General features: G+C 42.5%; 1 protein-coding gene across 1 annotated transcript; it reads left to right on the top strand.

Annotated features, from left to right (window-relative positions):
- The first annotated feature begins 37,149 nt into the window (after nt 1-37,149).
- CRABP1 (cellular retinoic acid binding protein 1) lies at nt 37,150-47,109 on the top strand. Its single transcript, XM_030190387.1, has 4 exons — nt 37,150-37,339; nt 37,879-38,057; nt 43,890-44,003; nt 46,790-47,109. Exons 1-4 carry the CDS (start codon nt 37,270-37,272, stop codon nt 46,838-46,840), a joined length of 414 nt encoding a protein of 137 aa, XP_030046247.1. The 5' UTR covers nt 37,150-37,269; the 3' UTR covers nt 46,841-47,109.
- Nucleotides 47,110-54,349: the final 7,240 nt, after the last annotated feature.

The following is a 54,349-nucleotide window of genomic DNA, read 5'->3' as shown; positions in this document are numbered from 1 at the left end:
CAATTGGGCCTTGCAATGACGAGGACAAAATAGTAATTAACCTGAAACTATATACAGTTGGGTGAGAGTGCAGCCTGGAACAAATCAGAATGGGCCTAGGGGAGTGGAGTTGGATTCTAGATGCCAAACAAATTCTGCAGAACTGTCTCTCCAAACTATCACGTCGGGTATTCCGCTCAAGGCAGTAATGAGATGTGAATGTGTGGACTGAAGATTACGCACAGTCTTGCAAATGTCTTCAATGGAGAATGACCTCAAGTGGGCTACTTATGCAGCCATGGCTCTGACATTGTGAGCCTTGATATGACCCTGAGAGATAGCCTAGCCTCGGCATAACTGAACAAAATGCAATCGGCCAACCCATTGGTGATTGCGCGTTTTCTGATGGCAACCCGCATCCTATTGGGATCAAAAGAAACAAAAAGCTGGGTGGACTGTCTGTAGAGCCTAGTCCGCTCCAAGTAAAAGGCCAATGCTTGCTTGCAGTCCAAGATGTGCAGTGCACTTTCACCAGGATGGGCAAGTCGTCAAATCTAAGCTAAAAGCCCACCTTTTTGATGCTGCTTTTAACTCCTAACCCTTATTCACTTGTTCAGAACCCTTATTTTATCATCCTCACTTTAATATTCCCTTATCTCTTGTTTGTCCTGTTTGTCTGTCCTAATTAGATTGTAAGCTCTGTCGAGCAGGGACTGTCTCTTCATGTTCAAATGTACAGCACTACGTACGTCTAGTAACGCTTTAGAAATGATAAGTAGTAGTAATGTTGGAAGAACGATTGACTGGTTCAGAATGAACTCCTGCACAATCGTAGGCAGAAACTTAGGGTGCGTGTGGAGAACTACTCTGTTATATGAAATTTAGTGTAAGGTGGATCCGCTACCAGGGCCTGAAGTTCACTGACCCTGCGAGCTGAAGTAACAGCCACCAACAACAGAACCTTCTATATCAAGTACTTCAGATGACTGGAATCCAATGGCTCAAATAGAGCTCTCATCAGCTGGGTGAATATGATGTTGAGGTCCCATGACACAGGCAGAGGTCTGATAGGAGGCTTTGTCAAAAGCAAACCTCTCATAAAGTGAACAACGAGTGGCTGTCCAGAGATGGGCTTACCCTCTACATGGCGATGGTAAGCATTAATTGCACTAAGGCAAACCCTTACAGAGTTGGTTTTAAGACCAGACTCAGAAAGGTGTAGAAGGTATTCAAGCTGAGTCTCTGTAGAGCAAGAAAGTGGATCTAGGGCCTTGCCCTCACATCAGACAACAAACTTCCTCCACTTGAAGGAGTAGCACCTCTTTATGGAACCTTTCCTGGAAGCCAGCAAGACCCAGGAGACACCCTCAGGAAGATGCAAGGAAGCAAATTCTAAGCTCTCAACTTCTAGGCTGTGACGCCAATGCAGGGTGTAAACAAGACGGACTATTTGGAGAACCCATCAGTCGGAGGCTACCTCTGACTGGTAGGTTGTCCAGGATGGTTACATTTACTGTGACTATGCTCTGCTGGAGCTAGTCAAAAGCTCATTCCCAGCTTTGACTGGGAGCTGGCTGGGCCTTGGGCACACACTGATGATTAGAATGAGCATGCTAGGACTGAGCCTGCTGAGGCTAGTGAGAAGAAGGAGCATGCCAACATCTCTGAGAGCAGTAGAGACCCCTCTTCGACTTGCCCAAAAACCTCCTAGATGAGGAGGAAGGTGCAGAAGATGTCCAGCAGAGAGAGTATCAGTGATGTCATTGTGTTTCTTGTTGAGGTCAGTGAAGGCAAAGAACACAGCTGGAAGGGATATGTTCAGGCCCCAAACACTGAAGACACCAAGAATGAGTGTCTTTGTCAGAGATGGCCCTACTGCATTGGCTATAGCACATAAAGCCATTGGAAACCTTCGATGACATGGAAGGGAAAACAGCCATGGCCAAATCAAATGGCTCAATGGTGACTAAAAAAGAGATACGCACCAGAAAAATCGAAGGAGAAATACCCAAACGGAGCTCACGCTCAAGAGGGCCTACTAAGCATGCCAAAAATTAAGGAAACCTAAAAGTGGGGAAAAATAAACTATATGGGAAGGGAGAGGGACCTTTCCAAAGAAAAGAGAACAAAACGTCATGGCAAAAAGCCTCGAAGAGAAGGCACAAAAATCTAAAAAGTAAGCTCAAGCACCAGACACTGTGAGGAGTGCGGATCAATTGCATTTTCTCCTCACTGCAGATGAGAAGAGACTAATGGTCTCGTGCGCTTATGATGAGCAGAAAGGCACTCATGCATGTGTGGTGGGGACGCTGCACATGCTCTTAAACTCTAGTAGCGTGTTTAAGCTTCGCACCGGGCGACATGAATGACGTCACCCAGTGAGGCTTGCTTGTCCTCGGAGAATAGCACAAAACACTAAGGGCTCCTTTTACAAAGCTGCAGTAGTGATTACTGTGCACCGAATGCAACAAAGCCCATAGGAATTGAATGGGTTTTGTTACATTTGGCATGCCACTAATCACTTAGCATGGCTTTGTAAAAGTAGCCCTAACATTTTGGCATGTTTGAATGCCTTTATGCTGTTTTCTTCATGAAGTCCATTGTTGTAAAGTCACTTTGCATTTTAGTACATCAGGTTTAATGAGATAAATATGTTGGACAGGAGGGGGGACATGAAAAAAGTAGAAATGCTAAATAAATACCTCTCTTCAGTATTAATTGAAGAAGGGTTAGAAGATGGACCACCAATTGGGTCAAGTTTCCCCTTTCCCTACATGAATCCTAACGAGAATTTGTGTGTAAGTAGTTTTGAGCATATTTACATAAGACAATTCATCCTCATTATTCCCATTTTATGTATTCCCTCATCCCAGGAGGCATGCTTGGATGGACATGCTCTAGCCAGTCAGGAGAGGAGTCTCCTGTGAGACTTATCCTCAGCACTATTCCTTTGACTGGCAAAGGTCAGAGCAGCCACCCTCCTTCTCTCCCCATGCTCAAACACATTGCCACTGTAATGAGCACAACTCTAGCTGGCTCTGTCAACTTGCCTGACCCAAAATGCCACCCAAGATGACATTATTTTTATTTACCAATCTCGCTGAATATTTTGTGAGAGAAATTTGGTGGAATTGATTCCATCACGGTTTCTAAGATTATGAAATGCTTTGAAGGAAAAAAAAAGAAAAAGTAGATTATTTTCTTTTTAAGAAAAGCACTACATACATTATTCATTTGAATGAATGCCACATTTGTTGTTCATTATATCCTGTGTCCCACTGCACATCCCCATGAAAATTAATTTGGCATTTGAATTTACTACTGCAATTTGCCTTCCAGAGGTATAATTTTTTCATGTCAGAAATAATTTATTCTATACTTTTTCAGACCAATCCCTTTTCTGGCACCAACTTAGAATTTATAGTCTCCACCCAGGCTCATGTGCCTTTGCGCGGTCAGTCAGTAATCACAGGGGGATACTTTTGGTCACCGTATTGGTCACTTATTTGGATGGATGATGGAGTGTCCTGGTGCCATCTGCACATATATTACTCTCTTTTGTCTTTAGGGCAATTTTAAGAAGATTAATTATCTCCATCTGCAAAGAACAGACTACCCTGGGGGACTCAGGTAAATAAAATGAAATCTGGAGGTGGGGTAGTAGCAAGTCTAAAGGCAAAATTATTTTTCTACCGAATCCAAAATAAAAAGAATGTAGAACTGAAAACAAACCTTCCTGCTTTTCAGTTCAAGAACTGGCACAGTAAAACATATCTTGCTGAAATGTGGAATCAAGAGTAATTAACTAGACAACATCATATTTTATAACATTAAAGAAGACTTCCATTGGAGTAGATTATTCACACTCTGTACAACTAATATGTGAATGTAGTACAAATTAGGCAACAATGGTATTTTATATATTAACAAAGGTGCAAAACTATGGCTGGGACCAAGCTATGCAGGTGGTGTGATCTTGGAGGCCAGATAATAAAACCGTTACTAGAATATACAATTGACATCCCATCTCACAGCCTTTCATGTGTGCTTAATTTAACTAGGATTCAATTTGCCCAAAACTGAGACTTGGAAACATTTCTGGCACAATATTAATTGGTGACTTTGGGCAAAGAAAAATAGTCACATTAGATCTGATTCATATCTGAAGATACAGAAAAATGTACAATAAAAAGTTAGCTGCAGCAATGGACAAATAAAAATGGTTATATCCTATGTTCAACAATGGCAACAAACAGGCCCTGCATAACCCTCTTATTTTCTTTTCAACCCAGTGGATGTTGAAATGAATTATATATAAGGGCTCAAGAATGTCTGTCTGGAAGCAAAATAACTCTCTGAAAATTTAAAGGAGTGGGACTAAATGTGGCATTGTGGATAAACCAAGAAAAGATACATCAGGTTTAAAAATGGACCAGATCAGACTTGCATTTCCATTGAAATAAGCTTCCCAAAAATAGCCCAATACATTTCTAAGGAAGAAGCACATAGAATACAACAGAAACATACTACACACACAACACACACATACACACCACACATATAAAATATACATACCCAAATTGCACATACAAACACACACAGCATAGATAAACATAAAAACACAAGTACAAACACACACACACACATACACTCTCATAGGGATTGAAATTAATTTCCTGAGATGCTGCCATATCCTTATCCCTGATGGTCTACCCAACTACCTACCCCCAGTGCTGCCACACCCTTATCCCCAATGAGTGCCCTTTAGTGATTCAGATGTATATTTCATTTTCTTAGTTGTAAATTCTACTGTGAAACCTACTGACAAAAATTTACCAAGATTCAGTCATCGATGAGCATGCACATTACTGCCATATTAAAAAGTGTACAATATTGGGGGGGAAACGGTGCACACCGTGGCAATAATCTGCAGTTCATTGCTAAAATGTCCCCTTCCTGTCTGTTTGTGAGCAGTGATTGGTTCATGCACTGACAGGAAGGGGGATATTTAAAAAAAAAATAAAAGCCACTGAGCCTGCATGCCCTCCAACACTACATAAATTTCCAAAAGCCCTGGTAGTCTAGCAACCTCCTGCCCACCTTGACCCCGACCACTGTTCCCTCTAAGCTAAGTGGGAGTGAGAGTCCTCCAACTGCATTGCTACCAGTGGAGGGTGGTGTTTCAATATTGTGTTTTCACTTGCTAGGGACAGGCAGATTCCCTGGAGTCCTGTAGAGCTTGCCTGTCCCTCACTACTGAAAATGTGATAGTGAAACAGCACCACCCACTGGCAGGAGTGGAGGTGGAGGACTCCTGCTCAGCTTAGAGGGAACAGTCCCCCTGACATAAAAAAAAATAAAACCTTGGTAGTCTAGTGTACCTCTACACCTCACTGAACTTCTACCCCCCCCCCCCCCGACTCTCCCAGCCCACCTCAAGAGGTCAAAAGGTAGGAGTGATGCCCATTCACACCTGCCTCTGGCGCTGTTGTTATTATGTTAGTTCAGGGAGCCACTAGACAACCAAAGATTTAGTTTTTAATGTTGAGGGGAGAGGGAAGGGTCTGGGGCCACTTGACTACCATTGCTTTTGGACATTTTTGTGGTGTTGGAGAGATGCAGACTGGGTGCCTTTTTTTTTAAATGTCAACTAACTTTTTGATGCCTCCTTAGATCTGGTGGTAAAATTCTCACATTGTGCTTGCCCTAAAAACTTTGGTGTACTTCTTTGCATTACCACAGAATAATTAATGGCCTTGTAACCAATACCATACATTTTAATATGCAGGGTCATCTAGAAGTAGGAAGATTCTATTCTCTACAGAAAGAACTATTCCAGCAGTTGATAATGGAACCCACCTAGGATGAGGTCATACTGGACCTGGTGCTTATGAATGGGGAGGCTGTTTCTGATGTCATAGTGGCTGATCACCTGGAATCCATTGATCATTGGATAATTTGGTTCATATTAAGAAAGAAGTGGAGAGTGAAGGATGTAGATTTCAAAAACACTAACTTTGTCAAAATGAGGGAACTTCATAAGGAGCTGTTAGCAGGTTGGGAAAATCTGGGAGAAGTAGAAAAGCAGTGGGCAAAACTGAATGTGAATAAAAGTAAGAGGAAAAGAAGGACGCTTTGGTTCTCAAAAGAAATAGCTGAAAAGACAAGGAAAAAGAAGTTAGAGATCATAAATTACAAGAGACCACAGAAAGAGAAAGACAGGGAACAATATATGGAAAAGCTAAGAGAAGCTGAGAAAGTAATCAGGAAAACAAAGATACAAACAGAATAAAAAATAGCAAATGAGGTAAAATGGGGGACAATACATTTTTAGATGTGTTAGTAATAGGAGAAAGTGCAAAAGTGGCATTGGAAGGGAAGGATACGTAGAAGCCAATAAACATAAGGCAAATTGCTTAACAAATATTTCTGTTCTTTATTTACAAATGAAGAGCTGGGAAATAGGACCACGGAAGACATACACAAATAGCAATGGAAGTACAATAGACCTAGAATAATTTTTAGAAGAGGAACTACCTAATCTAAGACAAAACAATGGGGTCAGATGGGATACACCTCAGTATACTGAAGAAACTTAGAGAAGTTCTGGGTGGCTCCGCCATCTAACCTTTTCAATGCTTCTTTAGAATCAGGAGTGATTCTGGAGGACTGGCGAAGGGCAGATGTGGTCCAACTCCACAAAATCGGAAGTAAGGAGTAGGTTGGGAACTACAGACCAGTTAGTCTGACCTCTGTGATAAGTAAATTAATGAAAACGTTCCAATGGATTGCAGGACCCAAGGCATCTTATGAACGATAAAAATGCACTTATGTATTCTAAATTAATTATGCAATATATTTTATGGGTGATAGAAAGCTTTTGTATCTTTAGTATATGGAGATAGCCCTCTCTTCCTCTATCTCTAGGCTCAAATAATTGCCTAGGTCCTACCTTGAGGGCCAGCAGAAACACATGACAATTAATCAAATATTTCACAAAATATATGAAAATCTAAGGGGCATGTTTACTAAAATGCACTAGAATCTGGGCTTAACATGGGATTTCACTAGAGGTAAGCCTCGTCTTCTTTGGCTGGGTGACCAGAGAGTTGAATCGAGGGAGATAACTAGATGTGGTCTACTTAGATGTTAGCAAAACCTTTGACACAGTTCCACATAGGCAACTTATAAAAAAACAGAGTGCCGTCACTATAGGCTTTATGGGGGGGGGGGGGGGGGGGGGTCAATATTTAAAGCAATTTAAACTTTTACTACAATTTACTAGGGCTTAACCCTGGGACTTTACCAGAAATTCTACTGAAAGAACTCAAACATGAAATTGCTGATCTGCTGTTACTGATCTGCAACTTGTCATTAAAATTGTTCATAGTACCTGGAGGGTGTACAACACAATGCCGATTTTTAAAAAGGGTTCCAGGGGTGATCCAAGAAATTGCAGACCGGTAAGCTTGATGTCAGTGTCCAGGTAAAATAGTGGAAACTATTATAAAGAGTAAAATTACGGAACAAATGGACAAACATGGTTTAATGGGCAGAATCAGCATGGGTTAGGCCAAGGGAAGTCTTGCCTCACCAATTTGCTTCATTTCTTTGAAGGCATGAATAAACATGTGGATAAAAGTGAGCCAGTTGATGTAGTGTATCTTGATTTTCAGAAAGCTTTTAACAAAGTTCCTCATGAGAGACTCTTCAGAAAATTAAAAAGTCATGCGATAGGAGGCAATGTCCTTCTGTGGATTAGGAATTGGTTATTGAGCAGAAAACAGAGGGTAGGGTTAAATAGTCATTTCTCTCAGTGGAGGAGGGTGAATAGTGGAGTGCCGCAGGGATCTGTATTTGGACTGGTGCTATTTAACATATTTATAAATGATATGGAAATTGGAACAAAAAGTGAGGTGATTAAATTTGTAGATGATACAAAACTATTCAAGATTGTTAAAACACATGTGGACTGTGAAATATTGTAGGAAGACCTTAGGAAAGACTGGGCATCCAAATGGCACATGAAATTTATTGTGGACAAATGTAAGGTGATGCGCATTGAAAGAATAATCCGAATCATAGTTACCTGATGCTCAAGAAAAAGATCTAGGTGTTGTAGATAATATGCTGAAATCTTCTGCTCAGTGTGCGGTGGTGGCGAAAAAAAAGCAAATAGGATGCTAGGAATTATTAGGAAAGGGATGGTGAACAAGACCAAAAATACTATAATGCCTTTGTATCGCTACATGATGTGTCCGCACCTTGAGTATTGCGTTCAGTTCTGGTCGCCATATCTCAAAAAAGATATAGCTGAATTAGAAAAGGTTCAAAGAAGAGTGACCAAAATGATAAAGGGGATGGAACTCCTCTTGTATGAGGACAAGCTAAAGAGGTTAGGGCTCTTCAGCTTGGAAAAGAGATGGATGAGGGGAGATATGATTGAGGTCTACAAAATCCTGAGTGGTGTAGAACGAGTAGAAGTAAATTGATTTTTTACTCGTTCCAAAAGTATAAAGACTAGGGTACACTCAAGGAAGTTACATGGAAATACTTTTAAAACAAATAGGAGGAAATATTTTTTCACTCAATGAATAATTAAACTCTGGAACTCTTTGCCAGAGGATGTGGTAACAGCGGTTAGCCTATCTGGGTTTAAAAAAGATTTGGACAAATTCCTGGAGGAAAAGTCCATAGTCTGCTATTGAGACAGACCTGGGAAGCAACTGCTTGGTCTGGGATTTGTTGTATGGAGTTTTGCCACGATTTGGGTTTCTGCCAGGTACTTGTGACCTGGCTTGGCCACTGTTTGGAAAACAGGATACTGGGCTAGATGGACCATTGGTCTGTCCCAGTATGGTTGTTCTTATGTTCTAAATGCATGTTCCTAGATACAGAACTTTAGCATGTAATTTACAGTTCTCTGTAAGCCCCACACATACATGTTGGCCCTACTCAAGCCCTGCCCATGCTCCTCCCCCCACGAATATCCCACTGCATTTACATGCTAAGCGAGTTGTGTGTGTCAGAGAATAGCACTAAGCACACACCTAGCACTTACTTATGGAAGTGTACTCTTACCCACGTAGGTGCTAGTATTCTATCATTTAAGTTTGCTAGTTGCACTTAAGTTTAGGTGCAAAGTTATAGAATGAGGGGGTATATGTGGAAATATACTGAGTTCAATTCCCACTTCAGGCACAGGCAGCTCCTTGTGACTGCCATGAGTGAGAAAGCGCAGGGTACAAATGTAACAAAAATAAAAAAATATACCTAGTTCAATCTGTCAGATATGTTTATCTATATGACACTCATTCAAATGATTCTCTCTCTGTTCTTTCCTGGTTTTCTTCCTATCTCTCCCATCGCACTTTTAGTGTATACTGTGGTGGTTCCTCCTCCACTTCTATACCACTATCAGTTGGGACCTCTTCTTTTTTTCTATCTATACTTCTTCCCTTGGTGCTGTGATCTCATCCCACAGTTTTCAGCATCACTTTTATGCTGATGACTCCCAAATCTACCTCTCCACACTAGAAAATTCAGCAAGACTCCAGGCCAAAGTATCAGCCTGCCTGTCTGACATTGCTGCCTGGATGTCTCAGCACCTTCTGAAACTAAACATGATCAAGACTGAGATTCTTATCTTTCCCCCTAAACCAACCTCTCCTCTTCCCCTATTCTCTGTCTCTGTGGATAACACTCTCATCCTGCCTGTCTCATCAGCTCGTAACCTCTCTTTCTTTCTCTGCACATGTCCAACAGACTGCTAAAACCTATCATTTCATTCTCTATAATATCACCAAAATTTGTCCTTTCCTTTCTGAGCACACTACCAGAACCCTTATCCACACTCTTATCACCTCTCGCTTAGACTATTGCAACTTGCTTCTCACAGGTCCACTAAGCCATCTCTCTCCCCTTCAATATGTTCAAAATTCTGCTGTGTGACTTATATTCTGTCAGTGTCGCTATGCTCATATTAGCCGTCTCCTCAAGTCACTTCATTGGCTCTCTATCCGTTTCCGCATACAGTTCACTTTTGTTTCTTTTTCCAAAAGTTTGTTCATTTGCTTTTTCATGCGGCTGTATGCAGTATCTTCCATCTTAAGTAGAGGAGTGTGGTAGCCGTGTTAGTCCACTCTTAAGGTTATCAATAGAAATCAAACAAAATAAAACATGGAAAAGAAAATAAGATGATACCTTTTTTATTGGACATAACTTAATACATTTCTTGATTAGCTTTCGAAGGTTGCCCTTCTTCATACAGTTCAAACTCCTCTTATTGACTTACAAGTGCATTCACTCTGCAGCTCTTCAGTACCACTCCACTCTTCTCTCCCTATACTCCTTCCCAGGAACTCCGTTCATTGAGTAAATCTCTCTTATCTGTACCCTTCTCCTCCACTGCCAACTCCAGACTCCATTCCTTTCATCTTGCTGCACCATATGCCTGGAATAGACTTCCTGAGCCAGTACGTCAAGCTCCATCTCTGGCTGTCTTCAAATCTAAGCTAAAACCCCACTTTTTTGATGCTGCCCACCTTAGTAATTCCCTTATCCCTTATTTGTCCTGATTAGATTGTAAGCTCTTCTGAGCAGGGACAGTCTCTTCATGTTGAAGTGTACAGTGCTGTGTACATCTAGTAGTGCTATATAAATGATAAGTAGTAGTAGTAGTGATGCTCTATTTTTTTCTATGATTCTTATGTCAAATGGAAAGAGATTGCAAAGTATCCTGGTTCTTTCATCACTCACAAATCCACAGTAATCAGTATACAGTTGGCAGCTACTTTATGTGACAGACAACCCATGAAGTAAAATAATGACATCAGGCAGCAGCATCCAGATTTCCTCCAAGTTTACTTGCCAGTAGAGAACTGGAAGGGAGAGTACTTCGGGGGAATAAATAGTGCAGCACTACTCTTCACTGACTGGAATCCAAAATATCTCACTGGCTTATTGTTTGTTTATTCGTCTGTTTTTTGTCTTCATTTTTGTTGTTGTTTTTTGTTTTTTATTTTTTTCTTGGGGGGGGGGAGAAGGCAAACCAATTCTTCAGGAGACTTGAATTCAAAAATCAGATTTGTCAAGAAGCTAGAGGAAAAGACTAATCTTGTCAGGACTGAGTGAATAGTAAGTCTTTGTGCTCTTTAACCTCTGGAACTTAGACATTTTTAGTGTTTTCATGGAAACAATAAAGGCCATGAATGCACAAACACACATACATTCATAGTAACGATAGTAACATAGTAGATGACGGCAGAGAAAGACCTGCACGGTGCATCCAGTCTGCCCAACAAGATAAACTCATATGTGCTACTTTTTGTGTATACCTGGCCTTGATTTGTTACTGCCAGTTTCACGGCACAGACCGTAGAAGTCTGCCCAGCACTAGCCCTGCCCCCACCACTGGCTCTGCCACTCAATCTCCGCTAAGCTCTTTCTGTTTTATCATCATTATATGTAAACATATATGTAAACATATAATGATGGCAAAAATGACACTATTCCTTGCCAGGCAAGTATTATGCTTTCAGTTCTTGGCTTAGGATGATGTCCCTTGGACTGACAATACCTGGAGAAACTAGAACAAGGGCTCACAGCCTATGGGGAAATGAGTAGGGACCCTGTTTACTAAGCAGCGCTAAGGGTGCGCTAGCATTTTTAGCATGCGCTGAATGCTAAAGACACCCATATATTCCTATGGGTGTCTCTAGCGTTTAGCGCATGCTAAAAACACTAGCGCACCTTAGTAAACAGGGCCTTAGGTCAAACTTTATTTCTTCCAGACATCTGCTGGGCAAAGATGTACCCTTGTACCAAAGTCATTACAGAAGTCTACATCATGCTGCTTTTGTGCTAAAATTCTAGGCACTATCACATTCATTCTTGGGTCCAAATGTGGAAGATAAATGTCGTTATCAGGTCGGTTTTCAAACTTTTACCCCCTTATGTTTATCTGGATTTTTCAGCAACATCTAACTGACCAGATTTCTTGCTGAAAATCTACCTAACTATCCAGAATTAGCCCAGATAGATTTTACATTGCAGTCTGTTCAACAATTGTATGGCTAAATTTAGCAAGTTTACAATGAAAATCTGTGGCAGCTAAATAAAATCTGCCCCAATAAAACAGACTTGGCCCCTATTTTGGGCTTGCAGTTGAAGGCACCCAGATTTAGCTAGCTGATAGGAGAGGAAATATTTTACCCAGTTAGATTCCAGTTAACAGAATGCATTCTTTTAAAATCCAAACCTACAGAAAGTAAAATCAGAATTTCATATTTGTTTATTTATTTTTTTGCAAATTCCTTTTTAACATGCAAACCTTGGATTCAATTTTGTGGTTAACACATTATTGTCTTCTGTACATTTTATCCCAAAATAACTCATTGTTTGAGGGGTTTTGTGCCTTGTTATAATTGTAATGAGGAAGGGTTTTGTTTTACCATGTCTCATTTCCTTTAACCACTGTCAGAAGAAAGATTAATATTGTGTCATTTTATTCGCATTAAAGCAATCGGTAAGAGATTGGATTCAAGCTGAGATGTATTATGATTTCCTTACAATTGTCAGACCAAGGCAATTTAATCTCAGTTTGGTCTAGGCAAAGCAATGCTCTTCAAGTCGACTTACAACAGTGATGACTGCAAGAAGTTATATACCAAGGGTGTGATATTCAAAAAACCTTGAGCTCTTAAATTTGGGGTCCTTCTATCAAAATGTGCTATTTTGGGCTTAATGTGCTATAATGCAGGATTTTAAAACGTGGGAAGTCCAAAACTAATGCTGCATAGAGAAGGAGTGTTCCCATTATTTTAAATTGCAGGTTGTGTGTTAACATTCAGATTAGCACACGGTACCTGCTCCCTATTAGCATAGAAGCGCTCACCACCTCTTATTTACAGAGCTACCAAGGGATCCCGATTTTTGAGAGGGAGATTTTAGTACATGCCCAGTTCCACCCACTCTGCCTTGGCTCCACCCACTCTACCTCATGCCATCTTTTTCTTTTGATGTAGGCACAGGAAAAAAAAGGATTTTAAATGCTCCCAGGTTTCAACCTAATTCATGTTTAATGTGGGATATAAGTAACATAAATAAGCAAATAAATAGAAACTCTGAATGTTGAGCACTTGATTCTCATAACACTCTTGCTCCTGACAGGACACAGGTGATCATGTCCCGACAGGAGCAGGAGAGAGAAAACTCCGCCCCCCTCCCCTTGGAGGCTGGGGAGGACCCAGAGAAGACATAGCAGGACCTCTGGTTTGGCTGGCAGGGGTCTCCCCCAGGCCCCACCAGCAGAAAAGATCTTCCTCCAGCCCTGCTGTTCTTTCCTCTGCCTCATTGCCTGCCAAGCGGCTGCTTTTCCCCTCAGGTTATGCATGCTCGGTTTTGAAACCAAGCATGCCTGACATGAGAGAAAAAGCAACCCCAGGGGTAGGCAATGCGGTAGAGGAAAGAGCAGCACTGGAGGAAGACCTCGTCTGCTGGCAGGGCCTTGGTATTTACAGTTCACGGGGGCAAGGTCAGTGATCCTGGGGGGTGGGGGGGAGCAGTGGCTCTGCCCCAGGCCCAGCTCAGTCTCTTGGCGGCCCTGCCACAATAGCCAGGCCCTCTGCAACCAGTTACAGAATTTATGACAGGGCAGAATTGGTGTGTAGAGCCTGAGCTCTTTCATTAAAACTTGGGGACCATAGGCCAATTTTAGCAGACAATGGAAGAGGTGCCGGTACTCAGTACCACCAAGTATCCCCTCAAAAAAAAGCCCTGGTTTTAGAGGCCATTTACCTTGAGAAAAAAAATCTCTGCACAAATACAACAGTGCTAGGGTGTCCCTATAACCAACCCCTCCAAATGACACACTGATTAAGATTTATAACAAATTACTACTCTTCCTATGAATAGTTATTCTGTTATTATACTTCCTCTGTGTACATCCATATGCTGCACAAGCTGGCATGTTTAAAAATATAAGTAAGATTACATTTTAAAAAGCTACCAGCTCTGAGCTGGTGTTAGGGTTTTCAGACCATTAGGGATCAACGGTGAGCTCTGTCCAGCATGCATTTGCATGCTAGCAGGCCCCCCATTCCCAATAGAAACCCTCTCGCAGGAGCAGAAACCCAGACTCCCCCCCCCCACCCCATGCCAGCGACACAGGAGCTAGAGGTCCAGCAGATCTCCAGTCCCCCGACCCCCCCCCCCCAACACAAGTTCACATGGGGCAGGAGATCCGGTGGATCTCCAGCCCCCCTAACCCCCCTTGCATCCCCAAAAGAAAGCCCTGGTGGCCCGGTAGGCTGCAAACCAAGCCCCACCAACCTAGTGGTCTACTAGCCCTCTTCCCCCCCCCCCCCCCCATACCATTAGTGTTGGAGGAGGGAGTAGTACACTCCCTCCTCTTCCAGCGCCGCCCAGCCCTGCCCAGTGCATCCAATCCTCCCGCACTTTATCTTATGAGCAGAGATAATAGCATGCATAAGTTTGCATGCTATTATCTCTGATTGTAGGGGCAGTACAGCCCCACACTGTTCCAGCACTATTTTTAGAGCGCTGTTTGGAACATTGCAGGGCTTTCGATCATCTGGGCATGAATGCGGGAGACTTGGCAGGTCTGTATTTAGGAGGCGGTAAATTGTCCTATGTTAACTTTGCATTAGTCAATTAGTGCACAGTAAGTGTAATGTGCTAGTTGGCTAAGGCTTCCACCTACTCTCTGCCTATGCCACACCCCCTGACAGAAACATTCAGTAATGCATGGTTTAACTCACAGAAATAGGTACACTACTGCAAAACCCCTTAATGTGAACATGCGGTAGCCTATTTCAGCACATTTAACCATGCATACTAAGGAATTCTATATATGGTATCTAGCATTATGCATTATTTCTGTGCCAATTTTTCAGTGTGGAAAAGCATTATATCAGAAGATTACTACTACTACTACTACTATTTAGCATTTCTATAGTGCTACAAGGCATACACAGCGCTGCACAAACATAGAAGAAAGACAGTCCCTGCTCAAAAAGCTTACAATCTAATATGCCAAAATGGTCCAAAAATGGCAAATCAGAACAGAACTACACTTATGTGCCCTGTTATAGAATAACACCTAAGTGTTTTCGCATGGATCTAAAAAGGGGGTGTAAAGATGGGAGGGACATGGTGGGTCAGGGGCATTCCCTTAAAATGCCCTGTGATGAATAAGACCACATCCCTGTGTCCCCATTGTCTTCTCACTATTGGATTATCCCCAGGGGAGCAGTAAGACAGTTTTGGATCTCTTGGGTCAGAGGAGAAACCTGGTCTGGCTTCAGGAAGGAGGAGGTCTGCAACACTCAATAGGTTCCGATGACAGGTAGTGAGTAGGAGAAAGAATAAGAAGAGACAATGTCTTATCATGAGAATTAGGACCAGACAATAACAGAAAGGGAAAATAAACCCTCTTACCTTGTAAAGTGGCTTCTGCCTGAGCAGTGGCGTAGCCAGACCTCACATTTTGTGGGGGGCCCAAAGTTAACATGGGGGGGCACTAAGCATATAGGTATGAGTAGTGCTTGGTATACTCCTAAATAATGCCTTAGAAATAAGTAAACAGTCTGTCCTGCATCATCATAAACCACATACACACTTATGGAAACTTGGAAGTTCACTAACATTTTTCGCTTTATTCCCTAATTTAAACTTTGCCATCAAGAGTAGATTTGCATCTGGTCAACATCTCAACACACAACACAGTATCCTGCAAAATAATTACCACAATGGCACATATTCTTCAACTTTTCTTTATAACAAATATAAATGCTTTATTCCCCAGGAACTTACCATACAAAAAAGTTCCAATTTTGATGTAATCTCTGTAAAAATAGAAACACCCTCGAGTCCCAAGTACACTGTGAAGTACCTGTAATACAAAACCTACAAAAATCACTCAAGACCTATAGAACTCATCTAGTTCACTACAACACCACTAACTTACAGAAGTAACACAACAAGGACCCGACCTAGGAAAAAGCAACACAGTAAATATTGCAGTGGGACCTAAAACATCAATATAGCTATTGGGAAACTGAACAAGCTGAATTATTAGAGATGCTGAAATAGAAACTCCATGCAAGCAGAGTTCCTGGTCATGGTCACAAATACTGAACACAAATAGACCCTTGCCAAGTATAGAATAAGTGGCCACAAGCTTAGAATAAGTAGACAGAAATTAAATTTAAACCCCAAGAAGCCACATTCTGCAGGCAGTGAAACACCAGAGAAGAGAAAGAAAAAACATCGTAAACTTTGCAAAATATAAATAAAGCAGTGTAAAGCTACTGTAAACTGATATTTTCCATTCACTGACTTAAAAATAAAATTCTTCTTTCTACCTTTGCTGTCTGGTCATTTTGTTGTTGTTGTTGTTGTTGTTGTTTTTTCTGATCATGTTTGTCCCAGTCTCTAGTTTCTGCTTTCCTCTGTCCTTTCTTGACTTTCTTTCCAAAGTCTCCAGTCCATCTGCCACTTCTTCTATCCCTTCCTGTCTTCTTCAAAGTCAGAGATGGATGTAGGAGAGGACATGATCTTTTCCTTTCAGCTTTCCTTCATTTATTTTTCTGCCTTTCTATCTGCTGAGACTTCATTCATTCCTCACCTTTAGTCCTTAGTCTTCTCCTTTTCACATCTCATCTACCTACTGGCTTTTCCCATTTCCCTCTCCAGCACTCCTGTTGGACCCTCTGTCTCTCTCTTTCCCCAGTCTCCTATCCTCTCCTCATCTTTAATCCACTCCCTAGTCCCCCATTTCTATCCTCTGTACTTACTCTCTCAGCCTCAGCTCAATCCCTGTCTTTCCTTGCTTCCCTGGCCTCTAGGCCATTCTTCTCTTACCCTCTATTCCATCTCCTATTGTCTCTCTTTCACCATCTTTTTAACCCCATTTCTGCCCTCACTCAACCCCTTCAGAGACCTATCCCCTTCCTCTCACATCCCTACCCAATACCCCCATCCCATTTCAATGCCTCTCATCCTCCCCCACTCTTCACCCCCTTTCTCTTCACTCCTCACTTCATTCCTTCACTCATTTCTCCAACCCATCAACATACCCCCACTCCTACTTACCAGTTGCCAAGTACTCACTATCCCCTCAAAATTCCCACTCCATCCCTCCCATCCCTGCTCCTGGTCCCTAACACTCTCCCATTAAATCACCAAGTCCCAGTCATCTTCTGCTTGGTCCTAGGCCCCCGAGGCCCCACATAGCTATACCCCTCTGCCTGAGAATCCACCGAAGCGGGAAAAATGGGGAGAGAAGCAGCTGTGATTCTTGGGGGATGGACAATTGCAGTACAACCTCAGGAAGCAGATAACTTGTACCTGGGAAGAAGCAGAGTGCCCAAGAATCCTGGAGTTGGAGTGAAGGTGCAGCAGCCAGGATTGAGAGAGAAGCTGCTGTGATCAAGGAGATAATAGCCAGGAGTGGAAGTGAGCCTATCTAGTCCACTGTAAGCAATGGAAGTCAATTAGGTTAATCTCTGTGTCCAACCCCCCCCCCCCCCCCCCCCCGCACAGTCATCATCTTAGTACACTCAAAACAGGCAAGCAAACCTATGAGCTGCTGCATCCACGTTGTCGTTCTTTATTTTTGGTCCATCTGTAACAAGTCTACAGCTGTTTCAATTGAATAGGCAGTACCTTAAAAGGTGGAGGACAAAAGCGGATTTTTTTTCTTCTTTTACCTTATTGGATAGCTTTTTAATTTATTTGAAAGCTTCCCATATGTAGATGTAAATATCATGAAATAACAATTGAATATCACTAAAACAGCTTTAAAATTATTATAGATGGTAGAAACAGCAATTTTAAACTCTATATTTTGTACTCATTTTTCTACACTAAAATCTAAATAAATAAATAAATATATTGTATATAATACAGATGGACAAATTTCACTGAGGATATCCTGTTTCCTGATGGGTTCATCTTAACTGCTGTTGTAATCTGCCTTGGGAAGCCTGGTGTTATAAAGATGATGGAATAAATTGAAATTAAACGGAAATAAAATTAATTTCTCCTTTCATTGGAGCACATGGATCTCATCTTCATCTGTCATGTAGAACTTTACCTTTTAGATACACAAATGGATTATTCTGTTTTGAATATGTTTCAGGGGCAAGCGGTTTTATAAGTCAAAATAAAAATAAATACTTTGTTTCATGCAGATCTCTTTTGTTTAAACATAACTAAATAGGCTATAAGCCCCTAATGCAGTCCATTGGTTTTCTTATATTTTGTTCCTGTGATGATTTATACTGTGCCAAAACTGAAAACTCTTATCTCTATCTGGTTGATAATAAAAGGAGCTCATTGTGAACACTATCCACCCTAAAAGGTTGTTTTGTGGCTGTACATGAGGAATTATGATATTGAATAAATAAGTGTCTGTTTGTGTCCCTAGTCATGCATCCAAAGTTTATATAATCCTTTCAAGAAAGCCAGTTAATTGTTTAAACCACAGAGGCATGGTATGGTCGCATTTTCAGTATGATAATACTAGAGCCCAGCTAAGGAATAGGCTATTTTGAGTTAGTCTTCATCAGACCAAACTTGCTTTCCTTGTGCCATCACTATCCTGCAGGTAGGCAGTGTCTTAAAAGGTGGAGGATAAAGGATTTTTTTTATATATATTTATATCACACATTATCCCAAGCAAAGTTGGGTTCAATATGGCTTACATTTGAAAATACAGTGAGACAGAATAATAGAATTCAGTTATATCATGGGAACAAATAGATGGATATGTCTGAAACATTTAACAAAGTTGAGATTAGCATGTATACCCAACTGGGCATTTAAAACTTTGTCCTTAAATGATACCACATGTTCAGAAATCATAGCCATAAGTATAGGCAGTTATTCAAAGATTATCACAAGCACACACCAGAACAGGGATCCATCACATTGCAAAAGTAAACAACAATTTCTACAGAGTACATCCTACTACTACTACTTATCATTTCTAAAGTGCTACTAGACGTACACAGCGCTGTACACTTGACCATGAAGATCCAAAATTAAATTTTTATTTCCTTATTTCCATCTTCCACAATTCCAGACAGCAAATGTACAGATCAGCAGGACCCAAAGCATTCCAAAACAAGTAAAGTCAGAAACAACACAGTTTATACCTAATTGTTCAACCATCCTTATGATTCACCTTTGGGTTTAAAAAGCAAACCATGTGTATTTAAGGACTGGATAAACATATTAAAACAATCAAAGTTTAAAGCAAATGCATATATGTAATATGTGGTAGCAATAATGAACACAAAAACAAAAAAGCACCAAGGGCCTTCAAGATAAAGGGGAATTAAAGTCTTTAATCATATAGGTTGATAAAACAATGCTTGAATGGGTCCATAGGAGAATTGGTGCACATCATGTAGAGGCCACAATTGCTGGAGATGGAGGGGAGGGGAGGGAAGGGCATAGGACAATTGCTGCACATGGATTGCATCGGAGGGGATGAGGGGGAGGGAAGAATTGCAGCACATGGAGGGAAGGGTGAGCACAGAGGAGAAGCAGAGGCACACTCCAACATACTGTAGCTCACAAACAACAAGCAGAGACACACTCCAACGTGGTGCTCATCACATGACTCGAAAAAGAACACTAACTGCTGAGGAGCAGGCTGAAGATAAACGGAAAAGAGCTGAAGCACAATGAAAAAGGCGTGCAGCTCTGAGTGAAGATGAAAAGGCACGTGAAAGTCAACAAGCCACTGCAAGGAAAAGGTCCAGGATACAAAAGATGACTGATGAGGAAAGTGCAAGTAACAGACAAAGAAACACCAATTTAGAAAGGCACAGAATTGCTGAAATGACGAACGAAGACAAACACACAGAACAAGGCACACTACTATACATCGCAAAAGGTTTGAAAAAATGACAGATGAACAAAGAGCAACAAAGAGAAAAGGGAGAGCATATTTAGAACAGGAAAGAATTAAACAAATGACAGAGAAACAGAGATGAACAACCAGACAAAGACGAAAAGATTTAGAACGGCAAAGACTTACACAAATGACAGACAAGCAACGCAGAACGACTACACAAAATATAACAGATTTCAAACAGAAAAGAGTTGCAAATATGCAACAAAAGAAAAAACCCTGTGACAGCACAAAATAAAGCAAGAAGAATGGATACAGTGATAGCAGGGACTGTCTTTTGTGTATGGTGTACAGCGCTGCTTATGCCTTGTAGCGCTATAGAAATGATAAGTAGTAGTAGTAGTAGCACAGTATAGAACTCCAACCACAGGAATTGCACTAACAGACTGTGTCAATGAGAACAAAACTCAATACTATAGTTGTGGTCCAATGAATGCAGTCTGTATATTTTGCAATGCCAAACGTTTTCACAATGAAACACCTTCTGACAACCTATTTACACAATGCTGTAGTAAGGGCAAAGTACAACTTCCAGGAATTAGGTACAATGAATTAATACAACAGCTTCTCTCCGGGGAACATCAATATTCTAAGACTTTTTAACAAAACATTAGATCCATTAATAGTTACTTAGCTTTTGCGTTCATGGGAGCTAACATTGCACCACCATCCGGATATGGCCCTTATTGTTTTCGAATTAATGGTACTATTTACCATAGAACAGCAGCACTACATCTTCAAAATGACAATCAAAGACAATTTGCTCAATTATATATTCTTGATCCTGATGAAGCAGCCGTTCAGAGACTACGAATCTCCCCGAATGCACACATCAACCATACATTAATGACACAATAAGCAATTTCATGGCATGGGAAAATCCATTTGCAGATGCATGCAAGATGCTTTATGAAGTAGAAAATGAATGCATATGTGAAGCTCAACGACGAAGAATAGAACCTCCAACAGTTTCAATGGCCATTGTTCAAGATCGCAAAAACGATCAAAGACGATACAATGCCCCTAGAGTCAATGAGGTGGCTTTCATTTTTCAAAATACAGATGGGGAACCTCCCTTACATAGAGATCTGATAATACACTGCCGAAACAAGCAAAAATGAAGAAAACAAAACTGAGATAATCGGTGTGTTGGACCCCAATCTAGAACCAATGGTATATCCATTACTCTTTCCATATGGAGATCAGAGCTGGTGGATACATATTCCTTTGTCTAAACAACCAAAATGTATAATGCACCTCTGTCACAAATCAAACAACCCAAGTGTAAGAGTTAAGCAAATGCAGTACTATGGGTACCGTTTGGCAATAAGAGATGAATTCAATCCTTTTCTTGGTGCAGGAAAACTAACACAACAATATTTTGTTGATGCATATATTAAAACAGAGGCAAACAGACTAAATTATATTCAACAAAATCAAAAACTGTTAAGAGTTGAAAAATACTCTGGATTAATGGACCACCTTGTAAGTGAAGCTGCAAATGGAGGAATTACACCTGGCCAGGCATATATTTTACCATCATCATTTGCCGGCAGCCCAAGAAATATACATCAAAATTATCAGGATGCAATGGCAATAGTTCATAAATAAGGCAAGCCAGATCTGTTCATTACTATGACCTGCAACCCAAAATGGGAAGAAATGACTCAAAATCTAAAAAAAAGGTCAGGCACCTGAGTTTCGACCTGACTTATTGGCAAGGGTGTTTCATTTAAAACTAAAAGAGTTACTACACGATATATGCAAACAACACATACTTGGTGTCCCTCTTGCAAAAATTCATGTCATTGAATTTCAAAAGCGTGGTTTACCTCATGCTCATATATTAATTATCCTGAAAGAGGAACATAAGCCGAAAAGAAAGGAAATAATTGACAAAATCACATGCGCTGAAATTCCTGAAATAAACAACTTTCCACGTCTGCATGCAATAGTTGCTAATGTCAGGCTTCTTCCCTGGAAGCACTGGGTTTGTGAGCCCTTGGACCACTACCGTGGAGTGGCAGTGGCAGGCAAGGTCACCTTCAAAGCAGAGACGAGGCAAGGCTGGACTGGACTGGAACCCCAGACTGGAGTTCTGCACTGGAATACACAGGACTGGAACGCACCGGACGGGTGCGCACTGGACTGGAACCCACTGGACTGGTACACACTGGACTGGAGCCCACTGGACTGGAACACACGTGACCGGAACCCACTGGACAGGAACACACTGGACCTAGGCTTCACCTACTCTTAGCCACCGTTCCACAAGGGTTGAGCCCTCAGGTTCGGGCAGCCGGAAGGGCTTACAGGAAAACCGGAACTGGAACTAGCAAGCAGGAACAACAGGAATCAGGATACAGAAATGCCCCCAGGCACCTAGGCGAAAGCAAGGCAGACAGGCAGGGAATGTCCGGGTTAGGGCAATAGTCAGGTCTGGCCACAGGCAGAGAATATCTGGGTTCAGGCAGTAGTCAGGTCAGGCAGCAGGCAGCAAGTATCGGGGTTCAGGCAGAGAGTAGTCAGATTCAGGCAATGGTCAGGTCAAGTAGCAAGACTATGGCTGGAGCTCCAGTAGCAAGGAGTACTGGCAGCAGACAGGACTAGGGCTGAAGCTCCAGAAGCAAAGGAAAACACACACGGGATAACCAGAAAGCTAAACACAAGAAAACTAGTAAAGCTGTACACAAGCTAACAAGAAAGCTATACCCAAGCTAACTAGTCACAAGCTAGAAACTCACCCTAAGCAAAACACAGGAGAACTAGTAAAGCTGTACACAAGCTAACAAGAAAAGCTATGCCCAAGCTACTAGAAACAAGCTAGAAACTCACACTGAACTGGACACGGTAGCAGTGCACAGAGCACTCTAATATACCAGGTACCTTAGACGATGCAAAGGCAAAGGCTGCAGTCTAGGCCCAGATGATCAAAAGCCCTGCACTGTTCCAAACAGCGCCCTAAAAATAGCGCCGGGACAGCGCAGGGCTTTTCTGCATCGATGATCAAAGATAATGCATGCAAATCTAAGCAGCGCTATTATCTTTGATCATCATGTTTAAAGTGCAGGAGAATTGTGCCGAGCATGCGCTCAGCACAATCCTCCCGCACTTGTTTGACAGGTGTGGGCTGTCAAAAGCCCAAACCTGTCAAACAGCCTGCCCCGAGGCCCGAACAACGAGCCCCACCCCCAAACCCCCAGAAAACGTCGTGGCCGCCGCCGACCAAACCCTCTCCCACCCTCCCACCCAGCAACGGGGGGGTGGGGGCTGGAGGATCGGTGGGTCTCCAGCCCCCGAAACCCCCAGAAATCATTGCTCCATCGACAGGGGGGGGCTGGAGGTCCGGTGGATTCCCTTACATGGTCTGTCGCCCCGCCCAGTGCATCCCAGGATGCAGTGGGCGGTGCTGGGTGCCGCCATTTTGGGCGTCGACTGACTGGAAGAGGAGGGAGGCAGGCAGGCTGCGTCCCTCCTCCAACACAAGGTAGGGGGGCCGGGAGGGGGCTGGGACGGGGCCAGGACGGGGCCAGAGGGGTGTCACAACACCACAGACCAACAGGGAATTTAAGGACAACACTGGGGGGAGGATTTGGGGTGGGCTGGAGGTCCACTGGACCTCCAGCCCTCCCCCCCCCCCGTCGATGGAGCAACGATTTCTGGGGGTTTCGGGGGCTGGAGACCCACCAGACCTCCAGCCCCCCCCCCCCCCCACCCCCCTGTTGATGGATCGACGATTTCTGGGGGTTTCGGGGGCTGGAGACCCACCGTACCTCCAGCCCCCCATTCGCGTTTGCCTTGGGGGGGAAGGGGGGCCTGCCAGCATGCAACTGCATGCTGGACAGGGCTCACCATTCCTCCCCAATGATCCGCAAAATCTAACGCCAGCTTGGAGCTGGCGTTGATTTTGCTGCGGCCAGCAACCCAATATTTGGCGCGCTGGTCGCTGATCATTGGGGATGAATGCGTTAAGCGCCAATTAGCATGCATTTGCAAGCTAATTGCACTAGAAGCCCTGTTTAGCATGCATTTGCATGCTACTTGCGCTGAGAGCCCTCGAGTGCGCTGTTTCAGGCGCTCAAGGGCTCTGATCATGGGTCGGCTGGAAACTCTGGCGCCAGTATGGCATTAACAGCCTCTAGCGCCAGAGTTTGCTTTTGATCATGTAAAGCCCTTCAACACCTGAGGAGCAGCTGCAGCCATTAGTAAGCAACTACGGAGGCTGTCCAGAGAGACAAGTCCGGCAGTCTGGAAGAACCGGACCGTACTGGGTTGAAGTCTGGAACGGGTAGGAACTGCAAGACAAACTATGGCAGCCACTGGCTCTGGCCACCAGCGGGTGAGAGGAGCACAAACCAAGGAGCAGGCAGAGCGCACACAGAACATAGAGAGACTTAGAATACCTAGGTGCAGCACAGAGGAACAAACAGAGCCAGGCTGGAGACAGAGGTAGAGCTAACTCAGGCAGCACCCCCAGGTGCAGTAGAGTGGAGTAATTAGAGTGATGCTGGAAGCAGCCAGCACACAGAAGGAAAACTACTCCAGAAAGGATAGGCAGAAGCCAGCTTAGAAGGTGACCCCCCAGAAATAAGGTAAGTCTGAAGGTGGTCACGGCCACACTACTACTACTACTACTACTACTGCTTAACATTTCTAAAGCGCTACTAGGGTTACGCAGCACTGTACAATTAACATAGAGGGACAGTCCCTGCTCAAGGAGCTTACAATCTAAGAGACAAGTGAACGGACAGTCCGATAGGGGCGGTCAAATTGGGGCAGTCTGGATTTAGTGAATGGTAAGAGTTAGGTGCCGAATGCAGCATTGAAGAGGTGGGTTTTAAGCAAAGACTTGAAGATAGGCAGGGAGGGGGCTTGGCGTAAGGGCTCTGGAAGGTTGTTCCAAGCATAGGGTGAGGCGAGGCAGAATGAGCAGAGCCTGGAGTTGGTGTTGGAGAAGGGTACAGAGAGGAGGGATTTGTCCTGTGAACAGAGGTTACGGGCGGGAACATAGGGGGAAATGAGGGAGGAGAGGTAGTGAGGGGCAGCAGACTGAATGCATTTGTAGGTAAGAAGGAGAAGCTTGAATTGAATGCGGTATCTGATTGGATGCCAGTGAAGTGACCTGAGGAGAGGGGTGATATGAGTAAAACGGTTTTGGCGGAATATGGCGGTTTTGGCTAAACATATGATACATGGTCCATGCAGTGACCATAACTTAAATTTTCCCTGCATGCTTTATGGGAAGTGCTGTAAACAGTTTCCAAAACCATTCCAAAATGAAACTATTGAGAACTGTGACGGATATCCTAAATACCGCAGAAGGAATAACTGTTATGATTGGGGTCAGAACCCCTCTCAAACTTACCTCTTTCCTGGGGGTCAGCTTCTTAGCTGGCTTCTGTTTCTTTTCTCTGTCCTTTCTGAGCCTGCTCTGTCTCTCTGTGCTGGCAGCATCCAGCAGCATGGGGTTAATTGTTTTACTTTACTACTGCTGTGTGGGTGGACTGAGTTAGCTCTACCTCTCTTTGGGTGTACTGGCTTCAAGTGCTTCACGGTGTTGCATTGGTGTGGGTTGGGCCTCTCTGGGTCAGTGTGCTTTTGCCTAGGTCTAGGGAGTGTGACATCATCAGGGAGGGCCTTGATAAGGAAGTGGTGTTGTTTCTTTCAGAGCCTTTGCAACGGTGGTGTTTGCTTTAGGTAGGGTGGTACAGTGTGCACTTGTGACTTTGTGTCTAGTTTCCCTGCTTGCTTTTGCTAAGGGCCAGGTTAGTGTTAGTGCAGTGTGCACTGGTGACTGTGTGTTTAGCTTTCCTGCTTTTCCCTTATGGTTCCCCTGCTTTTCCCTCTTGGTTTTGGAAGCATTGCTGTGTGTAGGGCTTTGGAAGTTCTGTTGCTGATAGAAGTACTTCAGGGTTTGGTGTTGCTAGGAACACTGCAGAGTTTGCTGTTAGAAGTACTTCTGGTGTTTGTGCTATTGGGAGCATTGCAGTCTTTGCTGTTGGTGTTTGGTGATTTAGAATCACTTTTGGCTTATGTGTTAGCTTCCCTGCTTTTTCCTTGTGGCTCCCCTGTCTTCCCTTTAAATGCTAGGAGCTCTTCTGGTTGCTTGCCAGAGTAGTGCTTAGGAAGCTCCTTGTTAGTTTTGTATCTAGCTTGCTAGAGCAGTGCATAGGTAGCTTGTTAGTTTTGTGTTTAGCTTGTTAGTGTAGAGCTCTGCTTGTAGCTTGGTGCTTAGTAGCACCTGTGTTAGCTTTGTGTTTAGTTCCCTGCTCTGTTAGTTTAGGGCTTAGGAAGTCCCTTTCTTGAGCAGGGCTTAGGAGCTCCTGTTTAGAATAAGGCTTAGGAAGTCCTTTTGTCAGTTTACTGTTAGGAACACTCCTGCTGGTTTAGGGCTTGGGAGCACGTAGATCAGTTTAGGTTTAGGAGTACTTCTGTTTCCAGTCCTGGTCCCTGTGTCATGCGGTATCCAGTAAGTCCTGCTGGCTACTCGAACCCAGGAGCTCAACTCCTTGGGGGCTTAGTAGCTAAGCGCAGGTGAAGCTGTGCGGACCAGTCCAGTGTGCTCCAGTCCAGTGTGTTCCGGTCCGGTGTGTGTTCCAGTCTGGTGCGCTCCAGTCCAGTGTTCCAGTCCGGGAGGTTCCAGTCCTGTGTCCTCCAGTCCGGGGGATTCCAGTCCATGTGTTCCGGTTCGCTGGGCAGTGCCTGCAGTCCCTGCCGGTGTGCTTGCCCAGTGTTGGTTGGTGGGTTTTGCCTGCTGCTGTCACTCCTCGGCAGCAGCCCAAGGGCTCACGTTTGCTCCAGAGCCCGGCCCTGCGGGCTCTGAACCTGAGAACCTGACAATAACGGTGTCAGTACACTCTTAAATGGAAAATTCATTAATAACATTTGGGTCGTCCCCTATAACCCTTTCTTACTTTTAAAGTACAATTCCCATATAAATGTGGAAGTATGTGCATCTATTAAAAGTGTAAAGTACCTGTTTAAATATGTCTATAAAGGACATGATTGTGCCAATGTGGTTATTACAGAGCACCAAACTTTACAACATGATGAAATTAAAACGTTTACTGACTCTAGATATGTTAGTGCTCCCGAAGCTGCATGGCGATTAAACGGCTTTGAAATGCATCACCAATCACATACTATCCAGAGATTGGAAGTACACTTACCAGATCAACAAAGCATTGTTTTTCACCCTCACGAAGTTGAGCCTGCAATACAAAGAGCCAGAACAAGGGACACCACTTTAACAGTATGGTTTAAACATAATGCAGAAGAGAATCCTCCAAAGACCATTTTGTACGTAGATATTCCTATGTACTATACTTTCGACAAAAGAGAACGAAAGTTGAAATTCAGAAAAGCAGGACATGACAAAACAACTGGGAGAATGTATGCAATTAATGTTTCAGCATGTCACATCCGTTGCTCCCTCCGGCTGCTCCTCTGCGGGTGGCAAGAGTCGGTGTCCTTTGCGGCGATGGCCGGCCTTCTTGAGGCTGCGGCTGAGAGCTGGAGTTTGCCGCGGCCGGGGCCGAGCCCGTGGGCCAGCGATCGTGGCTTCTGGACTCTCGGTCACCGGCTATGGGTTCCGTGCTTGCGCCAGCGGGAAGGATGGCGCCGAGACGCGATGGCCGGCGTCTTCCCCACATTCGGGTGCGGGAGCCCGAAGCTCCGCCTCAGAGGAACAGGATTGGGGTGTTGGTGCTGTTGTCCCGCCTGAGAAGCCGGACAGAACCAACCAGAAGGATTTCTTCAGTAGCCGGGTTCCGATTGGCCGGCTATGTCGGCTGGGGCTGGGTGGTTGATTGCTGATAGTATTTAAGGAGCGGGGCTGAAACAGGATGTTGCTTCAGGTTTTGTTTCCGGAGGCCAGTCTTTGTTTGTTCCATTTTTCAGTACGTTCCCTTGTTCTCGTGGTTTGACCTTTGGACTGTTTTGGATTACTCTGCTAGCCACCTGCCTTGACCTGCTGCCTTTCTTCTTCAGACTGTGCGATAGAGGCCCTGAAGCAGCCTTGCGAAACGCTGGCCATCGTCAGCCCCACACCTGTACCTGAGAGAGAAGAATTCAGTGATATATGCTATCCATGAAGCACCCACTATAAAGATAAGTATGGTGTTTATTTAACATTGATAGTAATATTAGTAAAGCACAACCAATAAGTTAAACAATTGAAAATTAAGTAAAATAATTGAAATTTAAAACAGTTTAAGCAGTAGCGTTTTTTTGTGCCAATGATGAAAGCAGGGTCCTTTTGACCCAATATAGCTTCAACAGATCAATTCAAGACCTGGAAGCTCTTTGAGGCTTTTTCCGCTATTGTGGTACACTATTCAGCTGTTTGTAGTCATTTTTTGACAGCAGTTCCTCTTGTTTGTTTATTAGTGAAGTCGATCTGCAACCGGACAAAGATTTGGTTATTAATGTATTCTTTATAATACATTTTAAGATGCAGCCAAGAAAATGGGGCTCATTGACGATGAAGCTCTGTGGGAGAACACCTTAGACGATGCAGTCACATGCAGCATGCCACAGGAAATCAGACACCATTTTGCATACATTTGTGTTTTTGCTGTACCATCAAATGCTTTCCAAATTTTCCAAAACTACAAACTTACTATGATACAAGATTTTCAACACATCCATGGTTGCCAAGGTGATTGCTCGGTTTGTGAACAATTGTGCCTTCAGAAAATCCAAGCCGTTGTGACTACACATGGCAAAAAACTTGAACACTTTGGTTTACCAACAGTCATCCAGAGACTAGAAGATCCTAAACTTGCCTGTTGTAGAGGACTGACTTCACTTTCTTTTATTTGGCATACAGGTAATAGGAAGTGCCCGTACTGATGTAACCAGTTTTTATTTGAAACTTGACTGTTCTGGGCTCTGATTGGCCTGGAGTTTGAATAGATGCTAGCTGCTGCTTCAGTTTTAGCCCAGGAAGGAAAGAGAGGCAGATCTCTTTGCTGAGGCTCAGTAAATTATATGTCCTGATCTTCCCAGGTACTGTTTAGACAGTATATAGATGTTTAGTTAGCTTTCTTTTTGATCCATTTTCAGTTATTTATTACTGTTTACTATTTGCACATTTTTTTTGTTCATTGTTCCAGTGTGAGAATAAACAGAATTGTTTGTTAGTTCTGCTTGTCTAGACTAATGAAGAATCCTGGTGGTTTGTGTGCTGGGTCTGTGAGTGCTTTCTGGGAACTAAGGGACCACTGGGAGTGTGGCCTCCAGTAACCTAGAAATCATTAGGGATAATTTGAGAGCGGGAGACTCGCCAAGAGGAAGTTGTGACCCAGTCGGTGGGAGGAAAGTTCTAGTGTAGAGCACAAGTGGCAGGTGCAGGCAGACCTGAGCTGTGCTAGGGATAGACTCTCTAAGTGGTCGCAGGGTAACCCTAGGTGGGTTGCTAGGCATTTCATGACAACCTCCTTGGCTTTGATCCTTGGGGGAAGGGCAGTTGCAGTCCAACCTCAGGAAGCAGATAGCTTGCACCTGGAGAGAGCAGAGTGCCAGGGAATCCTGGGAGTAGAGTGCACAGCCTGTCCTCCAATCCAGGTGTAGGAAGGGTATGCCAATCAGTCAGGCTAGGGTGGGGCCCTGAAAGCTGGAAGGCAGCAGGAGGAATGGACAGCTTATGTCCAGGGCTGGATAATCCTGTTCCCTGCATGCCAGAAGCATGTCTCAGGCTTATATTCCCAGGGGAAAAGATCCCAAAAGTAAAGGAAGCCAGGAGAGATAGGGGAGTATCCCTTGGAAGGCTTCAGGACTTAAGCTATGGTAGCTGGGAACTAGCACTTGGAAACCTTGCCCTGATGGGAGTGCTGGGAGCTTGCTATGTTCGTGACTGCTGGTTTAATGAACATAAAGAAATAACATTTCTCAAGAGTTAAGCTGGAATCCAGTGGAAGAAAGGTAAAGGAAGCCAGAAGAGATGGGGAAATATCTCTTGGAAAGATTCAAGACTTTTAACCAGGAAAGCTGAGAACCAGCACTAAGGGTAAGCACCTTGGAAACCGCTTGCCCTGATGGGACCTTGCTATGTTGGTGACTACTGGTATACTGGACAAGCTGGAACCCACTCATATAAGCAATGAACACGCTGAACTGGAACCCACACACCCTACAAGGACTGGACAAGCTGAAACCCACTCATATAAGCAACAAACATGCTGAACTGGAACCCACACACCCTACAAGGACTGGACAAGCTGGAACCCACTCATACATGCAGCAAACATGCTGTACTGGAACCCACACACACTACAAGGACTGGACAAGCTGGAACCCATTCATATAAGCAACGAACACACTGAACTGGAACCCACACACACTACAAGGGCTGGACAAGCTGGAACCCACTCATATAAGCAACGAGCACGCTGAACTGGAACCCACACACACTACAAGGGCTGGACAAGCTGGAACCCACTCATATAAGCAACGAACACGCTGAACTGGAACCCACACACCTTACAAGGACTGGACAAGCTGGAACCCACTCATATAAGCAACGAACACGCTGAACTGGAACCCACACACACTACAAGTGCTGGACAAACTGGAACCCACTCACACCTGGCAAAGTAGGACAAGCTGGGATGGCGTCTCAAGAACCACTTGCAGAAAGTGAAGACTAGGCGGCTTCGACATGAGAGTGCCGGAAGGAAGGCAGGCCCGGCTCCCTGACAGCGTCTGACATCAGCGGAGTCGCAACCAGCAGGTCCTGCGCTGCAGTCGCTCCTCTTACCCACAGTGAGGACCAATGCCTCGTTGACGTCGTCCCAGCACAGTCACGGTAGGACCGTAACAGTGCTCCACTCCATTGAGGGAATTGGCCATTTAACCCTACTTTCTGCTTCTATCTTTTAATCAGTTTCCAATCCACAACAGTACATTGCCTCCTGTTCCATGGCTTTTTAATTTCCTCACGAGTCTCTCATGAGGGACTTTGTCAAAAGTTTTCTGAAAATCTAGATACACTAGGAGCAGCATTTTTGATAAAACGTCTAAGTCTGATTTTGGACATTTTGCTAAAAACATCCAAAAACTGAGTGGTGAATATTTAATAATGTCTATCTTTTGTTTCAAAAATCACCTTTATCTAAACGTTTTGTGCTCAGTGCATTTTTCCTTTGGGACCATTTTGGAAAATAAAACGTACAAGAGAAAAACGCCTAAAAACCAGCCATTCGGATGTCTGGGGGCCATCATTCTTAGCAGACTGACCACACAGACATTCCAACAGAGCATTGGGGCAGACTAGGGGGCACTGCAGTGGACTTCACATAAAAGGTCCCAGGTACACATTTCACCATAACCCCCTTGTATGGTGAGCTCTCCGGGAGTAGAAAAATATTATTATTATTAGCATTTGTATAGCGCTACCAGACACACGCAGCGCTGAACACCTGATACAAAGAGACAGTCTCTTCTCAAAAGAGCTTACAATCTAAATAATACAGACAGACAAGACAGTTACGGGCGAGGGAAGTAATGAGAGCTAAAAAGGAGCAGTGAAAAGGTGGGTTTTCAGCATAGATTTGAAAACAGGTAGAGATGGAGCTAGACGTATAGGTCCAGGAAGTCTATTCCAGGCATAAGGTGCCGCTAGAGAAAAGGAGCGAAGCCTGGAGCTGGCAATGGGGCGATAGTTGGAGTGACAGGTAGGGTCAAGTGACGGTTTTTTAAGGAGTGGAGTGACAACAGCATGTTTGAAGGCCATAGGAACAGTTGCACTGGAGAGTGACAGAAGACTGGGATGATAGTAGGAGAGGTAGTGTTCAGTAGATAAGTGGGGATGGGATCAGAGGAACAGGTAGTACATTTAGAGGAGGAAAGAAGAAGGGCAGTTTCCTCAGTAGAAACTTCTGAGAAGGAGGGAAAGGAAGGAGAGGAAACACCTGCTGTACCTCACTGTACACCACTGCAATAGCTCTCAAACTTGCAGGTGTCACCTATATGTAGGTACAGTAGGTATTTAGTGTTTTTTGGAGGGCTCACTCGTTCCATCACAACTTAGAATGGGATGTGGGCCTGGGTCCCCTTCTCTACAGTCCACTGCACTGACCACTAGGCTACTCCTGGGACTTGCTTGCTGCTCTAATAGGAAGGGCCATCATAGAGCCTGGTATGTGCAGGGGTGGGGGCTCAGTGACCACTGGAGGAGTAAGGGGGTTATGCCTTAACCCCTCCAGTGGTCATTTAGGGCACCTTTTGGTCAGTTAGTTATGATTGAAGCAAGTCTTGCCAAAAAAAACCCATTTTAATTTAGGCCCTAGATGTTTTCATTTTGTTCCAGTTATTGCAGAAAAAACATCTATCTCTTGGTGCCACCTGGTCATGCCCAAAACATGCCCCTATCATACCCCCTTGAAATTTGGATGAAATGTGGAGCAAAATGTCTAAATTCGGGGTGTCGAAAACTCAACTTGGATGTTTTTGAGTGAAAAAACATCATTCTGCCACCTTATAGTTTCTTTTGGATATTTTGTTTTGTTGTTGTTGTTTTGAAAATAAGCTCCTATATCAACTGCCCCACCTTTTTCTATAATAGTTTCTAACATTTTGCCAGCACTGATGTAAGGTCGGTAGTTTCCCAATACTTTTTAAAAATTAACATTACCTCATCAGTTAGGGAAAGGGGGAGATTGAGGGGTTTTAGGGGAGGATGCATTTTTAGGCACAGACATCTTAGTAATAACAACTTCACACATGGCGAAGGTTCTGTTCTTTGAAAAGGAGTTATCTTGTACGGATATTGAGAAACATTTTCTGGATTCCTGTATTTGTATGGGAGTTTATAATCCCGCAGGGAGGAGGGGGTGTTTTCTCTTCTTTAAAATAGGGATAACGGTGTTAATTGTTAGTTTTCTAGAAAAGTTTGAGTATTTTATACAAATTTGTACTTTATCTATTATTTAATTTTTGATGTTTGCTTGTATTGCTGTTTGTGATCCTGAATAAAAACTGTTTAAACTTAAAAATTAGCATTACATTGGCCACCCTCCAATCTTCAGGTACTACAGACGATTTTAATGGAAAGTTACAGATTACTAATAGTAGATCTGCAATTTCATTTTAATTCTTTTCAAGAAAAATATCTATTAGCCATTTTAGGCTTAAGGAAGCCACCACTTATTTCTCAGAGTGAATGAACAAGGAATGAATTTATTTTTTGGGATCCTACTGGGTATTTGTGACCTGGATTGGTCACCATCATGGACAAGATGCTGGGCTTGATGGATCTTTCATCTGACTCACTATTGGCACATCTTCTGACTTTGTGGTTCCTTTCTTACCACTGAACTCTACAAGGCAGGCCTGTAATAGCAAGTTTGAGCATATTTAAATAAGACAGTGAGGTGACTTAAGTAGGGACAAGCATTTTTGACTTTTTACTCTTAGTTCAAGCTGATATCACTGCTGGAGTATTCTCCATGGGCTTCCTCCACCCAGATCCAGATGTTGATGATGTGATGAAACAGACTCCACATATCCAAAAAATGAATAATGAAAGGCATATATTCGTAATGAAGTTGATATGCAGTTTAATGCAGGAGCCAAACTAAAATGGAGCATAAAAAGGAGTTTTCTTCTCTAATGTGATGAACTGAATTTTTTTTAACAAAAGATTTTTTTTTGTTTGTTTAACACCAGCTGCCACTGGCTTTGTATAACCAGATAATCAACACTGGGCCACACTTAGATACCAGCAGCAGCCAGCACTTATCCCGATACTGATATATTCAGACTGATACCTAGATAACTACCCAGATAAAGTTAGAGCAGTCTTTTTAGGTATCCTAACTTTATCTGGATAGTAACCCGGGGGTCCTTTTACGAAGCTGCAGCACTGGCATCAGCATATGTTTTTGACGCACGCAGAGGCCCCCTTTACTGCTGCGGGTAAAAGGCAGGTCTTTGTTTTTTTCAAGAAATGGCCACCCGGCAAGTGAAGTACTTGTCGCGTGGCCATTTCGGGGGGGAGCCAGTAAGGGCTCCTGCACTAACCCGGTGGTAAGCGGGCAATGTGCAGCACTGTCCGATTACTGCCGGGTACACATCGGCGTTACAAAAATTGAAATATGGGGGAGGGAACTGCCACTGGGCTGCTGTGGTAGCCCAGCAGTACTTCCCTTTAGCAAGCGGTAAGCCCACCACTTTGTCAAAGTTCCCCCCAGTTAGCAGACTAATCATGACCGCCAACTGGATGACTCCTGGCTGTGGCTTAGCTCCAACTCCAGACTGTTCAAGCGCTACCCAGATACCCCCGGATTCTGTATAGTGCACTTAGTGATCTGTGCCAAAATCCAGGCATATTCTATAACAACGTGCATAACTTAATTGGCTTAACAAGCTAATCAGTGTTGATAACAGCTCATAACAAGCAACAATGAGCACTAATTGGCAATTAGAATTTATGCTGTAATGCAGTGCACCTAACTTCTAGCACATGCAGGCAAAAGGAGGCATGGCTATAGGCAGGGAAATGGGTGTTTCGTGGGTGTTCTGAAATTTGCATGCATAGTTCTAGAATATGGCCCAGTGCACCTAAATCTACACACCAGGATTTACGCAACATTTTCGTTGGTGTAAATGGAGGCATGTAGATTTAGAAACTTAGAAACATGATGGCAGATAAAGGCCATCCTGCTTATTTTAGAAGGAGAAGGCCGGCCATCTTCTGACACAAATCGGGAGATGGCCGGCCTTCTCCTAAACCTGGCCAAATTGGTATAATCGAAAGCCGATTTTGGCCGGCTTCAACTGCTTTCCATCGCAGGGACGGCCAAAGTTAAAGGGGGCGTATCAGCAGGGTACTGAAGGCGGGACGGGGGCGTGGTTACGAGATGGCCGGCTTCGGCCGATAATGGAAAAAAGAAAGCCGGCTCTGACAAGCACTTGGCCGGCTTTACTTGGTCCATTTATTTTTAGGACCAAGCCTCAAAAAAGTGCCCCAACTGACCAGGTGACCACCGGAGGGAATCGGGGATCACCTGTCCTTACTCCCCCAGTGGTCACCAACCCCCTCCCACCCAAAATAAATATATATAAACATTTTTGTGCCAGCCTTTATGCCAGCCTCAAATGTCATACCCAGCTCCATCACAGCACTATGCAGGTCCCTGGAGCAGTTTTTAGTGGGTACTGCAGTGCACTTCAGACAGGCAGACCCAAGCCCAACCCCCCCCCTACGTGTTACACTTGTGGTAAATGTGAGCCCTCCAAAACCCACCCGAAACCCACTGTACCCACATGTAGGTGCCCCCCTTCACCCATAAGGGCTATGGTAGTGGTGTGCAGTTGTGGGTAGTGGGTTTGGGGGGTTTGGGGGGGCCCAGCACACAAGGTAAGGGAGCTATGCACCTGGGAGCAATTTGTGAAGTCCACTGCAGTGCCCCCTAGGGTGCCCGGTTGGTGTCCTGGCATGTGAGGGGGACCACTGCACTATAAATGCTGGCTTCTCCCACAATCAAATGGCTCGGATTTGGCCAGGTTTGAGATGGCTGCCATTAGTTTCCATTATCGGCGAAAACCAATGGCAGCCATCTCTAACTCTGGCGATCTCTAAGTGCGGCCCAAATATTGAGATTTGGCCGGCCCGACCGTATTATCGAAATGGAAGATGGCCGGCCATCTTGTTTCGATAATACGGGCGGGTATGCCACTTTACGGGGCTGGCCTTAGAGATGGTCGCCCCCATAGATGGCCGGCCCCGTTCGATTATGCCCCTCCATATGACCCATCCAGTCTGCCCACCTTCTGTAACCCCTAATTCTTTAGGCACTGATATATCAACTAAGCATATTCTATATACAGCGCCTAGATCTAGACGCAGCTTATAGAATACGCTTAGTCAGCATTGATTTCCATATATAGAATCTTCCCCATAGTGCCAACACAGTCTGATCAGATATTTCACAGCATTATCTAAACAGTGGGGCCCTTTTACTAAGCCACGTAGGTGCCTATGTGTGCCCAATGCATGCCAATTCAGAATTACCACCCAGCTACCATGTGGCCCATGTGGTAATTTCATGTTTTTACGCACACGCACTAAGCACACCAGAAAAGATATTTTATTTTCTGGCGTGCAGCGAAAATTGGGCGGTAATTCTGACTTGGCGCGCTTAGGCGATTACCGCACGGTTAATGCAAGAGACCTTACCACTAAGTCAAATGCTGGCAATAAGGTCTCAGACCCAAAATAGACGTGCGGCAACTTTTATTTTGCCATACGTCCATTTTCGGCAATCATTTTAAAAGGGCATTTTTTGAAGGTGCACTGAAAAATGGATCTGCAAGTGCCCAAAACCCATGCCTACACTACCGCAGGCCATTTTTCAGCGCACCTTAGTAAAAGGACCCCAGTGCCACTGAAAATCCAGATATGGATCTGGTAAATGGGACATACAGGTAGGAGCCTTTCCTAATTCCTACCCGGGTAAGTTCCACTAAATACTGACCCCTTAGTCATAATGAATATTTATGGAAACTTTCTAAGTTTCAAAATTGGGTGAATTAAGCCCTGTATAAAATCACAATCTGCTCCTGCCTCTGGAATAAACAGTTACAAAAAAAAATGTGCAAAAATGTAAAGATGTTTATTTGATAGATTTCTTCATTTGTAAATTAGCATGCTGTACTTTGGATATGAGGTGTAAAGAACTGTGTTTATTTAGGGACCCTTGTATAAAGCGGCAGTAAGCGTGCCAATCTGGAGCTACCGCCGGTGCCCTTCGACCCCCCAGTGCCGTTTGCTATCCAGTTACTAGCAGGTTAGTTTTGGAGCCCATACCACCACCTCAAGTGGTGGCAGTAAGTGCTCCCCCCCCTGCATGGCCACGCAGTAAGTGAAATCTTACCACATGGCATTTCTTTTTTTGGCCTTTTTACCCGCTGTGGTAAAAAGGGCCTCAGCAAGCGGCAAAATGGCCTCCGTCACTAGTGCATGGCCCCTTTTACTGCAGCTTGGTAAAAGGACCCCTTAGTAACTTCATTTCTAGCCATTTGTGTTCCTTTAATTGCTTGCTCTTTTTTAAAGTAGTCTCTCCCAAAGCCCTAATCTTGCAAGAGACAGACAGAGAAAATAAGCTGGAGTTGAGTTGATTGGGTTAGGGTGAGGAGGGGGAGTGGGAGGGTCGAGGAAGGTTAGGGGAGTGGGCTTACTATGAATGTGACACATCAGGGAGACTTAGCAGTCCTAATTTAGCCTTTGAGTCAGAAGGAGCCTGTGTGACTGACTAGGAGATAGCAGCGTCCCTCCTGATCCTGTGCGAACTCTGAGCATCTCTTGGTCCTTGCCAGCCACTTCTCCAACAGGTTTAATCAACATGCCTGACTTTGCTGGCACTTGGAAAATGAAAAGCAGTGAAAATTTTGATGAACTTCTGAAAGCTCTGGGTAAGCAATTTCTAAAGCTATAAAATATTTGCCATCATATTTTTCATTGATATTTAAAATGGTTCTTCATATGCCTATCTGGTCAGTTACACCCCAAATGCTGACATTTTTCTGATTATATCCTATAGATAGCCGAGATCCTGGAACATCAGATCTAGAGTATCTCAGCTTGTCAGTCTACTACAGTACAATACACTGACCTTCTTCCAACATTATTATCTATTATATCATTGAAGTTTACTTTCATCCCTGAAGGTTTTTCATCTGTCTGAAACTAGCAAATAGTGTTTTATAAGTGGTGTGTTTCATTAGGATTAACATCCGTAAAATGAAGGCAAGTCCAGGATACAAATAGAAAAAGTGCTTAAGGCATTTGCCTGTGAAAATGACTATAGTTGGGGGATGTTTGATCATCAGACTCTTGACAGCACTGTAGACACGACTTGATTCCTGAAGGGATGGATCTCTTTGTCTGAGAATAAGCTGGTTTCTGATGCACTGCCTGATGCTGAGGTGTTTTGTTTTGCTTTTTTAATCAGGTGTCAATGCCATGCTAAGAAAAGTGGCTGTGGCAGCAGCTTCCAAACCACATGTGGAGATTAAGCAAGATGGAAACTGGTTTTACATCAAAACCTCAACTACTGTTAGAACCACTGAGATCAGCTTCCAAATTGGGCAAGAGTTTGATGAAGAAACTGTGGATGGAAGAAAATGCAAGGTAAGGTATGAGACTAAATTCTATTCCTAGCCCTAGAAATAAATGAATAAGTCAGACAGAAATATTAATTTTGCACACCTAAAAGTAATTGGGTATGTATTATAAATATAAAGATTTACTATTGTAGGGAAGTTGAATTTCATTGTAAAATTCCCTAACCTCATCTTACACAAAATATACACCTTTGTTTCCCTCAGTCTCATATAATTGCTGATCACTGTAGTCTGGGGTTTAGGATTAGTAAATCATATGAAATGTTAAGTAGCAGAGCAACCTTGTAGTCCTTATTTATTTAAAATTAATTCTAGAGATTTTAAAAATGGTTTTAGACATGTTAGAATTCTTATTAACTTGCTATTTATGATGCAGCTCTTTTGTTTCTTAGGGGAGAGATTTTGTAGGATTCAGAGAAAGCTAAACCAAAAAAAAAAAAAAAAAAAGCTGCAACCAAGTAATTATACCTTTATTTTAAATCAATACAGCAGCAAATGTTCCGTAGCCTACATGCTGTTCAAGCATGGTCCTCATTAATCTACTGCATTTTTTATAGTTATTGTTTAATGATACCCTGACAGATGGGTATGGGGAAAGTTTGTGTCTTTGTCCCTGTTTCCAGACTACGTACCTATAGGATTTGAGATTGATCATCTCCTGAGTTTGCTTACACCTTGTAAAATGTTCTGCACACCATAAAGATAAAATAATAATATTAAATGTTGTTCATGCCTTCTGGTAAAATGATGATTTGGTTGGCATCCATAAACATATAACATATTTGATCCTGAATGTATCTGCATGTGCCAAGTACTTCTAACTTGCTTCCTAACATCTTACTACACCCTCAACAATTTATTAATAACATCAGAAAGTTATACTACTAATCACTGCAGAAGAAATGAGTGTTAAGCACAGAATTGTTATCCATTTCAGAGCACAGTCATTTCTATGATGTCTATTTCTAACTCATAGTTGTGGTTGGATATCTAGTAAGTGCTTCAGTTATATGAAGAAAATTCATTAATCCCCTAGGGCTGATGTACTAAAATGCACTGATGTTCATAATAGCATTAAACATGTTACACATGTTATCAGCACATTTAACAAGCATTAATTAGCCATTATGAAAATCAATGCCAAATCTAATCAAAACAATAAGCTGCATGCTTTGATAATCAGCATATTTCTTATAAATGCATAATAAAATCATTTACATTAAAATGTGTAACTATTAATGCTGACATATTACAGCAAATAACTTAATATACCTTGGCAGAGGTTTAGTTCATATTTTTTGTTTGTTTTGCAATAATGTGTGGATTAACACAATAACTTTAATTTGAAAAAAATACCTCCAAACTAATCAGTATATCACTAATGTTGTTATCTCACATTAGTGCATCAATTTCCTTGGTCATGTCATTCAATCAACATAGTTTAATAGCTACCTTTAAAACTTCCCTCTTCTTTTTAGTGACCTGGATTGGCCACTGTGGAAGAGAGGATGCTGGGCTCAGTGGACATTTGCACCCAGATTCTAAATAGCACGCCTAGTGTTCCACACCAAAATGCAAACATATTCTGTAACAAGGCATGTAACTTAATTGGCTTAACAAGCTAATCAGCATTGATAAGTGTTAACAAGCAATAATGAGCACTAACTGGCAATAATTAGAATGTATGCACACATCTCACTAAGGGCCGCACTGTAGGCGTGCAAACTTTTAGTGTGCACTAAAAATTAGCACACGCTAACGCTAGATACACCAGCAGGCTTATTTTCAAAAGAGAAGGGCGACCATCTTTCGACACAAATCGGAAGATGGGCGTCCTTTTCCCAGGGTCGCCCAAATCGGCATAATCAAAAGCTGATTTTGGGCATCCTCAACTGTTTTCCGTCGCAGGGATGACCAAAGTTCACGGGGGCGTGTCAGAAGCATAGCGAAGGCGGGACTGGGGCGTGCTTAACACATGGGCGTCCTCGGCCGATAATGGGAAAAAGAAGGGCAACCCTGACGAGTACTTCGTTGACTTTACTTAGTCCATTTTTTCTTATGACCAAGCCTCAAAAAGGTGCCCAAACTAACCAGATGATCTCCCCTTACTCCCCCAGTGGTCACTAACCCCCTCCCACCCTCAAAAACTCCATGGCAGCAGTATGCAGGTCCCTGGAGTAGTTTTAGTGGGTACTGCAGTGCACTTCAGGCAGGCGGACCTAGACCCATCCCCCCCTACCTGTTTCACTTGTGTTGGTAAATGTGAGCCCTCCAAAACCCACTAGAAACCCACTGTACCCACATGTAGGTGCCCTCCTTCATCCATCAGGGCTATGGTAGTGGTGTACAGTTGTGAGGAGGGGGGGTTGGGGGGCTCAGCACACAAGGTAAAGGAGCTATGCACCTGGGAGCTTTTTCTGAAGTCCACTGCAGTGTCCCCTAGGGTGCCTGGTTGGTGTCCTGGCATATGAGGGGGACCAGTGCACTATGAATGCTGGCTCCTCCCATGACCAAATGGCTTGGATTTGGTCGTTTCTGAGATAGGCGTCCTCGGTTTCCATTATCGCCGAAAACCGGGGACGACCATCTCTAAGGACGACCATCTCTAAGGTCGACCTAAATGTTGAGATTTGGGCGTCCCCGACCGTATTATTGAAATAAAAGATGGCCATCCATCTTGTTTCGATAATACAGGTTTCCCCACCCCTTCGCCGGGACGTCCTGCGAGGACATCCTCAGGAAAACTTGGGAGCCCCGTTCGATTATGCCCCTCCAGGTGTCTCTAGTGTTAGTGCATGCTAATGTTTAGTGCATGCTAAAAGGTTTGCGTGCCTACAGTGTGGGGTAGTAAAAAGGGCCCTAAGCATAGTCTGTAACGCTGCACCTACATTCAAATGCACACAGCCAAAAATGGGTGTGCTTATGGATGGGGAAATGGGCATTGTTATAGAATAAGCCACTGTGCGTCTAAATCTATGCACCAGCATTTCTGCCATATTTTCATTGATCTAAATGGATGCACTTAGTTTTAAGCACTGTGATATCAACTAAGCGTATTCTATATACTGCGCATAAATATAGGCACTGCTTACAGAATACGCTTATGCAGAAATGTATTCCACATGGAGGTTTTAGGCACCATATATATAGAATCTGGCCCTTGATGTGACCCAACATGGCACATCTTATCTGTGGAGGAGTAGTAGAGGAGTGAAGGCTTAGCCTAGTGGTTAGTGCAGTGGACCTTGATCCTGGGGAACTGGGTTCAAGTCCAACTGCAGCTTCTTGTGACTGTGGGCAAGTCACTTAACCTTCCATTGCCCCTGGTAAAAAAATAAATACCTGTATATATGTAACCACTTTGAATGTAGTTGCAAAATACCACAGAAAAGCAGTATATCAAGTCACTTTCTCTTATCTGCTTTTATCGTTTAGTAATATGAATTCAAATAGCTGTAGTTTGGATGCAGTTCCTTTCAACATCTGTTGTCACACTAACTTTAATTTGTACTCTAATACGTTCTTGCTGAATAACTGATCAATTAGTTGCACAAATGACTATTTTTTTAAAAACCCTTATAATTCAAACTTATGACTTCATAGAGGAAAATTCTGCTGTTTATCAACTCCTGATTTTCCTTATTCTTGCCAAATAATTATTTCCCAAAGCAACAAATAAATAATATGTCTGTATATCTAACTCTATCCCTGTATCTATATCTAATTTCCATAAAATGTACAGATCAAAAAATTGCTCTTACCTGCTGGAGAAAACTCCTTCAACTAGCATATTTCAAATTCAAGTGTTTTTCAAACTCATAATGCACAGCTTCTAAATTTTCAATGTCATATTTCAACCATTTTTTCTTACATGTCCCAATATATTCTGTGCCCTGATCCTGATATAAATACCTATTATGAAGATCATTGTTATTTCTTGGTTGGGGAGGTGTTAAATGTGGTTAAGGACTACTAGAATTAGAAACTGTTTTAAGATATATCTAGGATATGCATATTTATATGACTTGCATAGCCCTATTTTAAGGAAAACCATCATTTGCATAGTCTTGTGCATTTTCTTATTTTCTTCAGCTTTAAGATAAGCTCAGGCTTCTTACTGCTTTCATAAAGGCTTTTTTACACAAAAATGGGAAGAATAATCCTCACTGATATTTCAGTGGGGAAAGATAGCATGACTTAAAATAAAGCGGTTTATGCTGAAGTGCAATTCTTCCTTGGGCTGTCTATTAATTTACATTCAGACTGAATGATGGAGTAGTACTCCGGAGCTGTACTAATTCATTATAACATTCTGTGTTTTCAGGACATAGAATGACAGACACCTCCTGAGACACAATTTATTATATATGACAAACGTCTAATGGTTATGGAATGCAAATGACTTTGAGACTATTGTTTGGTAGACAAAGAGAAATGTGGTTTGCTGGGAATAAAAGGCATGGTGTAGAGAATGTACCTGTTGGGAAGCACTAGCATGCATGCAGTTTAAAGGATTTACATGAAAGGTGGGCATTACAAATTGAATATCTACAAGCCATATACACTTAACGTTATGTAGAGAGAAGGGAAGGAGGAGATTTTCACAACTCAACTTTTTTTGTCAGTTGTTTTTACTCCTTTCTATTTACAGTAAATTAGTATCCTTTTGAATCCAGGCTCTCGCTGGAAATAGCACTGGTTATTGAGTTTCACATTTAGGGGCCCTTTTACTAATGCCTACACATGCCCAACATGCGCCAAATTGGAGTTACAGCCAGGTTATTGCGTGGCCTTTGCGGTAATTTCAATTTTGTCACTCATCCACTACGCATGTCCGAAAAGTATTTTTTATTTTCTGACTCACAGCATAGACCATTACCGCCCGGTTACCATGTGAGACCTTCTGCTAGGTCAATGGCTTGTGGTAAGGTCTCAGACCCAAAATGGATGCGTAGCAATTTTCATTTTGCCGAATGTCCATTTTCAGCAAAAATTTAAAAAAGGCATTTTTTTGTAGGTGCGCTAAAAAATAATTCTGCGTGTGCCCAAACCACGCATCTACACTACCGCAGGCCATTTTTCAGTGCACCTTAGTAAAAGGACCCCTTACAGACCTTTCCCTTGTCTAAGTAGGAAGGAGGATATAAATACGGATATGCTATCTGCTGAAAATTGTCCATGTGCTTAATAGTGTTTTCAGCTGTAAATGTACTTCTCCAAATGCCTCCTTGTACATAACTGTTCCACATTACTGTAGATAATGTAATGTAGTATACCCCTTTGCTCTCTCACATTTGTATTACCTATTTCATTGGACTGTGCCAAGACACGGTACCACAAAATGTCTAGGTCCACATCAGACAGCATTAGGAAACTTAAAATAATAGTTGGGAGGGGGTTTGTTTCCCTTTACAAAGATTCTTATTTACCAATCTCAGGTTATGTGGTTTGATACCAGAGTGCTCCATGTTTATTAGCATTGAATAATTCTTATATTATATTGCAGTTCTAAGATTATTAATTGCCTCCTTTTTTCAGTTTAGCAGAATTTAAATTTATACCAGTGCTGTTGAGCAGTAAAAACACTTTTGCATTTTCATTGAAAGAAAACGTTATGTTATTTCTATTTCTCGCTTTCAGCAATTCATGCTGCTGCCCCTTGAAATCCTAATTAGTGTAAGCAGCTCTTCAGGATGTGATTATTCTTAATTTGCATTCCCTAGCATTCTGTTGGTGTATGGTTTACCATACTATTACTGTCACCTCATGTGTATCAGTGCCTCAGCTTCGTGCTGCCACAGACCATAATTAATGTCCCTAATGGTTGTCTTGCCTGCAGAGTTTAGCCACTTGGGAGCATGAAAACAAAATCCATTGCAAACAAACTCTTCTAGAGGGAATTGGACCAAAAACATACTGGACTCGAGAGCTGTCTAACAATGAGTTGATTTTGGTAAGGACTCATTTTGAACCCTTTGGGATAACAAAATTAATGTTTAACTGTGTTCTGTAATCTTTCTGAACATCTGGATCAAAATAAGCAAAAAGGTCAAAGAATTTCAGCTTCTAGATTGTGCCACATAAATACTAAAATAATGCATTTCCTGAGTACGTTATGGGGTGAATTTGATAAATGGTGCCTAAAAAATCAGCTCTGAAAAAACCGTTTAAGCGATATTTTATAAGCCCTGCCTGGCACAATTTATAGAATAACGCTTAAGCGGAAAGGTCATGTGTAAACGAAAACATGGTGAAGACGCCCCCCGCCTAAATTTACACACGGAGCACCATTATTCTATAATTATGTGCGTAACCCAAAACCACACCCCTGATCTGCCCTGAAATGCCCATAACCCTCCCATTTCAGTGTCCCCTTTTTCGGGCCACACATAAATTCTGGTGTGGATCCCACACCTAAATTTACATGTGTAAGTCCCAATTAAATCTAATTAGTGCCAATAATTACTTGTTAAAAAGCCAATTATTGGCACTAATTGGCTCATTATTCTATTAAATTGTGTGCACAAATTGAGACACTCCTAAATTTGCAGACACAATTTTTGGCAACTTTTATAGAATCGGGGGAAATCGGGGGGTATATTTATTTCACACATTTACATTCCACTTTTTCAAAATTGCTCAACACAAAGAATAATAAATACAATGTTAAAAACCAATAAAATAATATAGTACAATTAAATGAATAACAACCCATCAATAATTGATTAAATAAATGTATATTAAATATAATAATATAACATGTATACACATGCCTGCTAATTCTTCCTCATTACTGGGACCAATAAAGCAATTGGTGAAAGTTACATACAATAAACAGTGACCAGCACTAATAACCTCCGTGTTAATGATGTGATAATGCTGTCAAGGCCTAGTGTGGACACCTGTGCCACAGACCCTTTGAAAGAAAGCTATCCATTACAAAGTCAATTATTCTTCCGGTTATATTGAGACATTTACATAAAAAAATTGATTGCCCAGATTTTTCTTTCTTGTTTTTAATACTTTTCCAGAGAATTTTTACGTTTTTCCAATTTGCAAAAATAAAAAAAAAACTGCATATGTTGTAAATTATTCTTTTTTGGGGGGAGGCAAGGACATATCCACATAAAAATAAGTCCTTGCTTTCTAAAGATAAAAGCAAAAGGGTACTGGAGTGTCAACAAAGCATATGAATGACAAGATTTCATTGATATCCTTTATTTTTCTCTGGTGGTTTTCAGTATCTAGGTAGAAATCAGTTAGGGGTCCTTTCACTAAGGTGTGCTAGTGGCTTAGTAAACAGGGGGGTAAATGAGCTGTACCCCTTTTGTGTTCAATTTGTATGTCATAATTACCATAATCATTCTCCTGAATATATATTATTTTATTCATATCCCTCTTTTTTGTTTTCTCTTTCTTCATATTTTTGTCTATAATTTTATACTTATTGTTTTCACTGTTTCTCATGATATCTCAATCTGTACACTGCCATGAAGTTACTCTGAGAATTGCAGTATAACAAATACAGCAAATAAATAAATATGAAACAAAGTTTAATATTTAAAAGTTGATGTCTAATTATGCAGAATTGCTTTGAGAGGGATGATGTTAGGGTTATCATTCATGATTGTTCAGTTTACGTATCAGTTTCTCGGTAAGGAAAGATCTGCGGCCCTGAAATTTAATTAAGGGTGATGTGGACGCAAAGCTAAAAATTTACCAAGATCAGCTACTGTCCTTGCAGCAGTCCTGAATCCCAAAGGCTAGTCAAAAAATGTATTGGTCTAATAGAAAGGTATCACTTTAGAGGGTTTTTTGTTTTGTTTTTGTTTGTTGACCTTTATTTCTATACATTCAAGTGAATTAACAGCACAACCAAACTACTTCACCTTCCTAAGCAAAATATTTTAAATAACTACTATTAGGGGAACCTGGCACTGCCAAGGACAGGAGTGACTGGGAATTGCCCCTGCCTGGAAACCACTATCCCAGGGAAACTAAAAGGTAGGTCCAGGAGGCCTACAGAAGAGTAGAGGAGCCTTCCGGGGGGGGGGGGGGGCTTCAAATTAGAGGGCAGTAGTCCCAGGTGGAGGGACTTGACTTTGAAGGGCACTTCTAGGAGGGCCACTTCCAGGTGGGGGAAGTTTGATTTGAGGGAGCCACTTTGTGAGGGTGCTGAGAGATAGGGGGCATTTGCAAGGGGAATTTGTAATTGGGGGAGCTCGGGGGGACTGGCTCCTTTAACATTCAGCTGGAAATATTAGGCTGTGGCTTTGCGGCCTCATGCTCCTGGAATGGTAAAATAACCCCAGCCTTCTCCAGCAAGCTGTGTAATGGAATTAACATAATATTGAGTGTTTTGAATGCATTTGCATGCTTTGCATCTCATTAATGTCATACTCCACGGTGACCTAATGCTGTGTTACAGCACCATTACTTGCATCAGAACCCTTTAACATGTGTTAAGATACCAATAACACACGATATAGCTGTAATGGAGCATGATTACTACATCCCTAAATTTGATAAATTGAGACCATACTTGACACACCCTAGCTTAGGAATGAGGTTCATTACCATCAAGATATTAACCCATTTGGAGATGTTGCTCCTGAGTGAAAACATCTATTTTACCTATAAACTGCTTAGAAGCCTTTATTAAACTTTCATTACCTTCTAGTACTTAAAAATAAAACAATGTTGAGTAATTTGTGACCATAATATCTGTTTTGCTTCTAGATTTTTGGAGCTGATGACGTTGTATGCACAAGGATTTATGTAAGGGCATGAAGAATTTTTTTTTTACCAGTTGAGATGGACAAACAGACTGAAGTGCTACTGTTGTTAAATAAAATATACGGTGATAACTGTATATTTCAGCTGTCAATGAAACACTACATCTGGCAGTGTGCTTCATGTCAAAATTAGGATCACAATAATTTAGTGCAGTTTTGTTCTTTATTTTACTCAAGGGCTGTCTTATTTATCTTTCAGGCTATATATTTTTTCTAATTACATTGTATTTTGTAGTTATAAACAAGGTGTACTTAGTTATTAAATATGTTGGACATATCGCGTGACTGTTCTTTCCATTCCTTATGTACATATTATCAAATAACGCATTCATTTATAAGCATATGTATTCTGAGGTGAGCATATCTTGAGTACTGTGTGTTGTTCTACCTCATATCAAAAAGAACATAGAACTATAAGAAGCACAGAGAAGTGAAACAAAATGATAAAAGGGATAAAACAACTTCCTTATGAAGAAAGGCTGAACAGATTACAACATACTTCAAATTAAAACTACCACCGGGCTACCACATGCCCCTGGCTATAATTCTAATTTCTACGTGCGTCCAAAATGCGCAGCAGAAAACAATTTCTATTTTCTACCACGTGGCACTAACCGGGCAGTAACCGGCAGTGTATGCGTGCTGACGATTACCACCCAGTTAACGCATGAGACCTTATCGCTTAGTCAGTGAGTGGAGGTAAGGTCTTAGGCCCAAAATGGACGCGTGCTGATTTTTATTTTGCCGCACGTCCATTTTTGGCATAGAACAAGGCCTTTTTTGCAGGAACACTGAACAATGGACCTGCGCGCATCCAATACACGTGTCTACACCAGCACAGGCCATTTTTCAGCACACCTTAGTAAATGGGCCCCTAGGACTCTTAACCTTGGAGGTAGAGGTAATAAAATCACAATTGCTGTCAAACAGGTAATAAAGAACCATTAATACCCTTTCAAACAGTACCAGGACTACGGGACACTGATTGCAGATATAAAACACATTTTTAAATGATCTTTTTTTCAGTCAATGTACAATTAAGCTGTGGAATTTGTTGCCAAAAGATGTAGTCAATGCTAATAGTATAACTGTGTTTATAAAGGTTTGGACAAGTTTCTGGAGGACAGGTCCATGAAGATAGACTTGAACATTGAATTTTTAGATATTTTTCACTTACTCTTCCAAATTTGAGTTCAAGATGAGTTATAGACAAGTATGGAAGTTATTTCCATGACCAACTGGGCTTGAAATGTAAGTTGTACCTAAGACAACTGAAAGTGAAGTGATTTGCCCAAGATCACAAGGAACCTTAGTAGGAAAAGCAGGATTTGAACACTGATTTTCAGTCTGCTGCTCTAACCACTAGACAGATCCTTCTCTCTACCTCTTACTACTGGATTTCTTCATTAACATCTGGATGCTTCTAAGTGACCCATGTTGGCCACTGTTGGAGACAAGATGCTAGACTCAATGGATCATGCTGACTCAGTATGGTATTTGTTTTGTTCTTACGTTGAGATCCTCTTAATGGTCATAACCCATATTTTATGCCATGAATTCAGCAATATGACAACACCACAACTGCTGTTCTAGAATCTATCAGAAGTCCACAGTTTTATGCCTATCTTTAAGTGTGAGCACTTACGCTAGCCAAATCACTGGTGTAAATGCTCTTGCCTAACCACTGGCAGGTAGAACGATAAATCCAAAATCAAAACCAAAAACAGGAAATACTCAAAATATATGAAAAAGATAGTATCACAAGAAAATACATATAAACAATATAGAGGGCTGTAACAATATGCAAAAATATATATATAATTATGTGAAAGAAATGGTGGCTCTCAGTTATTTAATCCATGACGCCCATACGTCTAAGGCTCACTAACAGGCTCATTTTTAAAAGAGAAGGATGGCCATCTTTTGACACAAATCAGAAGATGGGCGTCCTTCTCACAGGGTCGCCCAAAATTGGTATAATCGAAAGCCGATTTTTGGCGTCCCCAACTGCTTTCCATCGCGGGGACGACCAAAGTTCATGGGGGCGTGTTGGAGGCATAGCGAAGGTGGGACTTGGGCGTGTCTAACACATGGGCATCCTCGACCCATAATGGAAAAAAAGGGCGTCCCTGATGAGCACTTGGACGACTTTACCTGGTCCTGTTTTTCTTACAACCAAGGCACAAAAAGGTGCTCGAACTGACCAGATGACCACCAGAGAGAATCGGAGATCACATCCCCTTACTCCCCAAGTGGTCACTAACCCCCTCCCACCCTCAAAAAACATCTTTAAAAATATTTTGTGCCAGCCTCTATGCCAGTCTCAAATGTCATACTCAGGTCCATGACAGCAGTATGCAGGTCCCTGGAGCAGTTGTAGTGGGTATAGTGCACTTCAGGCAGGCGGACCCAGGCCCACCCCCCTACCTGTTACACTTGTGGTGGTAAATGTGAGCACTCCAAAACCCACCAGAAACTCACTGTACTCACATCTAGGTTCCCCCCTTCACCCGTAAGGGCTATGGTAGTGTTGTACAGTTGTGGGTAGTGGGTTTGGGGGGCTCAGCACCCAAGGTAAGGGAGCTATGCACCTGGGAGCAATTTCTGAAGTCCACTGCAGTGCCCTCTAGGATGCCTGGCTGGTGTCCTGGCATATCAGGGGAACCAGTGCACTACAAATGCTGGCTCCTCCCACGACCAAATGGCTTGCATTTGGTCGTTTCTGAGATGGGTGTCCTTGGTTTCCATCATCGCCGAAAATCAGAAACGACCAAGTCTCTAAGGATGACAATCTCTAAGGTCGACCTAAATTTTGTGATTTGGGTGTCCACGATCGTATTATCGAAACAAAAGATGGACACCCATCTTGTTTCGATAATACGGGTTTCCCCACCCCTTTGCCGGGATGTCCTGCGAGGACGTCCTCAGGAAAACCTGGGCGCCCCTTTCCTTTATGCCCCTCCACGTGCTCTAAGTACATAAGTACATAAGTACATAAGTAGTGCCATACTGGGAAAGACCAAAGGTCCATCTAGCCCAGCATCCTGTCACCGACAGTGGCCAATCCAGGTCAAGGGCACCTGGCACGCTCCCTAAACGTAAAAACATTCCAGACAAGTTATACCTAAAAATGCGGAATTTTTCCAAGTCCATTTAATAGCGGTCTATGGACTTGTCCTTTAGGAATCTATCTAACCCCTTTTTAAACTCTAGACACTCTGCCACCTCCTTCCCAGTAGTGTAGTGCCTCTTTGAATTGGAAAGCCTGCGTCCCTGAGGATGGAAGTGCAAAATGCTAGCTGCTCAGGGGTGCAGGCACCAGTAAAGGAATTTGAACTCACCACCACAGAAGGATAAGGCAAGTATGCCAACCACTTGGTCACCACTTTCCCCGTGAAGCAGTGCCTCTTAGAATGGGAAAGCCTGCATCCCTGAGGAGAGATGTTCAAAGTGCATACGGATTGGCGGGCAGGAACCTGTGACAGTTTTAAACTCCCCATCACAGAAGGTTAAGGCAAGTGTTCTAACCACTCAGCCACCTCTTTCCTTATGTAGGGATGTCTCTTAGAACGGGAAAGCCTGTGTCCCTGAGGAAAACATGTTCATGAAGTACATATATCTGTGGGGGAAAGATGACTATAGTCTGCAGACACAAACAATGAGGTTCCCCTGAAGTATGAGAGACCAACCAACCTGTTCTACCACAGTCCAAAATACATCCTTCTATGTGGTAAAGGAGAGGTTCAAGGATGTCACTTTTCCTACATACTTAAGGGACTCTTCAGAGGACCAAAAGGCCATGTTGTACATTCTCAATATTCAACTTTAAATACCTTTTCCAATATCACATATGTTTACAAGGTCTGGTTGTCAGTCCCAAAACATTAGTTCAGGGTTGGGTGAGTAGGTCAGCTGGGTAGCAAACCCTGGTCACCTGACTCTCAGACATAAGCTGTTACCACTAGGCCACTGGTCTACACACACTCTTTAGTGTTCCAATGAGGGACCCATAGCACTGCATAGGGTAGGTATCCCAGATCTTTGGCCAAGCACAAAGCACCCCAGTAAAAGATGTGAGGTACAATACGGGTTGCAGCAAAACAAAGCAGGGGATCCCTCTACGACAAAGAGTCACAGCAAGCAAAAGTAGAGGCTGACCAATGACGAATCACCACTGGGGATATGGGCCAACAGTCTTTATTGAAACAAATAAGGAAAGGACCCGACACAGTCTGTGTTCCGGCGCATGTAAGCACCTACATCAGGGGTCGAGTGGTAAAAACATTTGACAAAATAAAAGACAAAAAACAACCAATTGGCAACATATACATAAATTAATGTTATATTGAAAATTATATATAGTGTATATAAACGTGTGCATGTATCATTAAAAAACCATAATAAAATCTAAGTAAAACATAAAATAAGAACATAACATAATATAAACCTAAAATAAAAAATGAGTCATATTTATGCAGGAGCGGGTTGCAACACCTGTTTATACATTGGCCCAATCACCAGAATTACGAGCAGCACCCTAAACCCTCCATCACATCTAAGTTCCTCAACACATTTGAAGCTGATCTAACCACCACTGAAAGTTTGGGGAAAATGCCAGAAAACGCATTGTACAGAATTGTGCTTAGCAGTCCCTCATTGTGTACCTTATTTGGTTTTGTGCCTTGGAAAACTAGCGCATAGCTTTATAGAAAATACGTACAGGGATGTGCACGTAAAGTCCAGTTAGTGCTGATAATTGCTTGTTGGTGGTCAGTTATCAGCGCTGATTGGCTTGTTAACCAATTAAGTTGTGCATGCCAATTGGCAGTGTGCACACATCTAGAGAATTTGGGGATAAGCGAATTCTTAAACATTTTTTTTTTTTTACCATTGTTTTCTGATCATTTTTTTTCTTCCTTATTGGGCTGGTCCTAGTCTCTTTTTCACTTTCCTTGTGTCAGTCTTTACCAGGTTTACCTTTTCATTCCTTCTGTCTCCTCTTGTCCTTCTTCCTTTTGTTCTCTACATTTGTCTGCCATATCAGCAGTCACCACCAAGAAAATAATTTAGGTGTCATCATGGACAACACGTTGAAATCTTCTGCTCAGTGTGCGGCAGTGGCCAAAAAAGCAAACAGAATGTTAAAAAGTATTAGGAAAGAACTAGAGAATAAAACAGAAAAATATCATCATGCCTCCCTATTGCTCCAAGATGTGACTGCACATTGAGTACTTTGAGGAATTCTTGTCAACACATCTCAAAAAAGATATACCAGAGAGAGAGAGAAACCAAAGCAGGTCTTGTGCAGAGAGGGGAGAGAGGAAAAGAAGAGAGAGAGCCAGAGAAAATTAAAACACACCTAGGCATAGAGCATTCACACATATAGGGCCAGATTCTATATATGGCACCTAAAAAATCTGCACGGTAAAGATTTAGTTTATTCTATAAGCGGCACCTAGATTTAGGCACGGTGTATAGAATACGCTTGGGTGGAAATCCTAACACCTACAACCACGCGCATTCATTTAGGCCAATGAAAATATGTAGATTTACATGCACTGGGTCATATTCTATAACTGCACCCACAAATTTTGGAACCCCCCCACGAAGCTCCCATTTCCCAACTCATAGCCATGCCCCTTTTGAACTGCATGCATTAAAATTTAAGCACAGTTCATTACAGAATACACTTAGCGACTTATGTGTGTAAATTCTAATTACTGCCAATTAGTGCTCATTATTGCTTGTTAAGTGCTGTTATCAAAACTGATTAGCTTGTTAAGCCAATGAAGTTACGCGTGTTATTATAGAATACACCTAGATTTTGTTGCAGATCTCTAGGCATGATGTATAGAATTCGAGGGATAATGCACGGTGGGTGGGGGTGGGGGTTGCCCAGGATGTAAAAATGCATATAACATACACATAAATGGTGCCTTAAGTTGTGCACACTAATTTAGCTGCATGGCCAAACTGCACACACAACTTAATTAACAAGTCAATTAGTGCTGATAATTGATACTTAACAACCAAATAGTAGCACTAATTAGCTTTAATTAGAATTTATGCGCACAACTCAGATAGATTACAAATTCAGCAGGACACAAATCACACCTTTGAATCATTGTGGGTTGAAATTCCATGTATAAAAGGGAAAAAAATGGTGATAGGAATGTACTACCGTCCGCCTCACCAGAATGAGCAGGTAGACACAGAAATGATAAAAGAAATCAGAGACGCAAACAAAATGGGCAATGTGATAATAATGGGTGACTTCAATTATCCAAATATAGACTGGGTAAATGTAACATCGGGACACGCTACAGAGATACAATTCCTTGATGAAATCAAGGACAGCTTTATGGAGCAACTGGTGCAGGAGCCGACGAGAGAAGGAAAAATTCTAGACTTGGTCCTTAGTGGAGCGCATGATCTGGTGAGGGATGTTATGGTACTGGGGCCGCTTGATAACAGTGACCATAATATGATCAGTTTTGATATCGACCTTGAAGTAACTGTACACAGAAAGTCAAATACGCTAGCGTTTAACTTTAAAAAAGGAGACTATGATAAAATGAGAAGAACGGTAAAAAAAAACTTAGGGAGGCAACTGAGAGAGTAAAAACTGTACAACAGGCGTGGACGCTGTTCAAAAATACCATCCTGGAGGCCCAGGCCATACATATTCCGCGAATTAGAAAAGAAAGACGGAACTCCAAAAGACAGCCGGCCTGGTTGAAAAGTGAGGTGAAGGAAGCTATTAGGGCTAAAAGAAACGCCTTCAGAAAATGGAAGAAGGAACCATCTGAAAATAACAAGAAGCAGCATAAGGAGTGTCAAAGCAAATGCAAGGCACAGATAAAGAAGGCCAAGAGGGATTACGAAAAAAAAGATAGCATTAGAGGCAAAAAAACATAGTAAAACATTTTTTTGGTATATTAAAAGCAGGAAGCCGGCAAAAGAATTGGTTGGGCCGCTGGATGACCAAGGGGTAAAAGGGGCGATCAAGGAAGGCAAAGACGTAGCGGAGAGACTGAATGAATTCTTTGCTTCGGTCTTCACCGAGGAAGATTTGGGTGGGATACCGGTGTCGGAAATGGTATTTCAAGCGGAAGTTTACTGACTTCACGGTAAACCTGGAGGACGTAATGGGGCAGTTCGGCAAATCTCCTGGACCGGATGGTATTCATCCTAGAGTACTGATAGAACTGAAAAATGAGCTTGCGGAGCTACTGCTAGTGATATGCAACTTATCCTTAAAATCGAGCGTTATACCGGAAGATTGGAGGGTGGCCAATGTAACGCCCATTTTTTAAAAAGGCTCCAGGGGAGATCCGGGAAATTATAGACCGGTGAGTCTGATGTCGGTGCCGGGGAAAATGGTAGAGGCTATTATTAAAAACAAAATTACAGAGCACATCTGAGGACATGGATTACTGAGACCGAGTCAGCACGGCTTTTGTGTGGGGAAATCTTGCCTGACCAATTTACTTCAATTCTTTGA

The sequence above is a fragment of the Microcaecilia unicolor genome, chromosome 1 (genome assembly GCF_901765095.1).
Source record: "Microcaecilia unicolor chromosome 1, aMicUni1.1, whole genome shotgun sequence".
Taxonomy (NCBI): domain Eukaryota; kingdom Metazoa; phylum Chordata; class Amphibia; order Gymnophiona; family Siphonopidae; genus Microcaecilia; species Microcaecilia unicolor.
The sequence above is the reverse complement of the archived record's forward strand: the minus strand, read 5'-3'. Positions and strand labels throughout refer to the sequence as shown.

Coding starts and splice junctions, on each gene's coding strand:
- CRABP1 (XM_030190387.1), top strand. CDS start 37,270: ATGCCTGACTTTGCTGGCACTTGGAAAATGAAAAGCAGTGAAAATTTT. Junction 38,058..43,889: donor TGGATGGAAGAAAATGCAAG/GTAAGGTATGAG, acceptor TCTTGCCTGCAG/AGTTTAGCCACTTGGGAGCA. Junction 44,004..46,789: donor CTAACAATGAGTTGATTTTG/GTAAGGACTCAT, acceptor TTTTGCTTCTAG/ATTTTTGGAGCTGATGACGT.